We start from the raw sequence: 51693 nt of genomic DNA on the forward strand, positions 1-51693 counted from the left end.
TTGATCCAATGGCGGCATTCAAATTAGCGGTGAAGGTCTCACGCGTGTTCCGTCTCTTCTCATGGCAAAGGGATTTTTAATTAAATGCAATACATTTTATCTTATGTATTAACTCGTTTCATCTGACTCCATAAAATGAAAAAGGTTTCTCAATGATATCTGTGCATCATTAGATATACGTTAATGTTTGACTATTCCTTTTAACTCCAATGAAAATAAAGTCAAAGTCTGTTATAATCAAATATAACAATTTATTATGTCAGGTAAATGTATTATTACAATTTCATAAACAATTGAAAGATAATCAATGCAAACCATCAAATGTTCTAGAACAAAGAGGAAAATATTTTACCCGACATTATGAAATACAGTCTCGGCGACTCAGCATCCACGGGCTGATCTGAGATACAGAAAAGGCCTCGATCTTCTAGCTGCATTTCCTTATATACCCAGACCTCATTTCATATGTAAACCTGAGTTCACAGTGGAAATTTACTGTGTTCACCTCCCCCCCACCCACTTTTTGTTCAGTGCTGAACTCTGTATGCTGGCAAATCCTCTAATTATAACAAACAAAGTGTATATATTATGAAACGTCATTGATAATAACAGATGTGTGAGATCGCGATGAACTGTCAGCTTTTTAGGAATTATTAAGGGAGCGCACAGTCATGCCAAACCATGCACACAGGAGCTGCTTGCTTTTATGTTAAAACAATGGTTTGTGTGTTAATGCTTTAATAACAAATAATTTATCAGGAGCATTTAACCTGATGTTTATGGTGGCGACACGTAGGCTAAATTGAAAGTATTTGGCGGTACAGAAAAAGTCTTTTTGCGGGCGGAAGCGAAACATAAATGTTGCGGGCGGGAGAAAGTAATATAGAAAGTAGTTGAGAACGTCAGTTACAACGACCCACGTATTAAAAAATAGCCGGGTTTAAATCATTTAAATTTGTTTTCTTAAAATTTCCATATAATATTTTGTGTTATGGGATCAAATCACCTGGATATTTAGAGTAAGAACATACAGACTTTGGCATACAGTACTAATTTAGAATGCTATATGTTTTTAGTTTTTTTTTTTTTTTACAAGATGGGAAAAGTTTTATTAATTCTTGTTTACTTGTGTTCATTTAATTTATTTTTATATTAGAGCATTTAAAGTGCTTCTTAATGATATGATATTATATTTTAAGTTAATTTATTTTTTTTTGTAACCCATTAGCCCTCTGTGTCTAAATAAAGTAATAAAAGTCCCAGAGTTAAAAAATGTGTAAAACTAGCCTGTGTGCGACTTGGTATGACCTGATGACTAAGTTGCGACTTGACTTGACAAAGAGGATGACTTGACTTGACCCTTACAACAGAATGACTTGACTTGACTTTGACTTGCAATGTTAAGACTTGGACTTGACTTGAGACTTGCATTTAGTGACTTACTCCCACCTCTGCTAAAAACTCTTAAAAACCTTATTACCTTTTGTTTTACTCTTTTGGAATGAGACATCTGAACCACTCACTCTGGGACATTTAAAATGATACTAAACACAATAATCATTCACATTAAACCATATATATATTCTTATGTGAGTTTTAGCTGTTACTGGGTGAGAGAATGAAATGTAAATCAGGTGAGACTGCGTGAGGGGGAGGTCGAATGTTAATTTTCAGCAAGTTCCTTTGTTTCAATAGACCATGTGATCAGGACAGTTTCTCCAACCAGTTTTACAGTCTTACATCACCTTTCAAATTGTGTCCTTTTAATTTAAATAATAACTGTGGTTTTGGTGCTCTTTAATGTGGTGTGACAGATCCTTGTAGCTGCACTCTGTGGAGCGGGCATGAACCGATCATCTCGTCCTCTTTACTACTAAAAGCACAAAATCAAAATAAATGGATATCAAAAGTTCTGTTGAATACAAACAGTTCAAAATTAATCCTGTCTCATGTAATTGACGAATCAGTGTTTCAACAGTAGAAAACATTATAAAACATGCTCATACATTTACCTCATGAAAGCCGTTCAGTGCCGTTTCTCGTTTGCTTGCTATAAAAAAAATGTAAAGGGGGACATTTTGCAATATAATAAATATTTTGTATATTTTTACTGAACTAACTTTAAATGTGATGTTGAAACAGCAAACAAAATTCATTCGTTCGCTTGTTTTTCTGTATTTCTCTGTTTCTGCGTGCTGCCCTGACATGAAGTGAGGACAGTAGAGGTGAAGGAGGGAGATCCTGTCCATCTCGAGACTGCTGTTGAAATACAGGAAGGGGATCTGATGCTGTGGACGTTTGGACCTGAAAACCGTCTCGTTGTTCAAAAAAAGGAATTAGAAATGACTTTTATTAGTGAGAGTTTCAGAGACAGACTGAAGCTGGATGATCAGACTGGATCTCTAAACATCACAAACATAAAAAAAACAGACTCTGGACATTTTAAACTACAGATCCTCAACACAAGACAGGCCACATTCAGGAGATTCAATGTGAAGGTCCTTAGTGAGTAGAACAACATTTATTATAACAACTATGTATTGATATATACAAGTCGACTGGGTAAACCCAGCCTGATCTGCCGGCGATTTGATTTCGCCCTGCAGCTCAGGCTGGAAACCTGTACATTTATTTCTCCTACGTCCGTTACAAATATGCAGGGACCAATCACAAACTGGCTTATTCACTTGCCATGCTATTCATACTTTGCAGTCACGTGACTACCATGGATACCTGGCGGGCAATAAACGGTAATTTTCAACGTAGAGTCCTGTAGTTCCAGGTCTTATGGGTCTTTTAGTAGCCATCAAGTCTGTTAACGAGCTAGCTGCATAACTATGGACTAGAAATAGGATTAACTCCAAGGTAGCTAAATTGTGTAAAGCAGACAAGGTTTTTTAAGATAATCGAGCAGTAATAATTCCTCCGTAAATAATCTAGCTCTACTGTTAGGTCATCTCTGGTTCTCATTGAAAACCATAGATATCACAAACCTCAAAACACCAACTTTTGTATAGTAAAACTGGCGAGGTCCTGGCAAGATCCTTGACTAGTTTACTGGGTTTTGTTGCTGGAGAACGACGTTCTTGCCCGCCAGCCAGTACTTGTGACGTCACGTGCAAAGTATGAATTGGCGGGTTTAATCCAATCCTTATTCCTTTTAACCTCTCGATGATGCTCAAAGGCTTCTTTAGTTTAGCAAAACAAATCGCTCTAGTGGGTGTAATAGCACTCACTTTTTAATGTTTTTTTGTTGTTGTTGTTGCACAACCTGCAAAAATCGATCGATGCCAAAAAGCTGATTAATGCTACAAACCAACCTGTTTGTAGACACATTTCCTGCCTGGAGTTTTTGCTGCAAAGTACGTCACCCGGATCGTTGGTCTGATTGGTTGAAGGGCTATCCAATTGCGTGCAGAGTCCTTTGAACTATGCCCGTTGATCACGCCTCTTGTGCAGTAGAAAATACAGAGCAGACTCACGAGATGGTCCTCACTGCGGAACATGAAATCCATGGGGAGGAGTCGGATCCAGATCCGACTCCTCCCACCTTACATACACCTAAACCTACCCAACTCCGCCCCCTGATCCCTAAACCCACCCCTAATCCCTAAACCCAACCCTAATCCTACCCATCTCCACCCCTTGGATCTTGATCCGACTCCTCCCCGTGGATCTCATGTACTGCATTGAGGTGCTACTGAGACTCACCAGACCAATGTTCAGTCTTAAAAGATTGAGCTTGGACTGGTGATAGCCAGGCTAATATACAACAGTTCTGGTCTCTTGACTCTGATTTGTCTGTGGTGTTCCATGAATTCATTCTGATTGTCCGCTTGCGTGTTCCAGATTATCTAGTTTTTTTTTTTTTTTAAGAATTCAAAAACATTTTTGCAAAGAAACATTAACTATTGGCCCACTGTATATCCAGTGATAATATCAGTGGATTTTTTCCCCACTAGTTTCTCTGTTTGATTGGTCAGATAAAACTCGTTGTTTACACTGTAAATCTTATTGTACATTTAGTGAAAAAAGTGCAATTATTTCCTCAGTGTCTGTTCTTTACGCATTAAGTAAGGTAAAATTAAAAATAAACCCCAAAAAGAGCAGCTCGTGTTCAGTGAGCGCGTTTGTCGATAGCTAAAACTGTCAAAACACCACAAAAAAATAGTCCTACAGATTCTTCTAGTGGGGATCAGAGCAAAAATGTAAGTCTTTATTCACTGATAATCGTTTTGTATATTCTGAAGCAAAAGAAAGATGAATGAAGTCTCAGTATCATATACTCTATTATTTTTCAAGAAAAAAGATAGTCATTCATATTGTTAAAAATATTAGATTTGTTCTATTTATTGTGTTTCATTTTTAGTTTTCAGGGTAACTCGAGATTAGATGCAACTTCATCCATATGTGAATGTAGGCTATATGCAACAAAATGGATGCTTTCTCTTTTTTAAAATATCTGTGATGTGTATTATCTTTCATAGAAAACCTGGTGAATGAATCAGAGACTCATCCCCTGATAGAGGTCGTGCAGGAGGCCACGAGTTCAGTTTGATGAGAAAAGACCTGTCACCAGTGTCAATCACTCTGACGGCATCAACAATCGAGCTCAGCAACAGATTTCTGCTTTTATGAAAGTGAGACATGAACATGTGTGCTGGAAGACAGAATGATTACTCCTGTGATGAGCACATGACTAACAGTAGATACTAAGATACTCCCACAGACACTAATCTCACTGCTGAAGAACTTCTGAAAGTAGAGAGAGACAATCCTCAAAGTTAACCATTCACTATCTACACTCAGGACGCATGACACTTTCAAATGATCCATGGTGCTACAATTACCAAAGATCAGAACTGGAATAGCTGTATCTTTATTGTTACGGGGGGTTGATAGGGTCAGAAGAGATAAGCGGCTTAGCCCCTGTGAATAAGTACCCCGCCGCATTACTTCTATTAATATTCTTTATGGTTTCTTTTTTCTCACTTTTGTCTGTCACTTTTGTATATGCAGCTTTATATGTTCTTTTTTGTTCTTGTCTGGCATTTCAATTTCAGTTCTCATTGTCTATGTTTTATTTGTCTATCATTTTCTTGCTTGTCTTTTTAAAGTCCTGTAATCTCGGTCTCGTCTTTTTATTTAATTTTGTTTGTATGTCTATCTCTCGCCATCTCTTTGTCGTCTTTCCTCAATTCTTGTTTGTGTGTCTTGTAGGAATTAAGGGCCAACCAGACACAAATGAATCTTCCAGATGATTCAATTCACCTTTATTTATATAGCACTTTTAACAATAGTTTCAAAGCAGCTTTACAGTGATAATAGGAAATTAAAGTAACAGAGATTGTTTTGGCTTTACAGCCTATTTTGTCCAGCTAAAGTTATAGTTTTGATTGATTCACATCCATTGCAAAAATCATTAGTTAATAACCTATTAGCTTACACAATATAATTTTATTGAAAACAGAAAACTTATGTTTTCTGACTGTTCATTTCCATGACAACATTTTTGTGGCTTGAGAACGCTAACTGTGAAATAGGTTCTGAGATGCATTTTTTTTTTTTACATTATCATCTCCATGTAAACTTTCAAAATGTGAATCTGTGAAAATACTGATGGCGTCCACATGCACATTACATGTTTAGTCTATTGGGTTGCACATTTGAATATATACTTATGTGAGCAGGCGTGTATTGTTTCTTTACAAGTTGACCTGACAAAATGACTTGTCTGGCCTTAAAAATTCATAATACAGAATATTTGGCGCTACTGCGTATCAATGCGAACTGGAATCATTTTACAACGTTTTATCGGAGCAGAAGTAAAGGGAAGGGAAGGAGGCCTTCACAGGGGAGACACTAGTTGACACTTCAATAGACGTGAAGAGCTCTCTCAATACTGAGAAGCTAAACCATTTAGTGCTTTGTAAGTAATCAGCAGTATTTAAAAATGTATACAATGTTTACTAGGCAGCCAAAGCAGTGTTGACAGAATCGGGCTTACTTACTTCCTGGTTCTGGTAAGAACTCAAGCCGCTGCATTTTGGACGAGCTGTAGTTTGTTTATTAAGAGTGCAGGGCAACCACCCAGTAGAGCATTAGAATAATCTAGCCTTGAGGTCATGAACGCATTAAAGGAGTAGTTCACTTTAAAAAAAAAAACTTTTGCTAATAATTTACTCACCACCATGCCATCCAAGATATCCATGTCTTTCTTTCTTCAGTCGAAAAGAAATTAAGGTTTTTGATGAAAACATTCCATCATTTTTCTCCATATAATGCACTTTGCTGGGAACCAAACGGTTCACGGTCCAAAAGACAGTTTCAGTGCAAACTGCAAACTGTTCAAAGGGCTTTAAACGATTCCAGACGATGAATAAGGGTCTTATCAAGCGAAACGATCGCTCATTTAATAAATAAATAACAAAGTTTAAGTTTTATAAGCTCAAATGCTCACCTTGCTCTGTACTGTGATGCACGTTCGTGACTCTCCTGTTCGAACTCGTTCATCAAAATGAACAAATCTTTTTCCGAGTCAATTTGTTTGTTTCGTTCGTTGAATTAACCAAACGACTCGGAAAAAGATTTGTTCATTTTGATGAACGAATTCATCAAACTGAACAGTCTTCCTAATTTTGTCAGGTCAAACCACTGAAGTCTGAAGAAAACATGAGAGACGCCTGGCTGACACCAACATAGAGGGAATTACAAAAGTCCAATCGAGAGGAGATGAAAACATGTACAACTCTTTCAAAGTCTTTAAATGACAAAAAAGGTTTCACTTTAGATGAGGCTTAAATGATTTAAAAAAATGGCTTTAACCACAGAATTTCTGTTTTTCAGGCTCTACTTTCAATTGCAAGCTATGGGCCCATTCGAGTTCACGCACCCAACGCATGTCCTCCGCGCTGGAGAAATTAGCTTTTGACTGAAGGAGCTGGGGAAATAGTTCCTCCTCCCAACAACGAGTCAGGCTTCTAGACACTACTTCCTCGTGCCCAAAAAGGATTGTGACCTCAGGGGCCTGTACCATAACGGTAGTTGAACAAACTCAGGGTTGCAGGATTAGTTTCGAGTTGACAAAAACAAAACAATCCAACCAGGCTTTGTTGCTACCATGATGCTGATTACCAACTTTCTCTGTCAACTCAGGCTTTGATCCAGGGTTTAGAAGAGACATCAGCAGCGAACACCCAATCACATGTTGAGAGAGTGAAACTCATTCAAAACTCATTGAAATTAATTTCTCGCGAGAGAAGCAGTGCAATTCACTTATTAAAAGTATTAAAATATTAAGAATTAAAATATTAAGAATTAAAACACATTTACACAGCAAGAAGAAAATAGCTGTCTATGAAAGAGGACAACTAAAAGAAAAAGTCTCGCAACTGTATATCAGTGCAAGAAAAAGTTGTGAAGCTAGTTTATACAGTTGATAAAGGTATAGAGAATTGAACATTTAAGCTCAGGTATAGTCATTTTATAGCTTATTCTTTTGATTCTAAAGCATAATTATATTACCTTTATAGGATATTTTTATTCATTTAAAGGCCATGTCCACACTAATACGTTTTCGTTTGAAAACGTATATTTTTCTCTCCGGTTTGGCCTTCCGTCCACACTGAGACGGCGTTTTAAGTCAATGAAACGTAGCTTTTGGAAAACGCAAATTATTTATTATTTATTTTTCCATCTGTATCATCTTGGTGAGCTTTTGTGAGGTTAAAGGTGAATTTAGAAGTTTCTCATCCACACTGAAACGTCGGAAAACGCCTGAAAACTCTAGTGTGGACGGGGAGCGTTTTTAAACGAAAACACCGTTTTCAAATGTATCCAGATTAATGTGGACATAGCCAAAATCTGTGTAATCATTGAACTAAAATTGTACATGTGTGATTAAGGGTACAATTACATAAATATCTAAATTATACAAAATTATTATTCTAAATAATCATTATTCTAATTATGATTATGCTTCAGGCTATAATGCAAATCGATTTTTTTAATTTGCAGATTGATTGCAGCTTGATATTATAATATTGACGATATGGCTATTATCTACCACACACAAAAAAATGAATAGTATATTCATTATGTAAAACAGTAGCCACTAGGTTAACGTTACTATAAAGACGCTGGCTTGTAAACGTGAGCTACGCGATCTTTTGACGTTTGAAAAAAATAAAGCCCATGAAACTAGATTCATATGACATGCTGAAATATATGCCAATGTATCTGGGATGAAGACATTTCACACGCAACGCTGGAGTCTGCCCAAGATGTGAGAACTCCTTCCTTCTGCAGAGCTCGGGGTATCGCTTGTCAACAAATGCACGCGTGTATTCCCTAGCGTAACCATGACAGATTTTATACAATTTTATACAATACTGTTTCCCAACTGTAGGGAGACCCCGAGAGCAAAAAAAAAAAAAAAAAAAAAAAAAAAAAAAAAAAAAAAAACAGAATGTTGCTTTAAATAGATTTTTAAAACGAGAAACACTGAAAGTCTTTCAAAACGGTTCAACTCATACAAGTAATTGGAAAACCATTAAGTACACTTTTGCTCCCAAGCTCATGTAGAATTTTTTTTTTTAACAAAAAACACTAAACATGTTTTTTTACTAAACATTTTTATTTGCTGAAAAGTCCTCAAGTATGGTATGCAAAAATCAATCTCAGAGGACTCTTTCCGATGGCTAAATCATCAGCACTGGTAACTGCAAGCATGGCCACAGGTGGTTGGGCAACACTTCTGTCTGGCAGGACATTGGCCATCATGGATCTATTTCTCGGCAAAAAGGCGAATACGGTCCAAAACATTTACCAGGCGTCACTGTATAGGATACAAATATTCAGCTTTAGTCTGTGCATTTAGCTTAATTCAACTTAAGAAACAGCACAAAATAGGAACAAGTTTTACTTGAGCAAGTTGTATTTCAAGTATTATGAATCTTTATTTCGTAAAGCACAATCTTGAATTTTTGCTATGGGCTAAATTCAGGTACTTCGATAAATGTTTGTCTGTCTTCCATTTTATCACTCAATGCAAATCTAAAGTAGAAACAAGTGCACAAATTAAACATTAGAATGCTGCATATCAGATCGTATGAATGATCATACGTTGATAAAAGTGGTGGCTGAAAACAATCGCCACTTGAATATCCCGGCCCTAAACATTCATGGTTTTGAAGCCTCATCTCGAGTTTACGCCACGGAGAAAATGTAACCTGGCCAAAGAAGTGAGCGATCTTGAGAGAAATTGATCTTAGTCAAATCTGTTAACCTCATACTTGGAAACATTTAACTTATTAAATGCATTTAATTTATATTTATATTCAATACCGGTGTGTAAAACTAAACGTTTACAAACAATAGCCTAGGTCATTTACCCCTCACTCAACAAATCCTTTAAAGTTAACGGTATTCAAAACAGGAAAATAAGTAGCTATGAATTATATATTAAACTAGGCTATAAAATAAAACACAAATTAGGCTATGGTGGCTTATATAAAAAAAATAAAAGTACCACATTGTCGTCCACATCTAGTGCTGCAGCATTTGTCATCGTCCGGACAGTCACTGTCATAGGAACATGGCTTATTACACACTCCAAGTCCAATGAGTTTGCTTGGACACACTCCTGGCTTTGGTTTATCTGTGTTTGCATAACATTATATCAATGAATGCCTTGATGCATTCAAAAGAAAAGCTGACCCACACACACACTAACATAAATACCTATGGATGGAGCCCGACACTGACGTCCACATGCATTGCTGCAGCATTTCTCAGTATTCGGACATTCACTGTCATCGACACATGAATCCTTACACACTCCTCCAATGGGTTTGACTAGACACACCCCTGGCTTCGCTATTTGAAAAACAAACAGGGAAACCAGATCACTGAATGCTGAACGTCTCATTCAATGCATGGGTCAGTTTTTACACAATTACCTGTATATGGAGCTGTACACTGATGTCCACATCCAGTGCTGCAGCATTTCTCATCTTTCGGACAATCGCTGTCTTGGGAACATGACTCGGAACATTTTCTTTCTACTGCAGGGATTTTGTTTGGACACACTCCGGGCTTTGGTTTCGCTGTCATAGTGAAAGCTGAATTACACACACTGCACATGAAAACACCTTTTGCATTCTCACAATTTGTTGCGAGTTTGGACAAACAAGGTTTCAGACAGATCCAAACGTTAACAGAAGGGTTCCATTGAACTACAACTAAATTCCTCAAAATGAGCTCTCGACTGAGACTTTCTTGGTTTTTCACTTTGTAGACGGCCCCTTCGAGCTCGTCTCTCAGCTGCCTGCTCAGACATCAATTAATAAAGCTTGTATTAAAACTAACAGGTCTTGTGAGTGAGTTTTTAGAAAGTATTTTTTAATTTTACACCACCATGTCCCTTTAGGGGCTCTGTATAAAGCTGACCCACACACTAATATAATAAAATATAAATACCTATAAATGGAGCCATACACTGATGTCCACATCGATTGCTGCAGCATTTCTCATCATTCGGACAGTCACTGTCATGGGAGCATGGCGCCTTACACACTCTTCCTCCAAGGGTTTTATTTGGACACACTCCTGGCTTTGGTTTATCTGTCAAGTGTTTGTATAACATGTCAGTGAATGTTAAATGACTACCTGTATTAAAATAAAAACCTGATCCACACACTAATAAAAAAAAAACCTTTAAATGGAGCTGAACACTGATGTCCACATCCATTGCTGCAGCATTTCTCATCTTTTGGACAGTCACTGTCATAGGAACACGACTCGAAACACAGTCCTACCACTCCTCCAGGGAGTTTCGGACACACTCCTGGCTTTGGTTCATCTATCAAGTGTTTGTATAACAGCATCAGTAAATGTTAAATGACCAACTGTATTACAAAATAAAAACCTGATCCACACAGTAATAAAATAAAAATACCTTTAAATGGAGCTGAACACTGATGTCCACATCCATTGCTGCAGCATTTCTCATCTTTTGGACAATCACTGTCATGGGAACACGACTCAACACACACTCCCATCACTCCTCTAGAGGGTTTAGGACACACTCCTGGCTTTGGTGTACCTGTCAAGTATTTGTGTAAAAGTATATCAGTGAATGTTAAAGGGGTGATGAACTGAGCAATCAAATTTTCCTTGAGCTTTTTACATCTAAGAGGTCATCGTATTATAAGAATATCCTGTAAGTTTCAGAACTGAAAACGTCCTTGTTAGTCCAATAAAAGCTATTGACACCAGCCTCAGCAAACGACTCGTTTTTCAAAGTGGGGAACTATGACGACAAAGAGGATAAAACACCACCCCCGCAGAAGATCAACGCCTACATCAACACGGCCGGTTTAGCCCCGCCCACCGATTCGCTCATTACACGCATAGCTAAATAACATAGGCCTACCTCGTGATGACAAACCGGATCGAGATACCGAGCAATACAAAATATTGTGGAGTGCCTGGTTGTGGAAGACAGTCGCTGCATAAGCTTCCTCTGGATTAGGAATGCATGGTTAAACTTTATTTTTAATGACGTTCCAGCTGATGAGGGTAAAACATTGTCCGTCTGTTCGCTTCATTTCACGGAGGATTGTTTTTTAAACAAGACTGGATTTGCAGACCGATTAAGATTAAAGAACGGTGCTGTGCCCGTGTGCCGTCTATATTGGATCTGACAGGAATGGTGCAACACACGGACTCTGGGTCGAACATGTACGGGCGAATCATTCTGGTTGCCATTTTACAACACTGGACGTTTTCAAAACAATTTCCCCCCCGTGCACCGACGAGTGAGTTGAAACTCATAATATGCAAAACTTATCCACTCACAGCAGTGGGCGTTTACTTCCAAGTCTTCAATGCGAGACGCCCATCAAAAACAAGCGTTTTTCAGCTAGGCTCAAAATTAGGGTAGAAAATAGCCTATTACTTATTAATTTTGATGTTTTTGATTGCAAAAACCAAGCGAGCGTCATAAGTTGACCTCGGACAACAATATAAGAAAATTTAAAAAGCCAGTTCATGACCCCTTTAAATGACTTCCTGTATTAAATGAAAACCTGATCCACACACTTATACACAATAATAAAAATACCTCTATATGGAGCTGAACACTGATGTCCACATCCATTGCTGCAGCATTTCTCATCTTTTGGACAGTCACGGTCATAGGAACACGACTCGACACACAGTCCTACCACTCCTCCTGGGAGTTTCGGACACACTCCTGGCTTTGGTTTATCTGTCAAGTGTTTGTATAACAGCATCAGTGAATGTTAAATGACTAACTGGCGAATTTAGGAGCAACTCCTATAAATAATGGGCGTGTCACTCCTAACTTTAGGACTCCTAATTTTTTTCACTAAGAGTAATTCACAAAGCATTTTAGCCCTAAAAGTAGCACCTAAGTCTGGGACAGCTTAAAAGTCGAGAGGACTCCTAACTCACTAAGACCTATTCACAAAGGATCGTAGCGCATACCACCGCCTCTCGCAGTCGTCCGGGGTCCGCGACACAAGCGGGAATGCTGCATTCTGCAAACAAATCCTCTCCCATTCTCACGCTTAGTTTTGCTTGATATCCCAGTGCCGAATTTCACTTTTATTATGTTTTTTTTTTTTTTTTTTTAGCACTAACTCGGCCAGCAGCAGTAACTGATCCTGCGTCCAGTTGGGCTTTCTTTTACGTTTTGGGGACTTCAAAATCCACTGTCATTCAACTATTACATTACATCAATAATAATAATAATAATAATAATACATTACAACATTTCCTTTCTTTAAGTAGTCTATTTAGGCTAATAGGATGTCAATTAACCAAGCAAGTGTTAATGCAAGTGTTGTTTTTCATTTTTAGGCAAGTGGAGGTTTTCATTAGGGTATTAGGCTACCTTGATTTAATTTATTTTAATTCACGAATTTTCTCTCTCTCTGCCTTTTTAGAATTACACTTCACTGGGGCATGCACAAACATGTCATTATATATGCATTTCGATGACATTACTATTATTATTTTGTGTAGGACACAGACATATTTAGATGTCGTAATTCCATGATTTGTTGCTTCTGTGTTATGATCCGCATGATGGCCCTGTCATCTAACAACCAATCACCGTGATCATTGCGAGGAAGCTCGTGCCTGAGAAGTGACGTCATCCATAGCAACGAAGACTCACTCTTAGTTTAGGAGTTGTCATTTTTCCTTACTAAGAGTAGGTCTGAAAGGCGTTGTGAATAACTTTTAAGAGAAAACTCCTAGCTAAAATATTTGAGTGCGATTTAGGAGTACTCCTAGTGGTAAGATACAATTCTTTGTGAATACAGCCCCTGATCCACACAGTAATAAAATAAAAATACCTTTAAATGGACCTGAACACTGATGTCCACATCCATTGCTGCAGCATTTCTCATCATTCGGACAGTCACGGTCATGGGAACACGACTCGACACACAGTCCTACCACTCCTCCAGGGAGTTTCGGACACACTCCTGGCTTTGGTTCATCTGCCAAGTGTTTGTATAACAGCAGCATATCACTTAAGGAGGGACTTGCCAATAAAATGTATTAATTTATAATAAAATGCATTAAAAAAAAAAAAAAGAAGCTGACCCACCACACAAAAATATAATAAAAATAGCACTGTCAAATACATTTTCCCTTTGAAAATGCAATTAACCAAAGCTTTTTTTTTTTTTTTTTAATAGCCTAGCTGGTGTTTGACATCACAGACAACCTTGTAACCAATTAGGTTCAAGTGCTGGTGGGCTTTAACATAATTAACACCAAACTATCAGGGGATCTCGATAAGCCATTTATCCAGGTATTATGAAAATCGGGTATATTTAGCTATACAGCCGGTGTGTGATGTATATTGATGAATTAGAAGGCTTTCTCCACTGACATAAGTTGTTCAGGCGAATACCTGTATATGGAGCTGTACACTGATGTCCACATCCATTGCTGCAGCATTTCTCATCTTTTGGACAATCACTGTCATGGGAACATAACTCGACACACACTGCTGCCACTCCTACTGAAAGGACTTCACTTGGACACACTCCAGGCTTTGGTTCCCCTGTGTTTGAATAAACAGCATATCAGTGAGTGGTGAATGACTCCCTGTATTTTGGATGTTTTTTTATTTTTATATCTGATCCACACACTAATATAATAAACCAAATACCTCTATATGGAGCTGTACACTGCCGTCCACATCCATTTCTGCAGCATTTCTCATCCCCCGGACAGTCATCGTCACGGAAACACATTTCAGCACACGCTCCATCTCCGTGTGTGATTGGACACACTCCTGGCTTTGCTGTTAGTCAAACACATGACAGAAACCATAATCACTGAACGCTGAATGTCTCCATTTAAAAATATATATATATTATATTATATATCAGGGATTGTGGGGTATGTCCCTTCACAAAACGAGTTAGCTCACCCCTCGGTCCCATTTCGCCTACGTTAGCTAGAGCTTCCCAAGTTTAGTCGAGCTTCACTTTTTTTTTTTTTTTAGAAGGATATTATTTCACACAGTTCACATCCAAAAAAAGTCAGCACTTGAAGCTACTCACCAGTCCAGAAGAAACCTCAGCGTCCGATTGAAAATGTTTCAGTTCTTTAAGTTCTCTTTCAAAAGCCTTCCAGATAATAACTACATTTGTGTCTTTGAATAAACACAATGGTATTCCCTCGCTCTAAACCTCCTCGGGATTGACTCAGGCATATTCAATTTCTCTTGCTCATTGATATAACAAGGTTTTGCAATGCGAATCAATCTGAAGTATAACTCCACAATTATCTGTATCAAGTCAAAGTAGTTTAGAAATCCCTAAATTGTTACAAAGTGCCATTACAACACAGAACCTACTAGTGCATTGTAATGCAATAAAACATGGATGGCAGTTCATATTTAGTTTATGGTCAATGTGATGGCATAATTATGTTGGACTGAGTTATATTAAGCATTTTAATACACACACACACACAAAAACACATTTGTAGCAAAACAGACAGAACCCATTAAACTCAAGCAATCAGACTTTAACAAAAGTGGCTTTAGACTTAATGAACTTTAGTTAATATCAAAAATCCATTCATTCATTTCAGAGCCAATTTTGGACAAAAGTAGGCTACATTTGAAGGAGTAATGAAAAAAAACAACAACTGTTATTTACTTGAATATGGCAGTCAGTCACATTTAAGGAAAATGGAATAAGCAATTTATGTGCAGCTCAGTCCAAAAATCATGAGGCAATCAAAACTGAACAAAATTTGAACGACTAGCGAAAATTCTGAATACTGTACCATTCAAAATGGACAATACAGTAATGGGCTGAGTCTAAATTTAAGATGTTGAATGTAAGAAGCATGATGAATTAAATTACAATTGGTCAAAATACTATTCATTATCACTACAAGTGGCAAATATCATAATTTTTTTTTATATGTTCCATTTATAGGGCTGCCATAGACTCCCATTAGTAAGGAATAATAAAGAAAAACGTAAACTAGCCTACCATGTAGGCTACAATAGAGGCAAGTAGACAATGAACACATCTGGTAACAACTTACAACTGAGCACATATCTGGTAGGCCTACTCATAATTATCCTTCATAACTGTGTTTTCCATGTGCAATGGAAAAACAGCATTAAATAAGACTTAAACGTTCTATTTAGAACTACAACATACAAAATGTAACTTTCACTGGACGTCTGTTGCCTATACTGTAGGCATACTTATGTTATATAAATGTAGCGCCCCCTACCCTTGACCATTAATAGGGCGGAGCACCCAGGTTCTGAAAATGTCTCTCGACTTTATACTAATGTCCCTCCTATTACCCTAGTTGACTACTGTACTCAGATTAAATATATTTATATTCTTTTAGTAATATGCTTATATTTAATGGCAATTAACCCAACAGAGAAAACCCTAAATCAACACAAAAGGTAAGTTTATAGAAGTTAACAATAGGATTTATTAAACAGAAAGGGAAAAATGAGCAAATAAATGACTAGTGAATTAATAAACCCTGGATTGACTTATCAAAAGACAGAAATGTATATCACTTTTGATAAATACCTCTCAAAATACCTGTTGAGTACCTCAAAGTCTCAGTAAATATATCTCTAATGTAAATGAAATGAATTTCACCCTAAAATATATTCAATTACCCATGGAAATAACAGCAGATACAGATAAATGTGATGGGGGAAAATCAGTATCTCATAGTACACTTGGTTCGTATCAAAAAACCACAAACAAAAGTATAAAACACAAAAAATAACAGAACAACAGTAAATTTACAAGCGTGGGCCCACACACACACACACACACACACACACCAGTCAAAACAACCCTGCTGAAAAAAACAATAGAAACCATTACAGAATTCCTAATGGTTTCCACTACAAAACCATTACAAACCACCAGCCGTTAACCATTAAAACCATTACCAAGTGGAGTCCATTACGTAGTGTGTTTTGGGCCATATTCCATTAGGATTTATTGGTTTTAAGGGTTTCCATTACAAATTTGTATTGGGTCTGTATTTTAATGGTTTCCATTACAGTTTTGTATTGGTTCTGATGGTTTCATTACAAATTTGTATTGGTCTTGAATTGCACATGTTTAATGGTTTCCATTACAGTTTTGTATTGGTTCTGATGGTTTCAATACAAATTTATATTGGTCTTGATTTGCACATATTTAATGGTTTCCATTACAGTTTTGTATTGGTTAAGATTTGTAGGTTTAATGCTTTTAGCTGTTAATAATTAGGACATTAATTATAGATTTTAATAAATTAATTTGAATTATAACTACTATTAAACACAATTGATATAAACTTCACACCAACTTTTCAATAGCTTACAGCTCAGGTTTTGTTTTGCAAAGAATGAAGAATTTGCACCTGAAATAAAAATGATAGTATTAAGACCTGCTTTTTTACTCAACCCAGCTGGAAATAAACATCTGACACAAAACATTAATATTACATTATTTTATTAATTATTTGATTCAGTTATTCTTTTACATTGTGTGGCTTCACTTGGGCTGACTGATTAGACCTGCAAAAAGAAGGAGAATTCATTAGGACAATGTACCTCTTAAACCACATTACCAGTACATAAGATTATCCATACATTATATATTTAAATATATTCATGTTTGGGCATACTTTGATACCCATTTTTCTGTGGGTATCATGACTCCATGTCCTAGATCCAAAAAAAAAAAAAAAAAAAACAAAAAAACATTAATATGTAGAATAAGACATTGGTGTAAAATTGGCCTTCTGAGGGTAATCCGTGCGGTTTTGTCGTAAAAATATACATATTTAAAACTTTATAAATGGAAATATCTGACTTCCGGCAACGATCGACGCGCATTCACGGGTGAAGGAAGTCGGCGTACGAGGTAGGACGTCGCATAGGAACCGTCGTGACCTAGAAAGAACGCGCCTGCGCAGCCAGAGTGCAGAGCAAAACAAAACTACACTCAGGATTTCCGTGAAGAGTTCCATCATCCGTGAACGCGCGTCGATCGTTGCCGGAAGTCAGATATTTTCATTAATAAAGTTTTAAATATGTATATTTTTACGACAAAACCGCACGGATTACCCTCAGAAGGCCTTCGTTTATCCCCCTGGAGCCGGATGGATTACTTTTGTGAAGGATGTATGCACATTTTGGGACTTGAAGGAGGTGGACCCCATTGCTTCACATTATATCCACTGAAGGGTCTAAGACATTTTCTAAAATAACTGAAAATGTGTTCGTCTGAAACAAGATTGACATATGCATCTCGAACGGCTTGAGGGTGAGTAATGCATGTGTTAAATATCATTTTTGGCCGAACTATCCCTTTAACTAAACAAAGTTGGTTTAAGGGTTACTCTTTAAAGCTGCAGCCTGCAGTTTTTCCTATTTGTCGCCATCTCTGTTCGAAATCTGCAATAGCAGTTATTCACGGAATTATCAACTGTTTTATCAGTGTGTTGTGTTAGTTTGACAGAATCCTGGTCTATGAGGACACTGTTTTACTGGGACACTGGTAACTAGATACATTTGGACGGCACTCTGAGTTCAAGTGTGTATGTATTAGAGTGATACGAGACATTGCGCCTGTGCTAGATGTACAGTAAGTGATTGTGACTCACTGACTTACACACACAATCCTAATTCATAATTCAGTGACTGATAACTGTGGCAAATAATCTGTTTCTGAGGAACACTGAAATCTGCTATTCTTTAAGGAATAACTCAATTATTACATTAACTTCTTAGATACCTTTAGAGTTGCTGTATCTTGTTCAGGTTTCATCTGATTATTCTCAGTTATCATCTGAAAAAAAAAAGAGCAGCAAATAAAAATATATATAAAAAAGACAAATAAATACTAATTTTAGTCAAATTGAAAGCCAATTTCAACAGAGGTTACTATTTTTTACCAACTTCAATGATTATATTGAATCTAACAAGCAAAAATAGTTTTCGATATTGGTATTAGCCACAATGAGCTGTAAATTATGGGTTATCAGTATCGATCCTCCTAATATTCCATATGTGTGTCCCCGTAAAACGGTGTCCTCATAGACCAGGATTCTGTCAAACTAACACAACACACTGAGATTCTCTAGTCAAGTTAAACATCAGGAACATGTTCTTATGATGTCCCCATAAAACTGTGTCCTCATAAAACGGGTGTAAGACACACACAACCTGACATAATAAACATGCATATTATGTGATGCATTAAAGCCATGAACATAGTTTTATCATTCATACCCATCTGTGGTAGTGATATTGCAGTATAGGCCTCTGTGAAGTCAGGCTATGTAAAGACTATGCCGTGTTATTTTACAGTTGATTACTCAATTTCTGTAATGCTGTTAGACTTACCTGGAATATATGAGTAGGGCTGAAACAACTAATCCATTTAATCGATTAAAATCGATTATTAAAATAGTTGTCAACGAATGTCATTATCGATTAGTTGGTCTACTTACGTCACGGGGAGCGTTTACTGGTGATTGGTTGAAACAGGCCAATCATGATGCTCTCTGTCTTACATGCGCTGCGCTTCATGTGCGCTTGCGCTTCACGCAAGGTCTCTCTCCCTTCGCCGATCTGCTGTGCGCGCAGAGACCGAGATCTTTTTTACAGTCTATATGTTTGGAGCACAGTGTCTTCTGTCTCGCATGCGCGCTCTTGCTTGCGCACTCTAGATTCCGGGAGTTTGAACTAATTTGCGGGCATCAGGGAGCCGCTATCAATATGCGGGAGACTCCCGGAACTTCCGGGAGACTTGGGATGTGTGTATTTTGCCTCGAGCATCAGGTTGCGCAATCAGTTCGCTCGCAACATAAGTGATGGATTAAAATAGTGCTACCGCAGAAATAGGTTAAATTAAAACGGTGTTTACAAAGTGAAGCACTAAATTAAAGGCAGTTAATAACAGCAGCAGTAAAAGATTGTTTTAGTTACTGTACTCAGTGGTTTTCAGCGAATGCTTGTGCACTAATGCATAATTTTTCCTGTCTTTTTAATCAAGCCTGTTAGCTTGCTGCGTACCATTCCGTTCTCTTCCATTTGTCTACTATTAAGTTTTAATTGTTTTTCAAAGGCGATCTACTGCGGCTCTACGTTCACACGCTTGTTTTCAGTCTTTCTATATTTATTTTATTAATTATTCTTATAATTCAATTAATTTTAAATAAAACTTAAATGAATTATATATTTGAGATGTTTTTAGTTTATTTCTTCACATCTGAACAACATGTTTGTGTACATTTGTTTTAACAAAAATTGTGTTAAAACATATGTTGGATATAATTCTTAATTAATTTTACATTAATCATGGTTGTCAACTTGCCATCAGTAATTATCATTAAAAACAAAGCAAATATTGATTTTAGTAAAACTCAATGTGTGGCTTTTGCACTTTTTAAAGTACACTTTTAACAATAAATACCCTTGTGGCGAGCAGGACGAGGCCGAGGGACGTGAGAGAGCGGCATGAGGCCGGTGGCGTGAGTGATGATGAACGACACCTGTGAGACGCACCGGTCTCGCATCTCTCACGTCCCTCGGCCTCGCCCTGCTCGCCACAACCCTGATTTAGGGTTTTATTTAGTTATAATAAACAAAAAATCAAATTGAAATTTTTATCCGATTAATCGAAGAAATAATCTGCCAATTAATCGATTATCAAAATAATCGTTAGTTGCAGCCCTATATATGAGGCATATTTATTTCACATCTTTGTTAATTTTTTTTTACCTGTGCTTGCAATTTATTATTTTCTATGCAGATGCAAACCCCTACAAAATCACACCACTAATTTTCAAATAGAGCTATTTAATCATTTGGTGAAATAGTTTTTATTGAAATATTGCACTATATATTGCAGAAAAAATTAAATATTGCAATATCAGTTTTTTTCAATATCGTGCAGGTCTTTTACCGTGGGTCATTTTTAACCTTTAATATTACCTTATAATAATAAAACAAGTAAAATCAGTGTAAATAACACATAATGTACCTGCTTCTTTTAACCTCTTAACCTTCTCCAGAGCGTCGGCGCACTGAAGCGTTTTTTTATTTATTTAGTTCAAATATACTATCAGATTTAATGTTATACCTTGACAAACTATACATCATTAAAAAGATATAAGACTCAAGATTCAGTATTTGACCACTATTGTATTCTGAGAAACTTATAGTGACAGTTATGTCTTAATTTGTGTCAGGAGTTATGAAATGAAAAAAACGAGTCGATACCTTTAATATGAATTATGAGCGTCAGCTGGTCCATTCATAAAAAACACTCCGTGCTGTCCTCATGATAGCGATTCACAAAACAACGTCCCTGAGGGCTTTTAGCTCAACAATGTGCAGATGTGGAGAAATATTGATATATTCTCATAGATTCACATCATATTTCTATAGACAGGAATAATATTTATTGAATTTATACCCAAATGCGTCGATGTAATCATAATGATCGCTTCTTCCTGAGATGTGCTGTGTTTTCCATTCATACCAATAGCATGGGGGCGCTATTATGTCCAATAAAATTCCATATATGGATCATGAAGAAGACCCATAGTCATGTGACATTCCAGGACGTCACTGAGTGATACAGAAAGTACAGAGATCGCTGTAACATGCAGATAAAGATGTTTTGAAGACAATAAACATGATTGCAATGATATTTGAGTTACCTGTGTTCTTCAAGCCATGCCAGGTATTTCATAATAATAGATTATATTTATAATGTAATGCTAATCGATATAGATTTCATCATTGTTCAGAACACTAAATAATACATTTTCTGTCTGATTTTTTTTTAATCTGAAGCCAAGTTAGATCACAGAAGATTATTTAAAACACTAGACTTGCGTTATATAGTGAGTTTGGAGCGCAAACATAGTTTTAATCTCATAAATGGTCGTGTATTGATGGTGTGCTAAGCTAACATGCTAGCGAGCCCAGGCGCACCTGCCACGAGCAGTTATTGTTTTATGATTTTTTTCTAAATAGGAATGCTTACTGAAATGTTTCAGTGCATTTGATACCAGTTTCAAATATTTAGTGAGAACTTTGATAAAAGAAATTAGGGTTTGAAACCCTATGAATAGCTTGTGAATAGCCAGTCGTTAGTAGCTATAATGCAGACAAAAGAAATGCATATTTAGAGCCATAATAACCAGTCTGGAGAGGTGTAAATGTGTGCAGGGGAGACTGAGACTGAATGGGGCACCACAAAACAATAGAGACAATAGACTGAATAGATGACTCAGAAGATGACTAAACATCAGTTTGCTAATAGAGTCTAATCAAAATAAAGTAATTTGACATGATCTTGAAAAACATTTAACTAAATACAGAGCTTTATACTTATCATTTTCAGATTTTAAATATAAAATGGTCAGACATGTGGCTTTAGCTGCAGTGCATTTCTAGATTGCTCCAGGGCCAACTTCAATTTTATTTTCATGAAGATGTTTCATAAAAATAAATTTCTAATAACTTTACAAAACTTTGAAGCTATTTAAAATTGTTTTTTTCATTATGACAATAATTAATTCTACATTTACAATAAACAACCAAGTGTCAGCTTTTAAATGAGATCATACTTGTGCTTTTAGTGCAAAGGGTTCATGAACTGTATCTGTTTTAGTTTGGGTATGTCATTTCTGGGGATTTTTCAATAGTGGGCTTGAAGCTTAACAGGTTAAACAGTGTCACTTAAGCATGGAAACACTGAACTCACCTTTATGATTGCTGAATCTGCCCTGGAGCTCATCTGTGTCTTTCTCCTGAAGTGTAAACTGCATGTCCTCCTCCAGATCTTGATCTTCTCCTTCACTGACTCACTTCAGCCATCATCTCATGTGTCTGCTGTCATAGAAAAATGCCCTCAATAATCCTGACCATTGCATTTCTTTTGACATATTATTCAACAAGCTTAAACTTAAGACATAAACTGTGTTTAAGTGAATACTCTCCAAGCTCCAAGGAATATATCGTAAATTAAATTCGGGAGAACAGACCACAAATGTGCAGCATATGTTGTCCTTTTTCATACTCTTACAGCAGATTGCAAAGGGGAAAAAAGAAAAGAAAAGGATCACGAGGAAAAGAAAGCAGCGACTGAAAAGAGCTCTTGCCATAGATATTCTTGTTATAACATGTCGCGTTAAAATACCAAGTATAACATAATTCTCATGATGTCTGAAAATAAATCATGAAGGAAAATTGAGACAATATATTTAATAAATAGTGCGTGTAATTTCTTCAGTACCGTCAGCAGAACTGATAATGTCCAAGCTTATCGATACTGCGGTCTTCCATAATTTGGCCCCAGGACCCATTTAATACCGGGTTTCAGTACCCATGCCTACATATGGGTGTGTTCATATGGATGAAATCCTGTTGTGTTCGGTCTCTTGATATGTGATAGTGGCAGCTATTGTGAAACTCACCTTCTTCATGTACTGAGTGTAGATGGGATCAAGGTCTTGTCCTGAAGAATCACAGGGCCAAACGTTGGGGATTATGTCTCATCTGATAACAAGAGCATAGCGATAAGTTTAAGAACTCTAATGGTATCTTTACCCCCTGATATTGCATTGGGGATATAAATTCAAAAAAAAAAAAAAAAAAAAAATTATATTATATATATATATAATTCTTAAGATAATGTATTGTGAAATAAATGCATATGAAATAAGTATCATGATTAATCAATAATTCACCCTTTGTTGTAGAGGGTTTTTTTCTGATGCTCCTGAAATCACTTTTTTTTTTTATCACTATTTGTAAGTGACGTCACTGATTAACAGTATGTGCATACTATTAGGTTAAATAAATTAGCATACTAACAATCACCCATTGACAAATTACCAGCAAAACAAAACTATCAAAAATTCTTATCTACACAAAGATGTGGTTAAAACCACAAATTTTCATAAACAAAAGCACCAATTAGCCTTAAACTTAACGTAAATTAACGTTAGGCCTAACGTTAACTCTTCTGAAAACGGTTGAGATGCTAACGGACTTTTTTGAAGACACAAAACCATTTCTATAAAGTAAATGTTCAACAGAAGCGTGTCAATTACACGTAATAAAGGTGTCAGGGACGTTTGTATGTATTATTTGTGTGAATTTGTTATAAACTCACCTGAAAGCAGTGAAAACAAAAGCGAGAGAGGCAAGTTTTGCTGTTTGTCAGTTGATGACGTTTCTTCCCCGTTTCCATCTTCTGCTCTCGCGCAGCGCGCTCGCTCCAGTGTTTGAATGCGACTCGAATGTTCACGCGCACGCGCATTAAAACACTTAAAAGTCACGCAGAACTTAAATAAACATCTAGAATTAAAATATATAACATCATTTAAAATACCATTAATATTAAATCATGAATTTTAAACTCATTGTGTAATTCTATGACCCATTCATGTGCAAAATGCCAGAACCCAGTTTATATGCCAGGTTTTGTTACAATACTAATAATTGCGTTATATTATATAACTAAATGGCAACAACAACAAAAAAATCTGGGTTCCAATAATTATATATATATATATATTAGGGCTGTCAAATGATTAATCACGATTAATCACATCCAAAATAAAAGGTTTTTTTTTACATAATATATGTGGGTGCACTGTGTATAATTATTTTGTATATATAAAATATTTATATTTATATATAATATAAATTATATATAAATCTATATACAGTATATACATGAAAATATTTCTTAAATATATACAAGCATGTGTGTGTATTTATATATATATATATATATAATTATACACAGTGCACCCACATATATTATGTAAAAAAAAAACTTTTATTTTGGATGTGATTAATCACGATTAATCATTTGACAGCCCTAATATATATATATGATGTTCATCAGCTTGGCCAGGCTGGGAGACCAACTAAAACCAGCTACTTCCATCTTAAACCAGCCAACCAGCTTAGGTTGGTTTTAGCTGGATTTTTCAGCAGGGAGGCCAGGTGTTGATGTTGACGAGGAAGAGAGCCAAACAGCCAATGTAACGGGTAACGTGAGGCTATCAAGCTTATTATCCAGTAGGTTTGTCCCGATTATTTGAATAAATTTGATTATTAAAAAAGAAAAAGAAAAACTTTAGTAGCCTACATACGGTGGAGGTGATCCAGCAAAGTCTGACATACTTATTGAAGAATAACTTTTGATTTTTAATAGACAAATAAATAAATAAATTAAAACCCAGAGAAAAGGAGAAGAATTCTCATCGGATATCAAAATAAAAGTCTTCACACAACATATACCTGTTAAATAAAAGTATTACAGTGAAACAGGTGAGACAGTGGTCATAAGTTTCATATTTCTTTGTCATTTTATTTTTTGTAGAGCCTATTTTTAAAAGGTTATTTAAAGACTTTAAGAAAAGCATTTTGAATAGCTTGTAGCAGTGTGCTACATATTGTGTACTGTTGTTAAACAGTAGCCTAGTGTTCAAACAAAGATACATTTAAATATTATAAAATACATTATTTGTGACATTATCCTATATATATATATATATATATATATATATATATATATATATATATATATATATATATATATATATAAAACTAGAACCTACGTGAATATGTGTATGAGCAGACCTACACACAACCATACCTTAAACAGAGATGTTGCTTTTTTAAAGGCATGCAGTGGAACAGAGTCAGAGTCTGAGAGAGACCATAGGACAGGCAGCATGAAGCAGAACACTACTGATCCCCTGTCAGTGATTGACCTACAGCCTGACATGGACACTGCTTTGACTGCCACAGGAACTACCACAAAAGCTTAGGCCATGCTAATGATTATGAGCCATGCAGCAAAGCATAAAATAACTGGTTGAGTTTCATGATTTACTGCAGTTGATCAATAAATTGTTTGGGCAAGAGGTTGTACCTCGATCCAAGTATCTTTTTTAACAGTGTTTTTAACACTGTTTTTAACAGTGTTTAAAAACAGTTGTGAGGAAATAGAATTTCAGTTCTACTGCGAAAGTTGTCACTTAAACATAGGAACAGTCCAGGAAATCAGTGACAAACAAATTATATATTAATATCATCAAACCAAAGAAAACACACAATTTGTTGGAGACTTAATGGTTCATACTGGTGTCCAGTAGATACCAACATGCAACCTATAAGTTGCCAAAGGTGTTCTATTGGTCCTTAATGGTATCCAATAGAAAAAACATGCCACCAATAGAAGAAAGGAAATCACCAATAGAGACCCACTAGGACCATTACAGTTTCCATTAAAACCAATACAGACAAATAGACAAAATATGCCACCAATAGAAAAAAGTAAATTACCAATAGAGACCCACTAGGACCATTACAGTTTCCATTAAAACCAATACAGTTCTCTTTATAACCATTAAAACCATTAGGAATTCTGTAATGGTTTCTATTGTTTTTTTCAGCAGGGAACCCACCCCGTTGCAGGCCTGTAACGTTGCTGGGGAGCGTTGTGGCCTGGAAAACAGCAAAGGGCCTCTTCACTCGAATGAGCCAAAATAAATCAACTGATCACCTGAACGCTGATGAACTCCGCGATTTTCCTCCTTTTAGAAACGGCTGATCGTCCTGTTGTCTCCCGGGCAGTCAGTAGCAGGGCGGCGCGGTTCTCTCCACTATGTCAGCGGGGATAAGAGTGCGGCCTGGTCCGGACCCCGGAGCTTTAACTCAGTGACAACAATCAGTCTTTGCAGTTCACTAAACTCAGAACACTATTTTCAAACACGCAGTTAGCCGTCTGTTTTCTCACTCTCAGTCTCAATAATGAACGAAACTTCGTGCTGCGCTGGGAAGCAGGCTCCGATAACACTTAATTCTTACTTTAACCTCTTGTGCATAGTATAAACACAAGCAAAGAAATAAAAGTCTTCACAACACTTGATGTAAGCTTAACACTGTTATTTTCCTCTCATATTTTACTTAAACTCACAACTCCCCGAACTCTCTCTCTCCATCGGCAAAAACTCTCTCTCCCCTCTCTCCAATCAGACGTTCCCCTCTTTTAACAGAGGCGGGGACAAGTAAAAAAATAACCAATCACCAATAAATGAACAAACTTGCTGGGCAAAAACACGTTTTAGCATCTACATCCCAATCAAACTTTATAGTTTAGCGCAACTCTTAAAGGGGCAGTACATAGATATCAAATGAACACACTATACAATAATATCTGAATCATAAAACTTATTAATACCTATTTAATCAGTAAATAGCTGTTAAGGTACTTAATAATAACCCTCACTGGGTTACATAAACTAACGTTCTAAGACGTGCATAGTCATATTTTGTTAAGGTTGTTTACATTTTTCTTCGCGCTGTTATGAAGAACTCACCCGTGTATCGATCATCGTTCAGATCGTTGTTTCTTACGCTCCAGCATACTGAGGGACACAATACAAGAGCGAGCAACGAGCAGTAAAGTCCCGCTGTCATTCTGAGACCTACGATCACACAATGGCCTCTTGTTTTGGGGCGACTCCAACCTGTAGCTTAGTGGCGTGATCTTAAATACCCTGAGTGGTTCAGGTGTGCTCAATGCTAAGCCGTGATAATTACCGTAATTGGGTGTTTCTTCAACTAGGGGAACTTTTAGCCTTGTGAAGTTGAATAAAAAAAAAGTGTTCAAAAGTGACTCACGTAACACAGTCTCATATGTTTAAATAATTTGTCTAGTTTTATGGTCAGTAAGATTCTAAGTCCTAGGACAAACTTAGATTAGAAGAGAAATTATTAATATTTTAGCCTACATTTTTTTCCGACTTGCAATGAACATGTAATTTCCACCACATCTCAATATACAGCCATTATTTTAAAATTGAATAACTTATGCCACTCAAGAATTGTCTAAGATCATTTTTGTAACTATTTTTATCAGTTTTTCCACAATGTATTATACATTTGTCAATGAGGTAAATGACAGGGTGTGGTGGAAATGACAATGAATTAACGCGAACGTATAAAATCAGTAGCCTACAGATATTTATTAGAAAAACTTATCACACTCATTAAACTCAATTCACAAAGTCATTATTGACAACCTGTTTTTAGTGTACTGCTTTGATAAATGAAACTGATTTGTCTCACAGATGAATTGTGACAATGCATACTTAAATAAAAATAGATACAAATTAAATCAATTAACTATGAATTCATATTAAAATAATATAATTTACAAATAAAAAATAATATCATAATCCATCCATCTTCTCCCGCTTATCCGTTGCTGGGGCCGAAATTACCGTATCTGGAGGGGGGAGGGGGGCGATCAAAATGAATGGGAGTCTCTGGGGCTAGACGGGTAAATTTGTCTCTTTCACCCGATATCCGTTGAGAAATCTTAGATTTGAATGTAGGTTTTGCCCAGGGGTGGGGGACAGACTTTTGATTTGAGCTCGGCGACTTCTAAGCCCCCCCAACCCCCTGTTAGTCTGTTAGAATTATCAAATATAACAATTTATTATGTCAAGGAAAATTATTACAATTTCATAATCAAATGAAAGATAATCAATGCAAACCATCGAATGTTCTAGAACAAAGGGGAAAATCCTTTACCCGACATTATTAACTACATGAATCCTGAGTATGCTATCAACGACACAGCATTCACGGGATGATCTGATACAAAAAAAGCCCTGAGAGAGAGAGGTATAAGGGCATAATATGTCACTTTGAGTGATTTATTGCCCTCATATAATTGGTTCCCACGCTAAGCCCCGCCCCTTTTTATCCCTCCCACCCACTTCCGGTCTGAACACCTGGACCATGGGAATTTTCCCACGGTCTCCCCTCCCTCACCCCCCTCCCTCACCCCCTCCGGCCACCCCTCCCCTTAGGGTTGTGAGGATTTGAAGTGTGTCAGAGAAAGTTTTATGATTTTAAAATGTAAAAACGTTAAAAAAAATTTTGAAAACACATTAAAACAATGTATTTTCAAATCTTTTTTATTTATTTTATTTTTTATTATTTATTTTTTAAGAAGGTTGACCGTAAGGTTGACGAGGTAAGTTCATTGTTTTATCAAAGTCTGTTGTACATTCAAAATCAGTTTTAAAACAGTGTATAAATGTTAAAAGTATAAATTGTATTCCTTATAAGTGTTAGTGTTAAAATGTCATCAGACAAATAATCGTTTGTGCAAAACGTTGAAAGAGGGAGATAAGTTTAGTCAGTTTTTGTGTTCAAACGTGTGAAAGAGCGTAGAGTGTAATCTCCGGGATACATGATAAAAAACACATCTGATCATTCAGGAGGTCTGACAGGAATGATGACAACAATGTCTGTACGCTACCCCACACCCTGACTCCTCCCATGGCACACCCACAAGTGACGTGTGTGGGAAAGCATCGCACAGGGAGGACCCAAGCGTCATACACAAACCACACCCCCTCATGGTGCGATGTCATATGAGATTTAAAAACGAGCGCGAGCTCAGAGCGTAATACTTGTGATTTTTTATTTCATTTTTTTTTTATGCTATAATTATTTGTATATCTCTCTATGTAAATAGGTTTTGGATACTCCGTACTTGGATACTCCTTCGCAGGGGACTATAAGTTTCTTAAGCATAACAATGACTATCCTGCAGATGAATGCATAATTAAATGTTTAGACCAAAGAATTTAAGTGTCTCCGTTAGACACCAACACACACACACACACACACACACACACACACTATCACATACTATTGGCTCCATAATGTCTGACCCCCCTTGGTGTGTTTGAAACCGTAAGGGGTCTGTTTTAAATTTTTTTCTCTTTTGAAGTTTTGGTGAAGCGTGATTTTATTTATTGCATGGCTTATCAGCGATGTATGGCCGGTTCTATCGTGAGATTCACCATGTGTCTTTTTTTTTTTTTTTTTTTTTGTTGTAAAATCAACTATCAGATCCCATGCGGAGTTGTGAAGTTTTGGTGAAGTGTGATTTTATTTTATTGCTGGGGGTTATTTTATTTAATTGTATGTTTTTTTATCAGCGATGTTTGGCCTGTTCTATCGTGAGATTCACCATATGTTTTTCTAGTTGTAAAATCAGCTATCAACCCATGCGGAGTTGAAAGAACTTTTTTTCTTCGAGAAAGATGTGTTTCCGATGGGTCGTTTTACTTAGGGGGTTGAGAGGGGAAAATGTGTTTTTGAATTTGGTGGTCTTACGAGGACAAGAGACTAGTTCATTCGATCGATATACACCGAGCGAGATCGTCTACAGAATCGATATCCTACAAAAAACATGGCCGAAGGTCAATACGGTAGGGTGTAGTCTATTTCTTATTTTTTACAAAAATATTATAACAAAATGAATGTTTAATTTTCTTCTTTCATTTTTAAAACATGAAACAGCAGAGGGACCCGAGGGTGTATATTTTGACGAAGATTTGATGGAAATTTTGAACGAGCTTTGTGAGTAAAATTTTTCCAAACGTTACACATTTCATTGAAAATATTACTGTTGTTAATATACACCTGTCTGATTTTAGATGTGGAGTCCTTTCCAGACGGTGTTTCACCTGATGATTTTTTACATGTTTATAATGAAAATTCGTCAGAAGTGAATAACTTCGAAAACATATTATCACGCACCCCCAGTCACGTGCTAGAATGCTCAGGGCATGTATTGGCGAACGTAGCGTCCGACCCATTGGATGAGACCAGTAGGTCGTACGACAACGTCACACCTTGGGGAACACCAGGGTCGTCGAGCTACTACGGGTCGTCACCCAGATCCCATGAAAGCGATACGAGTTCGGACGGGGGTACGCATCAGGAACCTTCATCCAGCGACGGGACAACACAATCTTTTGCTCCGGACGGTCTCAGAGGTTCCGGACGCGGGATTAAGCGTCTTCGGGAGGTTTATGGGGACTATAATTCTGACAACGGAGAAGAGTTAGAATATCCATGCGAAGGTGAGCGACGATGTTTTTACCTTATCATATTTTATATTTCCTAGCATTATTTTATATTTCCTAGAATTTTAAAATAATAATTGAAATGTTTTTTATTCTCCAGAGCAAAACTTTGAGGCACAATGCACGTCCACATCAACACCGTGTAGGAAACGGTTTTCAGACTTATATCATGGATCCGAATCGGCTGTGAACTCTTCAAATGACAATTGTGAGCTGCATTTTTTTTTTTTTTTTTTTTTTTTACATATTTCATCTAACAAATATTTCATATAATAACATATTATCATGTTTCATCTAGCACAAGAATACGACGAGAGGGGTTTAGAGTTTTTCTTACAATCCCAGGAAGCGGTGTTGGACGCCTTCGATTCTGACCAGGCTTCATCAGATAGCGGGTGTTCTGAGGACTCTGCAGGATGTTTCAGACCAGCATACAGATGTTGTGATGTCCAGAACCTGAGCCATGACATGCTTCGTAGCACCAACCGGAATTTTTTACGGATTTTAGAAGTTGCTAATCAACCTTTATCGTTTCAACAAACCGAGGCCATTGTTTACGAGTCCCAAAGCGATGTTGTCACACTTCTACACAGAGTGATAGATCAGCAGAATCGCCATACGACTGATTTAAGGAGCGCTGTTGATTTTTTTGGCGTTTGTCATGAGCAAACTTTGAACGAAAACAGACAATTACGTAGCGAGGTTTTGGCAGTGCGTGGGGAAATTACGCAGGCACGGGAAGACCTGCAGCTACAGACAATTGCATTGTCGCTATTCTCGGAGAGACTAAATATTCTTCAAAGACTATTGCGGGAATTACATGAGGTCTTCATGAGAAGGTGATCTTTTTTCAAACGAGTGATGTTATTTTGTTTAATATGATGGGTATTATTTGTATCTGTTTTAAAAAACTAGTAATGACTAGTTATTGATGTCATTGTTGTTAGTAGCCTATGTTAATGGGGTGTTATTGTTTATATGGTAGTCCTACACATGCTTTTGTTTTACACAATTTAAATAAATAAAAAACATATCAAAATGCTTTCTAAAAGAGCGCGCACAGACTCAGACTCTGAAGCCGAAGAAGCCGAAAGATCTAGACGTCACACTAACAGTTTACGTCTTTTAATAAATGAACAGTTACGAATGATAAACACAAATGGTCTAACCACGACCGAACTATTGCAAAATGTAATAGCAGAGCAAGAAAATTTGGGGGAAACACCCGTACATAACGATAATGAAAGCGCACAGACAGGCTCGGGGGTGCCTGATCGAACGACCCCACAGCCCCCTGAGATGAGTTTGAGCCAGGCAGAAATACGCAATCTTGCTACCGAGGGTGGTCGCGTGGGTGATTTCACAATTATCCCGAGACCGCGTTTCAACGGGGTAGAAATTAATAGAACGCTTAATCTCAGAGAAATAGACACAAACGATTTAGCCGCTTTTAATATTCATCTGCATAACATTTTAAATGAGATTGTAGATTTTTCTCAACTGATGGCCGGTGAAACGGGATATATCAACATTGCGTTGTCTGGAGAAAGTTTACCCACGTCCATAAACACCGTTTTAACACCCGAGAATAATCATGATCCCTCATTATTTATCGAACAGCTTGAACAAGCAACACAGAGCAACAGTGAGATTTGCACTGATACATCACTATCGTTACAGATTTCAGTAGCTATGGACAGGCCTGGAGGGGGTCGCAGAAGAATTACAAGTCATGCGATCAGCGAGAGTGTAGAGAGGAATAAAATGCATTTGTTCAGCCCTACAAATTTCGAAAATAATATGTGTTTGAGTTTTTGTCTAGCCTATTTCCTTAACCCGTCGCTTACTGATCAGCAGTTACAAAGACCGGCGTACGAAATCCATACAAGTTGTGGCTTTACACCACATGATAAAATAGGGTATCACAATTTGGCTGTTTTCGAGAGAAAATATGATCTAAAAATTGTGGTATTTCATCGAGACTGCTCAGGGAGACTACAAGTGTACAAAAACATGGATGAAATTCATCCAAAGACTGTGCATTTGTATAATCACGAGGGGCATTATCATCTAATAAAAAATTTGAAAGGTTTTATAGGGAATAGCTATGTCTGCCAATTCTGCAACAGAGGGCACAACGATATACGCACACACAGATGTAAATATGTATGTAAAGTGTGCAATACGGCCGAATGCCGATCACATGCTACAAACTCTAGACAATGTCCAGATTGCCTCAGATATTGTAGCAATACCTTCTGCTACAATACGCATAAAAAATCACGAGTACCTGGTGAAAGATCGCAGTGTGATACCCTGCGTTTCTGCTCGAAATGTCACTCTATTTATAGGGTTGTGAGAAACGGCGATAAGTTGAAACCCCACACCTGTTCTCCAAAGTGTTGCGTACATTGCAGAGAGGTCTTGCCAGATGATGGCAACCACGAGTGCTATATTCAACCTCTTAAGCCTGAAACACATGACAAAAAATACATTTATTACGATTTTGAAACTATGTTTGAAAATGGTAGGCATACAGCTAATTATGTATGTGCAATGACACACGACGGCGAGACGTTTGAAGCAGGTGGTACAGAATGTGTAGAGCTTCTGGTTAAACACTTTAGACGTACGAAATACGCAGGCTTTACATTCATAGGACACAATTCATCGGGCTTTGACAATTTTATACTGGCGGAACACCTTGCAAAGGAGGGGTTAACACCAAAAATTATTATGCAAGGATGCCGTATATTATACATGTACGATACTGTGTTTAGACAACGTTTTGTCGATTCTTTTCAGTTTATCCCAATGTCTCTGGGAAAAATACCCTCGGCGTTAAACCTGGGTGTGTGTGTTAAGGGTTTTTTCCCCCACCACTTCAATAGATTGGAGAATGCAAATTACGTGGGGCCCTATCCGGCAAAAGAGTTTTACGGTTATGACACTCTCAGTCAAACCGAGCGCTCTAGATTTGATCAATGGTACACAGGTGTATCAGGGGTCTTTGACTTCAAAAAGGAGCTCGCTTTTTACTGTCGGAATGACGTGATTATTTTACGCCTAGCGTGTATAAAATATCGTGAAGAATTCATCGAATGTACAAACATTGATCCGTTTAAATCAGTGACACTTGCTGGAACGTGTATGAAGGTGTTCAAAACTAATTTCCTTGCGCGTGACACCCTGGCTCTCACACACAGTCACGCATACATTAATCAGTATAAAGCTTTCTCAAACGCGTCTATACAATGGCTGGAGTATCACGCGAAGAAACAGAACGTGGATGTCCAACACGCATTGAACAGCGGTGAAGCCAGGTTCGGACCCTATCATGTTGACGGGTATTACGTGAGTGAAGAGGGTGTCAAGACAGCTTTAGAGTTTTTAGGGTGCTTTTTTCACGGGCATTGTTGCAGATTTAAGGATGAAGAAATTAATCCCTTATCAAGAGTGTCTTTCGGGGCACTCAGGAGACAGTCTGATGATAAACTAGAAGCCCTTCGTAAAGTGTATTCCTTGCGCGTTATTTCTATGTGGGGGTGTGAGTGGGAGGCTGCGAAACAAACAGATCCGACAGTGATACAATTTATGAAATCTTACGAAGCGCCCGAGAGAATGACGCCTCGTGAAGCACTTTATGGAGGACGCACAAATACGTATAAACTATACCACGAAACAGCCGAGGATGAGAGGGTGGATTATTATGATTTCACATCCTTGTATCCGTACGTACAATCATGTAAAACTTATCCTATTGGCCACCCTAAAATAATTTTTAAGGATTTCGAACCTATAGAGAATTATTTTGGGCTTGTCAAAGCCACCGTCCTCCCCCCTCGCAAACTCTATCACCCTGTTCTGCCTTACAGAAGCGGTGGTAAGCTATTATTTCCTTTGTGTAGGACTTGTGCTGAGAACCGGATTCAGACCCCTCAATGCTGTCACACGGATGAGGACAGGTGCATGACAGGCTCGTGGGTTTCCATCGAATTACAGCGAGCTATTCAACACGGATATGAGGTGTTGAAAATAGATGAAATCTGGCATTTTGAACAGACATCTGACAGCTTGTTCAGTGATTATGTAAATACATTTCTAAAATTCAAGCAGGAAGCCTCTGGCTTTCCCTCACACGTGGTGACAGACGCAGATAAGCAGTCTAATGTCGACGATTATCTTGAAAACCAAGGGGTTCAACTGGACATTTCTAATATTTCATACAATCCGGCAAAAAGATCCATAACGAAGCTAATCATGAATACGCTATGGGGTCGCTTCTCTCTTCGCAGCCATCTTCCCAGCGCCGAGCTTCTGACAGAACCTGAAGAGTTCACACAGCGTCTTTTTAGCAATGCGTATGTGATAAAACATTTCTCTTTTGTATCTGACTCCGTGGCTTTAATCCAATGGTCTTACGCACAACAAGACCCCTCTCCGACTCGTGATGTTAACGTGTTTATTGGGGCATTCACCACTGCATACGCGCGACTCGAGCTCTATAATCTTTTGGATAAATTAGATAAGAGAGTCCTTTATGCCGATACAGATTCTGTTATCTTTGTATCGAAAAACGGAGATTGGATTCCTGAGACAGGACCTTATCTCGGTCAGCTCACGAGCGAATTAGAACCGTCAGACTATCTGGTTTTATTTTCAGCATCAGGGCCTAAATCTTATGGTTTTGCCACTAAAAATGGGCATACGTGTCTCAAAGCTAAAGGGATAACGCTTCACGCTAAGAACGCACAAATAGTCACGCTGCAGAGTCTGATAGGTCTTGTGCGCTCATATGTTGAGACAGGTGTCAGTACGCACCTGCTCGCTAGCACGGACACCATCACACGCAATAAGTCGCGCTTCACGCTGCATAATAAAACAGTTGTGAAGACGTTCAGAATCGTGTATGACAAGCGTGTCCTTCTACCTGACTACACAACATTACCTTACGGGTTTTAACAATATCTGTGAATATGTGTGAAACAGATGTTTTTGACTATAGACTCAGACATCCTTTTTCCGGGGTTGTTAGCGGTCCAAGCAATAGCGGGAAGACTTTTTTTGTGAAGACTCTAATGTATAACTCAGACAGAATGTGCTCTGTGAAGTTTGATAATTTTGTTTACATATATACATCCTGGCAACCTTTATACGACGAACTGCTGCATGCTTTTGATATTAAATTCATTGAAAATATTCCCAAGAAACTGGATGATGAATCTTTATTTCCTCGCGATAAAAGATCCCTTTTAATTTTAGATGATGTTATGTCTCAAGCCGCATGCAATTCAGAAGTCGAGAGGGTTTTTACGCAGTACACCCACCACAATGGGATTAGTTGTTTATTATTGGTGCAGAATCTTTTTTTCCAGGGTAAATCTACCAGAACTATAGGGCTTAACGCAAATTATTTAATAATATTTAAAAACCCACGAGATAAGCAACAGATAGGTGTTTTGGGTCGTCAGATGTTCCCTGGTAATACAAAATTTTTCATCGAAGCGTACCAGGATGCAACCGAGAGACCTTATAGCTATTTACTGATAGATTATAAACCGCAAACACCTGAAAGATATCGTCTCAGAACAGATTTACTGTCAGACTATCCGGCGGTCTACGTCCAGAAAGGGGGTTTAACATGAGTTCGAGGCTTTCCAGAAATCTGTACCTTTTGAAGTTATTATACAAGAGCTCACCCAGACAACGAAACGCTATTCTCCATTCAGCACCTGACGAGCTTATACTGGCTCTCTGCGAAGTCGCTCTCAATATTCTTCACGGTAAGATCCCTCTAACTGCGAAACAACACGGATCTTTAAAAAGGAGAAAGACTGAGATAAAGTACGTCGCTAATAAAAAAATCAACATAACCAGAAAGAGGCGCATGATTAATCAAAAAGGAGGGTTTATCTTGCCTTTATTATCAGTAGCTCTGCCTTTCATATCTAGTCTGATAACTAGAAGCTAAATCTGAAGAGAATGGATCATACTGATAAAATGTATCTAGTGCCAAAGCATCAATTGGACAGACTAAGGTCTGCACAAACACCTCGCGAAAACATCCACACTTTTGTGGAGGATCATCTGGATTCAGCTATTAGAGAGATATTACAGAAACATGATCTGAACACGTACGAGAAGGCAAAACTTTACACCAATGCTTTACAGCGATATCTTAGTGTGGTGAAACACAATGATATGGAAAGTACCACACTGACATTCACACACCCACCCGTTGAGACCGAGACCAGTGAGATCGCTCATGCATCAGATAGATCTGAGGAAACCCCTGATGATGTAATCGTATCTGAAGTATTAAACAATGTACCACAGAGAAGTTTAAAAAATGTGAAATATATTATGGATAAAATGTCCAAAGCCAAACACTTGTCTTCATGGACAGATAACGGGGAATTTGTTTATAAAGGGGCAATCATCCCCGGATCCCATGTGTTTGATCTGGTGAAAAGTGTGACGTCACCACAGATGATACGTGATAACAGACGTCCAGTGGGGTGGCATGCGTTTCTGGAGGCTTTTGCCAATCTGCACATACCTTATTCGACTGTAGCCAACCATCATGTTAGGCACTTGATCGAATCGCTTAAAAGAAAAACAACAGATGATAGCCTTGGAGATGTACCGTCGAAATCATTGAAAAAACGAGGACATCGTAAAACACCACCGCACACCCCTGATGCAGCTGTATTTAATTCTTCTAAATTAGACAGTAAACAATGGTTGGATTTTTAACAAATGATTTTATCTATTTTACCCAATGTGTGTGACTTATCCTATTTCATAAGTCTATGAATTTCATATTTTTTATTTTAAAAAATGTATATATTGTGTTGTTGTTTTTGTGATGTCAAATAAAAAGGGGAGAAACACATCATTCGTTTACGTGTCATTTTATTCGATACATATGCACATAGGCTACACCATGAGTTAATACGTCTGATATGTTTTACCAGTCTGTACACATTGTATACACTTGAATGATTTCCTATCGCAGACACGGGGTTTCAATTTTTTTACAAAAAGAGATACCATAGAGTCATTTTTTAACAGATTATCATTATGGTAAAATTTCATTATATTCTCATACTCAAAACCTCGAGAAATATGATACAGAAAAAAAACACAATGCTGTCCACAGGTAACAGAAGTATAATCTTGCACTTGTCTGGTAGAATAATGAACTTGTGTAGAATTATTTTTTAGAAAATCTTGAATAGACCTAGGAAAACAGTCTGCATTCGGAGGGTTACCGAAGCTGTCAAAGAAACATGCGACACCATCTCGACCTACGTACATCGCCAGCCAATGTTGCCCCGGATCACCCGACGCGTCTGTATTAGAGATTACAACAGGGCCGGTGTATCTACCAATGGTGCTTTGGGGAGGTAATCGCTTGGAAACACACCTAGAAAATTGATGTCACAGAAGTTATCCATGATTTCCGTCAGCTGTACAGTGTTCATTTCAGGCCCCGTCAGTGGTGTTCAGCGAGCACCTGTCTCCGGTTTGATATTTCAAGAAGAGAATCGTAGGTTGCATAAATTAAAAGATTGACGGTGTGTTCAAGCGGCTCTCTAAAACGCAGTTCTAATCTAATGTTTCCCGATCTAATTAGTGACATGTGTTGCCCACATTCGTCATCGGGCGTGAGATTGAAAGCGTAGAGTGTGTATCCGTTTAGAAAATCCTCTCTGTCTATGGCCAGCGGCTGATTCTTCAAATGTCTACCGGTCGCAGACACCAACTGGTAAAATTCCCTAACGGCGTTACCTAAATTATATTGGGGTTGAAGAGGCCTATTAGGATTCGAGACTCCATCTGCGGTGAGATTGAGATACTCTAAATTAAAGTGCTTAAAAGCAAAAGGGTTTTTGTCATAAGCCCCTGTGAACGCCGAGTTATCAGTCATAGCTAAAATGATAGATTTTGGAAGAGTGCCGAGGAAGAGATTCTCGTGGTTTGAGACGCGCGCCCCTGCTGGTATGGAGAAATTTTTCACACAGACACGGTCTATGGGGTATTTGGCTGTCGCCGAGAGAAGCGCTTGGGCGTGCCCCAAACGTACAGCCGGTGACACGCTCACTCTCTTGACAAAGAGTGAAGCTGAGAGAATTTTTAGCTTGTAATCGATTGCGTCGCCGCTCATCAAGCAGAACGCGTCTTTTGCCCTGGTTAGGCGAATACGGATATCAACCCCGTTCAATAATAGTTTCGGTTGAAAGAACATATCACAGTGTATCGGTGCTAATAACTCCACCACATTACTTGTATTGGTGAACGCGGCTCTTTTTGTCAAACCTTCGTTGCCTGCTCCAGGGATAGTCGAATCCATACTCCCAGCCGTATCCTTAAAGAAAAGACCTGCTGAAAAGTTGCTTTCTAATGTGTCTCTCCCATAATTAATGAGTGTTTCGATAATACATCTATAAGGATAGGTGCTGGACGGTTGTGAGACTAGACGATCCCCCAAAGACACATCAACCTGTGAGAAGATGGTCGCGGCCGGGTAATTGAGAACCGTCACTGGAGCGCCCTCAGGGCAATCGGTCCCGTCCGGCATAGTTATTTTGACACGGGTAAATAATAATGTGTTATTCAAATCTGTGTAATCTTCACCCGTCCCCGCTATGAAGAATTCAATCGGAGATAAATCAGAAATAGCCGAAATCGGTGGGTATTCGATGTAGGTGTTCTTCTCAATAGCTGTTTGTGTCAAAGGGACGGTAAACAGATCCAGCTCGGATTTAACGCACTCGTCAGACATGCAATGTAACAGAGACATGTTTTTTATTTTTATTTTTTTAGAATATAGTATTGACTCGTCTTTTTAATTTTGTGGTTCTTTTCACGCGCTTCACACGAGTTCTTCTTTTGATTTTTGCGACTGAGCGTTTTTTGGTGACGCTCCTGCTTTTCTTTATGCCATGACCACGCCCCTTTCTCATACGGGCTCCAGGCGGCTTTAATCGTCTACGGCCCATCACCATCAAGCCATGTCCGCTCTGACCATCATCGTTGTTATATGACTTTGCTAGGGCTGTGCTAACGACGTCACTCACTATATTTTTTGCTGCAGTTTTCATGTGTGGTTTTGCTATACTGAATCCTCTCCTGATAAGCGGCACAGCCAATCTATACAATCCTCTAAACAAACCACCGATACCTGATAAAAAACCCCCACCGTACATAACTCCGCCACCTGTGTATCCGGGGATGCCGTTTCCGGTTTGTGCTTGGTAGTACGAGACGTAACGCTCGGGATCCGGCTGGTACGGTGTTAGATAAGCCATTTTTTTTAAAACAGGTGTTGTTTCACGGGTCTAAAGTGTAGTTTAGATACAACCTTCCCGTAGGTGAATGGGACGTCTCTGTTTAAGTCGTCTTTAATCTCTATAGTAATCTCGTTAATACTGTTTTTATTAAGTCGCACGTAGTGTGACTTGTCGTACCTGACACTGACAACTTTGTTAGTCTCACCTTCGATGTGTACTGTACCTAGTAAAGGTACATGGACATCTCCAACTGTCTGGCATTCGATTATATCAGTGTATACATACAATGTGTAAAAACCCCCACTTATATCGGCCTGGAACGGAGCATATGTGATGTGTGTGTCTCGATGTTCATCCGAACTGTTTACAGTTTCTATAGAAACCCCTGGTTTTAAACCCAGGATGATAGCCAGCTTGCCATAAAATGTCAGCGATGTCCCGTGAGGCGCTTTCAGAAATACCTTATTCTTTATACGGTCGTAGACGAGACGTACCGCCGGGGGGAGAGAGATATTTATATCCCTGAGTAAGATAGGTACATCCTCAAAATACCCACATTTCAACGTATACCGACTCGTTGATAATTTTAGAGGTTTCTGAAACGCATCACCTCTGACAGGTAGCTCGTGGTTATCCTGCAGCAGACATTGATCACAAACAATAACAAAAAATGCGTCATCCTCATTAAATGCATACCAGGTCAACGGATATTCAAATTCGACCAATGCCACCTCCCACAGGCCTTTTAAAATTATACTTCTGGCCAGTCTAGTTCTGTAATTGGATATACAATTCTCAGGATAGATGCCACTCGAGGCATTGCACGGGAGCGTGACGTAGAACCCCTCCTCAGACATAATTCACATAAATGACACCTGTCACGAATTCACTACGGCTTTAAGACGGTTTGTAGATCCATCACCTGCTTTTCGGGGACCCAGCTGTTGAATTTTGTAGGCCATCCAAGCCACTTGACGAGAACGTACATGACTTTCCCACGACGTTGCTTGTCCAGTATTTTTTAAACTTTGAAAGCCGAGTTATTACTAACTATAATCCTCTGTAATTCTTGTTCATAAAAACAACCATCAATCAAGTCCCCATCATAGTCCTGTATCCGATACACGACCGGATTTCGGGGTATACATGCCGTTATGGTGAAGTATTCTTCAGTATAATTCTGTTCGTACCCCTTTGCGAAAATATTACGGGTTTTAGATACTCGTACAACGTCTCCAATCGAGAATTTAAACTTGGGTGTCTCTTTACGTTTTTTCCCATATAAATTATTAAACACCACATTTTCATTTTCCTTATCCACATCCACAGGTCTCATTTTAATTGATTTGTGGTAGCTTGAATTATAGCCATCTGTCAGGTCTTGCAATATGTCACAGTAACGTTTGGAATTTATAGCTGTCAAATAACGCCACATTCGTCCTTTTAAAGTTCTATTAAATCTTTCGACCACACTTGCTTTTAAATCGCTGGCTGTTGCAAAATGATGTATGTTATATTTTTTCATCAATTGCTGAAAATGTTTATTGAAAAATTCTGTACCCTTATCTGTCTGTAACTTGACAGGTATCCGCCCCTCTCTCAAAATAGACGTAAAAGCTTTAACCACTTCCGGTCCAGTCTTATTTTTCAAAGGTCTGGTCCATGCAAATTTGCTGAAGACGTCTATAACCGTAATTATATATTTAATACCCTGATTGTGTTTAGAAAAAGAAGACATATCAACCAAATCCATCTGAAACTGTTTTTTTTTTTTTTGGGTTTTTCCCATACACCACTACACGGTTCCGTTTATATTTTATTGGTGCAGTTCGATGGAGCGTGTATGTGTCCTGACTTGAAAGCCATTCGGTCACCTCTTTATCAGATAATTTTACACCGTATTCCTGTAAAACAGCCTGTTTTAATCTGTTTTTACCCCCCAATGCACCGGAATTTGCAGGGTCATAGTAAATCTTTTTCATAAGGTCCTGATTAGCCATGTCGTCACTGTGAGTTTTCAGAGAATAATGAGTCAGATGGCGAAAGTTGTCAAGATTTTATTTTTATTTTTTGCAATCACACGTATATATCATCAAACAACAAAGGTTTTTTTTTTTTTTTTTTTTTTTTTTTTTTTTTTTCATGTACATTTATTTCAGGAATATCAATTAATTTTTACAAAAACACGCATTTTTCAGGATTTACAAGCATGCATAATGAACTAAATGTCGATCATCCAAACAGTAAAATAAACCTCACACACATTTAAAAATTTCTCTCCAGAATGTGTTCAAGTAACAGGTCAATAATTTGAGGGGCATCCGCCCCCCTCTTTCTTAACAATCTGCAGACATCAGTTACATACCTCCAAAGACATACAATGTTTCCTATTCTAAGAGAGTTCTGACATTCAGGCATTAGCTCGAGAATGTTTTTGACAGTCGTGTACGGATCGCAGTTATGGCTGACGGATATGTTCACCATGTTATTCCAGTCGCTCGATGACTCACGTGCAGTGTTCATATGACTCATTAATTTCGCTAGACCTGTATCATCCATAGTCGCGTGGGTATTTGTTGCATGATTATCATCGATAATCTTGTAGAGCAGACTTGATACCCCGTGTTTAACATGCGATTTAAAGAAATACTTGGTGATCCAGAATGTGCAGAGATTCCACATTTTCACACAGCGGTAGACTCAGGTTTTTCGACTGCGACGAGTTTCCACTTATCGACAGCAGAGTAGATAATCTCCTCGCAACTTTCATCCACAAGTTTCTGTCTGATAGATCCTAGGTGTTCCACGATGTACATCTCATCCCGGAGTTCGAACAAAATCGTCTCGATAGACCCCTGGATTCTTTGCAGGTGCGGAGTAGTTCCATACAGAGTCAGAGCATGCGCCAGGATATTTTTTAGCCCATGGCTGAGGACCTCCTGTCTGATCTCGTCAAAACATCCGTAGAAGTAATAGGGACACGGCTCAAATAAACAGGAATGTCTTGTCTGGGACGGATGATCCACAGTGCATCCGTCGCATGTTTGCTTCATCCGCTTGTCTATTAAAAATTCCAATATGATGGCTACAACCGCCTTAATAATCCTATGACCGGCCTCCCCTATACACGCATCCGGTTCGTCACCGGTCGTGACGCCAGGGTTCTCGTAGACTGCTGGGGGTGGAGACGCAGGGGATGCACCAGAGCCATGACTTGTGAGGAATGCAAGGTTGTGGTATCCAAAATCTGTACAAAATTTATTCAGCCAATCGATGTTTCTCTGTGTACATCCATTCGATGCATCGGATACCCCCAAAACCGGTGATAATCCTATTGGTGGGTATCCATCAATAGTTCCAAGAGGTGAGTATGATGAGGTGACATCTTCCTGAGACATGTTGTGTGTGTGTGTGAGCCAGACTGTCAGAATGGGGAGGTATTTAATGTTTGTAGAGTGTGGGAGGAGCTATATGAACACCCCTCCTGCTGGGCGTGCACCATTCAGGGTGAAACAGTTTGACTTTGATGTTTTTGTACCTCTCATAAGCGTCGGACCATTGAAAAAGCTTATGTATTTTAGAAAAAAATGTCTTCCAGCACGGGTAAATCCTTCCATTGAAACATAAATTTTAAATCGTAGTATTCTAAATGTTCACTCTCGGTAATGGGCCATGAACACACGGATGCATCCTTTGCGAAATCACTGCAGAGTATGTATATGTAATCCTCTGCATATTTGTGGACATGATCAGCGAGTAGTCTGTATCGCGTCCCCATTGTTAACCCGCTCCACTCAGCAATGAAAAGAGGCTCGTCTCCTCCGTCTTTCAAGTCTCTCCAGACTTTTGTATAAAATAAAATCCAATCTCGCTCCGTGAACATCAAATCGGGGTCTTCCGTCATATTCGTTGTAAATTTCTCATCACCGTCCACGTTGCTCAGTCTAACTTCTCGATTGTTTTTATCAAAATTGTACATGCACGCACGGCCACCTGACAGGTGGAATACATATTCCACACGCTCCGCTGGCTCGTGGAGAAACCTCGTTAATGAAGGACCGTGTTTTTTCCGCGGTGCCAAAGTCGGATCCTCCATAACCTCATCAATCCTTCTTTCAGGAGTCTTGGGGGCTGCAGTGGCCATAGTTTTCTACTTGAATAAAAAAATCACAAGTATTACGCTCTGAGCTCGCGCTCGTTTTTAAATCTCATGTGACATCACACCATGAGGGTGTGGTTTGTGTATGACGCTAGGGTCCTCCCTGTGCGGTGTTTTCCCACACACGTCACGTGTGGGTGTGCCGTGGGAGGAGTCAGGGTGTGGGGTGGTGTACAGACCTTGCTGTCATCATTGCTGTCAGACCTCCTGTACGATCAGATGTGTTTTTTATCGTGCATCCCGGAGATTACACTCTGTGCTCTTTCACACATGTTTAAACACAAAACTGGTTAAACTTATCTTCCTCTTTCAACGTTTTGCACAAACGATTATTTGTCTGATGACATTTTAACACTAACACTTATAAGAAATACAATTTATACTTTTAACATTTATACACTGTTTTAAAACTGGTTTTGAATGTACAACAGACTTTGATAAAACACTGAACTTACCTCGTCAACCTTACGGTCAACCTTCTTAAAAATAAAAAAAATAAAAAAAATAAAAAAAGATTTGAAAACACATTGTTTTAATGTTTTTTCAACATTTTTTAACGTTTTACATTTTTAAAATCATAAAACTCTCTCTGACACAATTCAAATCCTCACAACCCTAAGGGGAGGGGTGGCCGGAGGGGTGAGGGAGGAGGGGGGGCCGTGGGAAAATTCCCACGGTCCAGGTGTTCAGACCGGAAGTGGGTGGGAGGGATAAAAAGGGGCGGGGCTTGAGGGTGGGAACCATTTTATTGGGCAATAAATCACTCAAAGTGACATATTATGCCCTTATACCTCTCTCTAATATGGTATAATGTGGTATAACCAGTGATTTATAAGGTTTTTTTTATGGTCCGGTCATTTTTGACCGGGAACAACACAGGTGTTATAGGGTTTTGAACACCACATGAGGGTTTTAATAAAATAATAATAATAATAATGTAATTTACAGTGAATTGTGTATAGATCTGTTATTCTTGGGTGTGATAGCAATCTGAATACACCATTCTAAAGTGGTTTTATCACTTTTTATATTGGATTTCACTAGTCATGCAGCAAACTTTACAATGAAAAACTGTTCATGGATATATTTGATTTTGGAACTATTGAGACTAACAGACTAAAGATGTATGATCACAGCTGAATGATGGTGTTGTGCTTGCATGGTATTCTTTTTCCAGTTCAAGAATGAGTCCAAATAATTTAAAGATTATATGTTTATTTAGATATGGTAAAAAAAAAAGTGGCATAAAGTAATAAAAATAGCATGAAATATACTACAAATACATTTTTGAACAATTGTTTATCAACTTTTAAGATTTATTACACTAAAATATCACAGTGAGAGAGAGAAAGAGAGAGAGATTAGAGATGTCAGTGAAAAAACTACTGTATATTAACAGAGACATACTGTATATTAAAGGGTTAGTTCACAAAGAAATTTCATTTCTGTCATTAATCACCCCCATGTCATTCCAAACCAGTAGGACCTTCGTTCATCTTCGGAACACAAATGAAGATATTTTTGATGAAATCCCGGACCAGCCATTGGTAGCAACATCACTGCAACTTTCAAAGCCCAGAAAGGTAGTAAACACACCGATACTATAGTGGTTCAACCTTAAATGTTGTGAAACGACTTTATTCAACAATGTCTTCTCTTCTACGTCATTATCGTCATTACCTATATGTCTGTATTGACGTAGTGTAAACACTGCAGCTCTCTGGGTTCTACGCAAGTCACTATTGGCCGACGCTAGTCACGTGAGCACTACAACACATGCGTGTGATGCTGACGCAGGGGCTGGCCAATAGTAAGTCGACGTTCTGACGTAGAACCTGGAAGCACTGCACTGTTTACACTACGTCAAACGAGTAGGAGAATGACATGGAAGAGAAGAGATTGTTGAATGAAGTTTTTTTGGGGGGTTTGCTACATAACATTAAGTTTTAACCAATGGAGTCAGATGGACTATTTTAACAATGTCTTTACTACCTTTCTGGGAACAACATGAGGGTGCATAATTTATACAGAAGATTTAGAATTTAGACAGAAATTTAATTTTTGGGTGAACTGTCCCTTTAATTGATAGTTAACATAGGCTAAATGCGGTATTAATCTGCTTGCTACGACATATAGGGACCTGCAATCGGTAGAAGTGAAATTAATGCAGTCACAGTTATGTGCTTTGCACCCTTTAATGTCTGTCTGCTTACATTAAAACATCACCACACATGGAGAGATTTAAGAGTGTGAAACAAACAGCATGATTTGAAAACAGGACAAAAACCATTAACCATAACATAGCCTACAACATTCTTACCTATCCTATTAAAAAGTACACAAATCAGTTTAGCCTAAGTAAACTAATCATTAATGGTGGTGTAAAACAAATGTTTGAAGAATAAGATCACTGTGGATAAGTGAGAACGTAAATACCAATAGATTATTTTATATTCTAATAAAGTCATTATTAAAAGTCAGTTGGTTTTCTTTGTAAAGCTGCTTTAGGGTGAATTGTATTTTGAAATGTGCTATCCACCTTATTTTTTAACGTATAGAGTGGGTGCAATTACTTCCGCTTAGTTATTTTAACTGTAGAAAAACAGCCCATTATGCTGGTAGGCTATTTCTTACCATATTATTTTAATTTGTTATTGTAATCATAAACACACTGCACTTTTTTATTCGCTTTTTAAACTTTTTACCTAGCATTGAATGAGCTTGAATGAGTTTGCTTTTGAAAAAAAGAAAGAATCTTTCAAATGAAAGTTCTTGTGATATAATGGCACCAGAGATTCATGGACATCTTCATCTGGTTAATCAGTGTTTGTTGCTGCGTTCTGCACAGTCTTCTTCCGTGGAAGATTTCTGGTTCTGAATTCATAAACCAGAACAACCATCGCAGCCACGCCCACCAGAGATGAGAGAGCCAATCGGATCACAGCTTCATTGAAACTACAACAGTGACTTTCTTAAGAGAGAAAAAATGAGCAATGTTAGAAAACAGAGATATAATTAATGTTTGGAAAAAACAGTGTCTGGAATTCGGTAAGAGTGACATTTTTTTGGATTATTTAATACCAATCAGTCATTTAAAAGACACATTTTTAGCATCTGTAAACCCAGAGGTGTAAAGTCTAGGGGTCAGAAAGTAAAAGTCCTTCCATATGTTTATTTCACCCATGAGCTGATTTCACTAATTAGTTCTCCTGGCTGAAAAACTGTGCCAATTAGCAAATCCAGGTGATTGTAACAATACTGAGGAGGACTTTTAATTTCTGAACCTGGACTTTACATCTCTTTGTAAAACCAAATTTTTCCATCTTTAAAAATATATCAGATTATAAAAAAAGTTTCGATAATATGCTCTCAATGGCAAATTCAGAAAAGTTTGTAATGCTCTAATGGGTGGTTGCCCCGCATGCTTAATAACAAACTCCAGCTGGTCCAAAACACAGCAGCTAGAATTCTTACTAGAACCAGGAAGTATGACCATATTAGCCCGGTTCTGTTAACACTGGCATACACTCTAAAAAATGATGTGTTGGATTTACTTAAAATATATATGCACCATTTTTGCATCATACTTTTTAAGTAATCCCAACTTGGAATAATTTTACTTAAAATTAACAAGAAAACCGTTGTTATATGTACTTAAATATTTGAGTTCACGCAACATTCTTTACTTAAAAATATATGCATCACGTTACATATATTTTTAAGTAAAGAATGTTATGTGAACTCAAATATTTAAGTACATATAACAAAGGTTTTCTTGTTTATTTTATGTAAAATAATTCCAAGTTGGGATTACTTAAAAAGTATGATGCAAAAATGGTGCATATATATTTTAAGTAAATCCAACACAGTGCAGGCCATGTGAGATCAAAACAAATCTTAGTTCTGTTAACTTAACATTTAAGCCCATTTGTATATAAAAATAAGACAATTAAATGAGTTGAACCAACCATTTTAACTTATTTTAGATCTTCAGCTATTGGTCTGTTAACTGCACTGCTCCAGTACATTCAATGTCTTAAAATAAATTAAACATGCAAATCACACACAATAAAGCATTTAACTTTATTATTTTTTATTTTTTGCCAAAGGCTTGAAAGCCTGAAACCACATAATGAAATGTAACAAAATGTGGCAAATCGACAAATGGAAAATCACTTTTAACAGGTCACTTTTTCACCTTTGCAACACTTCTCAAAAGATTTACATTTTTCCAATATTTCCTTTTGCAACATACAAAAAACCTCTTAAAGGACAATTCCGGTGAAAAATGAACCTAGGGGTAATTAACACATGGTTACCGAGTTGATCGTTCTCTGGGATGCGTTTTCATGATAATCGAATGTACGTAGAGTTTTTTCTCTAAAAACTGTTTAGCTTATAACGCTAGTATATGGGGCATAGAATAAGCAAAAGTAAATCGCTAGTTAATACCACTAACAAGGCTCAAAATAGCCCCACACTAACACGGTAGCATAATGAGGGTCCCTACATGCAAACCGAAGCATTGAGGACTTTGTAAGTGTACAGACAGTTTAATGAGAAGATACTTTATAAAGACAGTACATTACACTTATACAGGCAGGAGCCATCTTGGAAAACAGTCTCGACCAGTCGAGCCACGAACGCCGTGCTAAGTGAGATGAACTGTGACTTGGAATCTCATAATATGGTCTGTTGTTTCCGGAAGAAACTATTTTAATAAACAGATATAATTCATGCATTTCCATGTAATTAGTTTCACAAACGTAATTCCTATCGACCAGCTCTCTTAGCACAGCGTTCGTGACTCATCACCTCTATGCCTTCCAGCGTTACCCCAGTCTGTAAAGGATCATCTGCTGAGTCACCTTTCATGATGATCCTCAATGTGAGATGTTCCAGTTCCTATGAGTATAAAAAAAATACATAAAAAAAAACAGGAAATCTGCATTTACTTGCAACATCACTTGTTATTGTTCAGACTGTTGCAAAAAATCAATTGCATTGAAACACAGAATGAGAAAGAAATGTACCTTTATATTTTAAAATAAAATAAATCTCTTACAGCCTCTTACATTTGCAACATTATAAATGTCTATACTGTCACGTTTTAATCAATTTAATGCATACTTGCTGGATAAAAGTATTAACTTATTTTATTTCTTTAAAAAAAAAAGTTCTAATTGACCCAAAACTTCTAAATTGCATCTTAAAATATATTCAAATAGAAAACAGTTGTTTTAAATTGTAAAAATAATAATAATAATAATAATCACAATATTACAGTTTTTGCTGTATTTTGGATCAAATAAATGAAGGCTTGGTGGACAGAAGAGACTTCTTTTAAAAACATTAAACAATCTTACTGGTTGTGTGTGTGTATATATATATATACACATTTCTTTCTGGTTATCAAAAATATATCTAAAAAGAAAAAAACAATAATTAAATGTTACAAATTAGTCCATTATTAAATGCCTATAAATATAAAAATGAGTCTATTAAATAATATCTATTAATTCAAACAAAACAAGTTAATTAATGAAGACTTTTGTCCAGAGGTTTTGAACGAATCTCTTCAAAACATTTTAACAGTCAGTCACTACTGGAATAGCCAAACAGTAAATAAAGATTTACAATCTTTGTTTGAAGCCAAACTTTTGCTTAAAAGGTATTTACTTATTTTTGATAATAATTTTGAAGTTTTAATAGACAGGGTTGTAGTTGTCATTTAGGAATAATGTTGTGTTTGAATCAAGATCGCCATTATTTAATGATAAATCGTGAACACGGAGCTGTAGCCAATGTGTTTTCGAATTTAATATTTGTATGTTAATGTTACAATGTTGTATCCGAAAACTCATAGCCTGCATATAATAAATGACAACTACCTACGAATTTATCCGTGGGGGAAAGCGCCGTCCGAATTGTCCTCTTATGGTGTGTTCAAACCGAACGCGAATGGAGCGTCAAATACGCGTCTATCGCGTCTAGTTAGACGCTTGAATCTGCTCGAGTTCAAATTTTTCAACTTGCGTGGAAGACGTTCGCGGCAAACGCGTCACCCAATTCGCGTCATTCGCGCCGATGCGTCTATTCGTGTCTTTGCATTGACTTTGTAATCTACTCGCGCAAATGATTAAATTCGCGTTCGGTGTGAACACACCATTAATGCATACGTGCCAACGTCATGGTCATATATTTCGAAAAACACAATAAATACTCTGACTACTATAAACACTTGACACTTGATAGCCTATTCAATGGAACCACACTCGCTTAATAATTCAAATATACTCTCGTGCAAAGTCACTCATTTCATACATTAACTTGTAGACTACATAGGTGTTCGTAACACGTTTCTAATTGTTGATACAAAATTCGTAGCAATTCTGAAATTCAGTTTAAAAGTTAGTTTCTTGACCAAAAATGCAATAAACGATTGAGTGTACCATAAGTTAAAAAAAGTTAAGCTTACCTCTTTTCAGCGTCTTCACATATGTGCTTCACAAAATGGCTCCAATTTTTGGCTGGAAAGGCATCACGGGAAATTGCATATCACGTGGCTCGTATAGTTACTTAAAATGTTATGCTCGATTTACTTAATTTTGAAGCAATTATTAGAGTAGTTGACATGACTTATGTTTTTTCATTTTATTTATGCATACATTTAAGTTCACCTAGTTACTTATATTTTTGTGTTACACACACTAAATATGTTAAGTAGAGGTTGAAAAGTTATGAATACTTATTTTTTTGTGTTTAATCTAATTACTTTTATAAGTAATGGTTGTTCAGCCAAAGAATCGTTTTTTAGAGTGTACACGTAACACATTATCAGATTTCTGTAATGCCCATTTGTAAAAAGATTGTTAGCCTGCATAAGTTAGAACAACCGGAACCGTGAACACTTCCCATAACACCCAATGTACTTGTTACATCTAAAGAAGAATGGCATCCACGCTGATATTAGTCTCTCTGTCTATCCCGAGGTTACTGTAGTCAGCAGTATCCAGTCCATATCCAGATCAGATGGTGGACCTGTGCCTAGACACTACCAAAACAAGAGATCCTGTCTACTAGAGAATTCCCTGTGAGGGCCTCGTCGACATAATCAGACAAGTCCTCTATTCTCATGAACAACCAGACACAGGTAGATCCCAATGCAGCGTGATTTTATTAAGAGGGTAGTCAGACAGGCAATGGTCACAGACAGCAGACACAGCATAGGAGACAAGGCAATACTCAGGATCCGATAACTAGGTGGGATGACAGAGGCAGGCGGCAGACGAAACGGAATCCAGGAAACAGGCAATGGATCATGCAGCATACAATCGAGGTACAGGTACAGCAAGGGTCAAATACCCAGACAGGAACAGACTAGACTATGATAACAAACTAGATAGAGACCAGATAACAGACTAGGTAACAAGATCTGACTAGGAAACGCTCAGAGATGTACACAACAATGAAACAAGACTTCGCACTGGGTGATATGTGAGAGTGGGGTATAAATGTGTGTGGAGCTGTGTGTGGAGCTGCGTGTGGAACTCGATGCAGGTTTGAGAGTGATCAATGGAAACAGGTGTGCGCGCAATCAGTTCAGGGTGTGTGCGAAAACAGTCCAAGGAAAGGCAGTTCAGAAGTGGAGCTGATCATCGTCACATCTATACAGTGAAGGGGTGGATTCTGGAATTCACTGCT

The 51693-nt window shown here is 37.7% G+C and overlaps 1 protein-coding gene across 1 annotated transcript; it reads right to left on the reverse strand.

The window, feature by feature from the left end:
* Positions 1–8615: 8615 nt before the first annotated feature.
* LOC130071872 (keratin-associated protein 5-4-like) lies at positions 8616–26970 on the reverse strand. Its single transcript, XM_056236789.1, has 10 exons — positions 26959–26970; positions 14213–14347; positions 13952–14104; positions 13386–13532; positions 12125–12271; positions 10715–10861; positions 9960–10106; positions 9742–9876; positions 9530–9658; positions 8616–8836 (listed from the first exon to the last, which is right to left on the reverse strand). Exons 2-10 carry the CDS (start codon positions 14295–14297, stop codon positions 8778–8780), a joined length of 1149 nt encoding a protein of 382 aa, XP_056092764.1. The 5' UTR covers positions 14298–14347; positions 26959–26970; the 3' UTR covers positions 8616–8777.
* Positions 26971–51693: the final 24723 nt, after the last annotated feature.

The sequence above is a fragment of the Rhinichthys klamathensis genome, unplaced genomic scaffold (genome assembly GCF_029890125.1).
Source record: "Rhinichthys klamathensis goyatoka isolate OS25496 unplaced genomic scaffold, OSU_Roscu_1.1 h1tg000465l_1, whole genome shotgun sequence".
In the NCBI taxonomy this organism is placed as follows: Eukaryota; Metazoa; Chordata; class Actinopteri; order Cypriniformes; family Leuciscidae; genus Rhinichthys; species Rhinichthys klamathensis.

Bases quoted from the DNA above. Each gene is read 5' to 3' on its own strand.
- LOC130071872 (XM_056236789.1), bottom strand. From the start codon at position 14,297: ATGTGTTTCCGTGACGATGACTGTCCGGGGGATGAGAAATGCTGCAGA. The intron at 10,862-12,124 runs GTATTTTTATTA...AACACTTGATAG, and splicing joins GTGTTCAGCTCCATATAGAG to ATGAACCAAAGCCAGGAGTG. The intron at 8,837-9,529 runs GTACTTTTATTT...TATCCTATACAG, and splicing joins TAGATGTGGACGACAATGTG to TGACGCCTGGTAAATGTTTT.